Here is a 51,405-nt window from a genome sequence, read left to right on the forward strand (position 1 = left end):
GTGCATTGTGATTTCTACATAAATCACATATTGTTGACTTGATATTTTTTTGCAAACTCCTTCCTTGTGGGGTTGCTTTGTTCTCTTCTTCTACCATCATTATTGACGCAGACAAACAAATTTGGACAAGGACCAGCCATTACTGCAAGGTCCTGGTGCCGCCAAAGCTGTAGGCACTATACCCAGACCGACCCACGTGTTCATGCACCACATCTTTTAGTTTCCTACCTTTATATTAGCAAAAACACTTTTTCAACTTTAAGAACCCTTTTTTTAACCTTCAATTTTAGTGATAATAATTGCTATCAAATATGACATTCATAAACTTTATTTAGAAGATTAACCAACCCGTGAATGTGTAGTAAGAAAGGAATTATACGAAAAGAGTGCCAAGTTATCCATGAATCAAACCTCTTAACACCACAAATTCAGTACTCCAATTCTTTTTTCATAATGTTTTTGATCTAATTGTATTAATATATGAAAAGTCATTGCTAGGTGTGTCGAATAATTGTTGGGTGGTTAAAATTGTCATTCGAAAGGTCATAAATTGTCTGTGACAAATGCCAATTTAGTGACAAATTTTTAAAATTTATATTTACCAATCATATATTTTTCAAATCCAAATATAGACATGTTTTTTTTTATGACTTGTTCCGTTAAATTCCGTTTCAATTTAACTTTAGCAACGTGAGTGAGACCAAGAACATCGTGAGGTCACCACATCTTTGCGGACCCTAAATTGTGACGATACGTTTCGGGAAGAGTGAAACGTTGCCATAACGTACCGCCTGGGGAATCGGACATTGTGTCTCCGTGTCTTTCTCAGCCGTTATCGTCCTTTCGTTCTAGGGTTCTTCTCCAACTCCGTGCAAGGAACGAAGCGACCCGGTTTTCTTGTGCTGTTCAACCTCGGGACTGGGGGACAGACAGCTCGAAGGCGGAAAGAGAAAGAAAATGGCAGTGAGCGTATCGGTCTAGCAGTAAAAGAAAATGGCAGAGACCAGAAGGTGACGGCAGCCTTGGATTCAACTTACTTCCGATGGCGAATTTTTTGACAGAAATATTTGCAGAGCAGATTGCTCGTTTCAAAAAACTTAAAAAGAAGAACTGTTTTTTATACGATTCGTTCAGATCAGTCATGTCCGATTGATCGTTCCAACCCTCAGTGAGGTTAACATAACGTTGAAGGCGAATTTCCCGGTGTTCATCATCACGCTTAAAAGTTGGAACATCGAAGATGCTCTTTCGATCTAAATGAAGCTTTTTCATGCTTTTGGAATGATCTCTTTCCCAAAGTTCCACCTCATAAAGCTAGAAAAGCCAAACAATCGCGATTCCAGCATGGGATCCCAATTCAACACCCCAGATTATCCCATTTTTCCGATGCAATATCCAGTTTATCCGATTACATTAAGTGTCGCAAGGAACGTTAGCAGAAAACCAACTTATGGCGGCATCAATGGCGGATGCTTGAAAATTTTTGGTTAAAGAGCTATGTTGTAAAAATTCTCACAACATATATAAATAAGTAATTATAAGACATATATACAAAAATAAAGATTTTTTCTTTTTGGCTGGTGTGGGCACTTGCCCACACCAACTTATATGTAGCTCCGCGACTGGGTGGTATCAACTTAAAGTGTAAAGGCGGAGCAAGCGGGTTGTGTTTACGTACAAGAAAAGAAAGGAGTGGATACAGCAGGATGGGAAGTTGTAAAACATAGCAAGCTGTTTTCGAGGGTCTTGGTGCCACAGTTTGACATGGATTGGCCTGTGCTGGTAAATGGTGAGTCTCTATTTCGAGTATCAAAAACATCATTTAAAAATATGTAAGTTGAAGCGCAATAGAAACAACATTAGGACCGAAAGCATATCTTACACCACCCTATGAGTGCATGGGATCTGTGAAACCGTGGGTCTTGTTCGTTCAATCGTAAAGCGTAAAGTGGAGACAGCTAAAGTCTGCCTGAGTCCATTGCAGGAAAAGCAAAGTTTGGTATCAGAAAAGAAAAGAGGGCAGGATGGCGCCGAGCGTGGGCTTGCCGGGTCTGAACCCGATAAAGCTTTTGGCTTTGACCATCTTTTGCCGCTGATCAGCAGCAGAATCTCACAAAGCCCGCAGCCTGGCAATGTCAGGTTTCCTCTCGTAGTCATATCGGACGTCTCAAGCAGCAGGGCTTAGCACACGCACGGACACACACACACACACTCTCTCTCTCCCTCGTCTTAACCCTAAAAAATTGGCAACCTGCATCTCCATGTTGGAATTTTCGGTAAAGCAAGTATAGTAGTCTTTTGCCACTGTGGGTTTCTACAGGCTTCTTCATATTTGATTGGTTTCAAGATTTTTTTTTTCTTCAGAGGGTGGTTCTGGTTCTAGGTCATCATTTTGGTTACTGGTTTTCAAGGTAGTAGAGTGTCTAGTAGCACAAGGTCTCTCAAATATGTCTAAGAGTGGAAGAGATGAATCAAACATAGTATCAAAAGAATTGGAGATAGAACCTTGAGTCTTCCCCTAACTTGATGTGTCATAGATAGATTGGTTCTCAAAAAATTTGACATTTTGAGTCACAAACAACCTTTCTGATTTAAGATCAAAACATTTGTATTATTTTTTTCTGCTGGAATATCCAAGAAAAGTGCATTTCATGGCATGCTCTAGAGGGATACAATTTCAATGCTGGAATTAGGCACTCTATTGGCAAGGTAGCACTATACAGTGTCAGCCCAAAATCACTGTAGAACAGTCATATAAATCATGAGAGAGCGAGCAATGGTGAGAAGCTGTCTATTTTTCCTTTCGACGACTCCGTTTTGCTGTGGGGTGCCGGCACATGTTAATCAGGGTTGAATTCCTTATCTTTTCAAGAACTCCTTGGAAGCCACTGATGGCGGAGTTCATGCAAACAATGGACACAAGTGCTCGATGTGCGGAGTTCATGCAAACAATGGACACAAGTGCTCGATGTGCATTTGGAGGCATGGCCGGTGAGTGAACAGAACCGAGCGTGTTCAAGCCAGCTTCGCAAACAGGTAGTAGAGTGTCTAGTAGCAGAAGGTCTCAGTCTGTCCACACATTTGACAACTTCAATCAATGTCCAAAGGTAGAAAAAATAGGACCAGGAAGATTGAAGTTGGCTAGCTTATTCACTTGTGATAGAACCCACGTAAGGGTTTTTCACCATTGGGTGAGAAGAAGAAAGTTCCACGGCTCGCTTGAGTGAAGGCTCGAAGTCTCACCCCCTCATAGGATAGAAGACTGCTTTTAATGCCTTGGGGGTGACACCTCCGCTACGGACATTTGAGATGGAACTGATTGTCTATCAGCTCTTGCCCTGTCCTCTTCGAAAATGTTCTACCAACCATTGGCCTAAAAGGGTTTTTCTTGGAATTTGGGAGAAACAGTCGTAAATGGTAACATAATTAGATGATATTTTATTTGAGTAAGTTTTCATAAAAAGGTTCATATTTTCCTACATGTGTCGAGAACACTTTAGACTTTGTTAGATGATATAGATCACAATATATTCTCAATGCATGAGATTGAAGCCTCCGGCCGGGTAGGGACTAACGTTTAAGATAAAATTTTAAGCCCACCTTCATACATCATAACTGGAGAAAATATTAAAAAAGAAATATAAAATAATAAAAGCAATGCAGTTGTTGAATTTAATGCATAGATGTTTAGTTCGTGCGGTCTAGAGTTCCTAGCTGGAAAACTGTCTCAAATGAAACGCTAAATTGCTCTCCCCTTCCTACCATCTGATGTTGAAGGAGTGATCTTTTGCTTGGTTCAAGGCAAAACATTCCTCACAGGCAAAGCCTTTGTATAATGACTGCTATCTCATATTGAAGAAGCAAAAACATGATTATATTTGCCCCAAGGGGCGTACTGCTGCGGGTTGGCGGCGTATAAGCAATGCTATCTCCAGTTTGAACCCTTAGGTTCGGACACTGGGTATCATAAGATTATTCAGGTTCCGAAGCAATCCTAAACCCTCCGAGAAAAAGAGTGAGGTTTCAGCTCTCTCTCTCTCTCTCTTCGTTTTTAGTAAAAAATAAGTCAAGTTTTATAATTTAAACTTCATAAGTCTGTATCACAGTCATGCCCAACAAAACCTGTGGACTATGTTAAATCGTGCTTCAATTTCTTAGAATATATATATATATATATATATATATATATATATATATATATATATATATATATATATATATATATTTCAAAAGAAAATAAAAATATTATGGGCTGGTTTTATGATGATTTTCAGGAGTAACATAGTTAGGGATGGATGCTAGGCGATCTGGATCTAGAAATTAGTCCGATTAAGTGCGATTCAATTAGCATAAGATCCAACACTTTTATGTAGCTGGATGGGAACTTTATCATATCGACATTGAAGTCAGACTTAGATTTGATTACAAAACTGCATATTGAATCTGAATCCAGTAACCAGAATTGGAATTTAGTAATCAGATATTCGATCCATTAAATCCAAGTTTTGCATGTCTTTAATTTATTGTGATATGCTGGGTTAGGGAAGAGATGCACTGACATTATTGGCCTCCTCCAGTTTGAAACCCTTAAGTTGATTTTGCGTTAAGCAGTGGACCTGTCATCTGAAACTATGATCCAATATGACATCAGGTTTGCGGAGCTGGATCCCGTTTAAAATAAGTTCATTGATACAGGATCTGCTTCATAAAAGGACTGAAGAAACAATCTTGACGTAGAAGATGCTGAATCCAAACGATCTTTATCCAAATCCAAACTTGATTTATTAGATTAATGATCTGAAGTCTTGAAGAATCCGTCCAAACAAATCTAAATCTGATCAATTTATAATTTTGAATCTTACTTTCCGGATTCGAATCCAGAAATATGTGAAGCTGGTGAGTGACTGCAATTCCATTTGCCAAACGCTGAGTGGGTTTCCACTTTCCAGTTTCCAACCCAAACGAGTTTGTCAAAATTTCCGACAGCACCTTACGCCTAGCGTCCATCTCCACGATGTACGGTGAATAAAAAAGCTGAATTTTCGGTCAATTCAAAAAAAGGTTGAAATTTATAAGTTTCTACTTCTCCCGCATACTTTCTCTCTCATTCAGGTGAAGTCTTAGAGAGAGATATTAGGGAGAGGGAGAGAGGAGGAGGAGGAAGAAGAAGAAGATGTTAGAGAAGATTGGGTTGCCTCCGAAACCGTCGCTTCGAGGAAACAATTGGGTGGTTGATGCCTCTCATTGTCAAGGATGTTGTTCCCAATTCACCATGTTCAATCGGAAGGTACTCTTTTTCTCTGGTTGCTTTCCTTTCTGTTTTCTTATCGAGGTTCCATCGGTTTGCCACTACTGGTTTTAGATCTTCATCGGTGCAGTTTTCCTCCAAAAAAACCAATCCGTCGTCTGATTTGGTCAAATAACTGGTGTAGGGCAGCATGGATGATTTAATTTGGTCAATCTCGCTCGGCATAGTAGATAGGATGAAACATATCTGAAGATTTAGAGTCTTCAAGAAGTTTGTCCGTTTTACGTTTTTTTCTGTTGCATTCAAGTTTTTAGGTTCTAGGGTTTTGGTGATCATATGAAAGGTTGAGTTGGTTTGCTTTTGTTTTCTGAGTTCTGAGTCATGTTGGAGTTGTATGTTTCTTTATCGTAATATACGACTTGGTGTTTTCTGAATGTTGGTGGTCGCTTATCTATCTGATTGTTGATGATTGGTCAATCGATTTTATCATGTTCGGAGGCTTTTTTGGGTCATAGGGATCTTTTCAGATTCTGCCTGCTCGTTGATAACCAATTTCTGTGTGCGATCGCCTTAATTCATTGTAATGGCGCTGCGGACCTGCCACCCTTTGATAGAATGAACGGTAGATAGAATCCACTCTTATGCTTGCGTCTATAGAATGATATATGGGCAAATGGAAGCGTTCATTATCAACATTTAGCTTTCAGTAGCAATTTCAGCTTTGCAAGGGATAAAGAAAACATAATTTCTTTAGGAACACCATGACCTTTCCTTGAAATTGATTTAGAAGGACGTGCGTGTGGGGAGAGAAATGATTGGCAATTATACTTTATATGGTGACAATTTTCTTATACTTTGTGATGAACGGATTGGCAATTATTTGTAATTGTGTGTACTATTTTAAGAAGGCAATTGCTTTCTCTGTTAATGTTTGGTTAACACTGAAGATAAGGTGTCGATTTAAGTTTGGTTAGCCTTACAAATTTGGTGGCTTTTTCCATGTTCATCAAAATTTATAATTGGTAGTATGCTCCTTCCAGTTGACTGTCCAAAAAGATAGGTACTGTTTAATGATATATCTTCGTTCATTACCAATGAGATAAGTTGCTTTTAAGTTTTCTAGGCTTGCAAATTTTGGTTGCTTTTGCCTTTCGCCATGTTCATCAAAATCTGTCATTGGTGGTATGCACCTTCCAACAGGCTATTTTCTTTTGTTACCTGGTAAATGAATGAGAACATGATATGGATATCTGTCTTTTGGCTTGTGGATGTGCACACATGCGGTGACTTTTTTCTGAAACTAGAGGAGAACTAAGTGGGATCTCTCTCTTTGTAAGAGTACTAAATTTTCCTGATGTTTTCATTCCTTAGAGCACCTAAATACTCCTGGCCACTATAATCAGGAAAGTTAATTCTTATCAGGCAACTAAATACAAATGCATCAACATGGTTTTTGCAGCTATAATCACTAAGTCCCTTTTTCTGTTGCATGTAACTTAGGCTTTTCATTTTAGTGAACTGGCTGACTATGTCGTTCTGCCTGCTTGACTGTTTCGTCTCTGGTTACAGCATCATTGCCGCAGATGTGGAGGGCTGTTTTGCAATAATTGCACTCAGGAGAGGATGTATTTGCGTGGCCAAGGAGATTCACCAGTGAGAATATGTGATCCTTGCAAAAAGCTAGAAGAAGCAGCAAGACTGGAGGCCCGACATGGATACAAGATTAGAGCTGCAAAAGGTACTTTGGGTTGGTCTGTAGCACAGTCACAAATATTGCAAGATTTTTGGAAAGCTTGCAATATTTACGAGAAAAACTGGTAAAAAAGAAACACGGAAAAATCTTGCCAAAAAAGAAAACCTTGCAATCTTTTTTGTGATTTTCCCAAAAATTTGGGTTTTTGTTAAATTTAAGGATTTTTATACTTCTTTAATTTTTTAAAAATGACTGAGGTTTTGCGGAGACATTCCTAAGAAAAATAAATTTGCTGAATAATACCCCTCACTGATATTTTCTTTGGAGCAATATGACAATGGTTTACAGAAACAAGTCAACAACCAACACAGAATCAATTCTGATTGTTACTGACTAATGAAGCCTTTTGTCAACAATACATCAGTTATATAGAAAGTTGATTACAGGCATTGAGAATTCCCAAGGACTAGGAATTCAGGAAGATGTACAATTGTGGTGATAAAAGTGGCACAATTGACAATACTAATAACTAGTAAGATGAATGGATCCACTTCAATAGAGATGCATTCGGGATAAGACAAACAGTGAAGAGACTTTTGAGGTGTAAACTTATATCACAGTTATAAAAGTTATTTAAAGGGTTCAAAGCCTTGTGATCATTTGACTTGAATTTTTCTAGTTGATGGTTATTGGTAATGATGGCTTAACTGCTGAATCACATCCAAGTGACAGCTCATGGAGCATGTTGAGAGGGAGGAGTCTGGAAATTTTGGGAAAATACAAGTAATTCTGGTTAAAATAATCGTTATTGAGGAAAAAAAATCTTTAGAATTTCTAAGTTGCACAAAATCTGTAATATATCAGCATATTTTGAGCTTACATTTACATTAAAATTAATATCTCCCTTAACGAGTAGACATTTAACAGAAGTTTGATACTATTACATATTTTATTCTCCATTTTTCTTAATAAATCTTCAAGATTATGATAGGGGTGGATATGCTAAAGTTGAAGTCCACTGCCTCGACCATGTATTTGTGCATGAATATTGCTACACCATGCACCTGTTCTTGTATGGTTTACTTAATTCTTCATACAAGATCATGTATTGTTTACTTGATTCTTCATACAAGGTCATGCAGAATATCTATACGAGATTTGCGGTCTCGTTTGGTGTGAACACAGCCGTTTACATATGTACTTCCATATAGCACAGATATATTCAAAATTGTGTATCTAGTTATCATATCATGCATCTGTGCAGGTTCCTCCAAACCAGCAACAAAACCAGAGGATGAGTTAGATCTCATCCTTGGTACTGATGGAAAGCACAGCTTACGGTCTGTGGAGGATATGGTTTCTGATGTTCTTGCAGCTGGTACTTCTTCACAGAAATTTGAAGCCACCCAGCGAAGGGAATTTGACATCTCTGGAAGCAGGTCTTCTAGTGCAGATGATATAGGATCTGGCGATCCAGAGGACTTGCGGAAGAGAGCTCAGGAAGAGAAAAGAAAGTATAATATTCTAAAACGTGAAGGAAAATCTGATGAAGCGCTTCGTGCCTATAAGCGAGGAAAGGAGCTTGAGAGACAAGCTGCATCATTAGAACTTGCTCTACGGAAGAAACAAAAAAATCCTTCTTCTGTGCTCACTTCCCTAAGCTCTGATAGAGCAAATAATCAAGCTTCAAGTTCTGGCAGGAAGACAAAGTCAGACAAGCAAGGTAAAGAAAAAGATGACCTCACTTCTGAACTAAAAGAGCTTGGATGGTCAGAAGCAGACTTGCATGATGCCGATAAGAAGCCTGAAAAAATGACACTGGAAGGCGAGCTGATTAATCTTCTCAAGGAAGTCCCTCAAAAATCTAGTCTCAGAAAAGAAACGAATGATGCTGACAAGGCCCGGATAGTTGCTCTGAAAAGAAATGCTTTAAAGCTCAAACGCGAAGGAAGACTTGCAGAGGCAAAGGAGGAGTTAAGGCAAGCTAAAATCTTAGAGAAGGAACTAGAGGAGAAGGAATTTTTGGGTGATGACAATGATGAATCTGATGATGAAATAGCTGCTCTTATTTGTTGTATGGATAATGACAACCATGACAATACAGAAACAAACTTTGCTAGTGATGTCAATTTGAACTTAAGCTACATTATAGATGCTGGCGATGGGATTGCTGTTGATGGTGATTTTGATGTAACGGATGATGATATGAATGATCCAGAGATAGTGGCAGCCTTGAGATCATTTGGCTGGGAAGAAGAACCAGCTATGCCATCTTCTGTGAACCTTGAGGCTCTAAGAAATGAAGTGCTTTCTTTGAAGAGAGAAGCAGTAAGATTAAAACGTGAAGGTAATAATGCAGCAGCCATGGAGCAGCTAAAGAAAGCCAAGCTTCTAGACGAAGACCTTCAACATTTCCAGTCTGAAGGTACCAACTGCCAAGCAACTACTACTACATTCCGATCTTCAGCAGATACCCATGCATTCAGTGAAGATACTAAGACTACAAGAAGTCTTGTTTCCACACGTTCATCCAAAAGCAAATCAGAAATCCAGAAGGAGTTATTGGGACTTAAAAGGAAAGCTCTTGCACTTAGGAGGGAGGGAAGGGTGGATGAAGCTGAGGAAGAACTGAAAAAATGCAAAGCCTTAGAGATTCAACTAGATGAGGTTGAAAATGCTAAAAAAATGGCACCTACTATTGGAAAGGGTTCGGGTTTTGATGATGAGCTTCATGGTATTTCTGGGAATTCTGTGCTTCCTGAGGAAGGAATGGAGGAGGTTTCGGAAGAAGATATGCATGATCCCTCGTTATTATCAATCCTTAACACTCTTGGTTGGACGGATGGAGATGAACCTCATGTGACTGGTCCACTTGAATCTTCCAACAGAGTGAACCATGCCGTGGTTCCTGATAATGGCACTTCTGAACTGGAAGTTAAGGTGAGGCGAAACAGAGCAGAAATCCAGAAGGAGTTGTTATCGGTCAAAAGGAGGTCTCTTGCTTTAAGACGCCAAGGGAAGTTGGAAGAGGCAGAGGTAGAGCTCAAGAAAGCTAAGGTGTTGGAAGATGAAATGAAAGAAATGGATTCCTCACAGATGGATTTGACAGTCGGTGTGGAAGACACAGTAGTCAAGAACCCGAAGGAAACTAATTTTGGACACTTGAATGTAACCAAGCAACAACAACAACAAGAAGCTGGAAAAATTGGAGAGGAAAGAAGCAGTTTTTCTGCCTTGTCATCATTATCATTGAAAAATGGAGGATCAGGAGATGGTGCAGCCTCAGCAATGGATGCTAAGGTACAGAGGACTAGAGCCGAAATCCAGAAAGAACTATTGGGGATCAAAAGGAGGTCCCTTGCCTTGCGGCGTCAAGGAAAGCTTGAGGAGGCAGAAGAGGAGTTAAAGAAAGCGAAAATATTGGAGGCTCAAATTGAGGAGATTGATTCCTTAAAAGAGAGTCCTGTTTTGGATTTGAATTCTGTTTTTGATAATGAACTGACACACCTGGCGTTTGGATCTTCTGCTCTAAGCAAGCAGAAGGATGGTGCTGGACTATCGGCTGAGGAAACCTCAATGGGTGTAGATACGCGAGATGCTCCAGTAATTGTTGATGCCATGAAAGGTACTGATTTGAAGAAAAACAACTTTGCTGAACATCCTGGAAGAAAATTAGAAACTTCAGTGCTGGTAACCTCTCAGAATGAGCCAAATATGTCCAAGTCACTTGCTGGATTGCATGGGTCCTTTGACCTATTGCAGGAGGAAAGTCTATCTGCTCTTGTTTTGCCTCAAGCGACGAAGCCTTCTTACATATCAGATTTACTAACGGGAGAGGACTTGGTTGGAAGTCATTTAACTCACAGGAGAGCGAATGATAGCGAAGCTCTTTCCACTTCTAATGCTGAAGGTGGAACCTCATCTGTACAATTGCTGCAAACCTTTGAACCCGATGCAACCAAGGAAAAAACAAACATCAAGGATGGGTTTTCGTCTGGTGCTATCCTTGTAGATGGGGTTAGAGAGCACGCAAAGACCTCTGGGTCCTTCAGAACAGTAGCAGAAGTAGATTCTCATGCTAAAAATACATCTGTCAAGAGCATTGCAGATCAAGTTTCTCCCCAACAAGAGATTTTGGCTCACAAAAGAAGGGCTGTTGCTTTGAAGAAAGAAGGGAAACTTGCAGAAGCCAAAGAAGAACTAAGACATGCCAAGATCTTGGAGCAGGGCCTGGAAGCTGGTGGAGACAACAAGAAAGGCAACAGTCCTGCTGCATCTGATCCTGGAAGGAAGCAACATACTCGGTCATTCTCTAGCACGCAAAGTGTTACTTTGCCACATGATTCTGCTTCTAGTGACACTTCCATATCTCCAGAGAGTAAACACCAAGGACAAGCTCACAAGCCAGTTTCTGGTCGAGATCGCTTCAAGTTGCAGCAGGAGTGTCTTTCTCACAAGCGCCAAGCTTTGCGGCTAAGAAGAGAGGGTCAAATGGAGGAATCTGAAAGGGAGTTTGAACTGGCAAAAGCCCTCGAAAGTCAGCTGGAAGAAGCACCTAACAACCGAACTCCTGATGTTAGTGCAGAGGCAACAGACGATGTGTCTGTTGAGGATCTCCTTGATCCTCAACTCCTCTCTGCTCTTCAAGCAATAGGTATTCCGGGCCTTGGACTTCCAACACCAACCCCACAGGTCCGTGAAGCTAAAGGTAACATCCCAAGGCAGCAAGTTAGTTCAAACGTTGGCTCTAGTAAAAATCCAAGTCAAGAGAGATCCCAGCTGGAAGAGCAGATTAAAGCAGAAAAGGTGCAAGCTCTTCACTTGAAACGGGCTGGAAAACCGGCTGAAGCAATGGATGCTCTTCGCCGTGCTAAGCTGCTGGAGAAGAAGCTTAATTCTCTATCTTCCTAGTAGTTGAGATTGCCAAGTTTTTTACCATGGATGTCATGTGTACAGTTCAGATTCAGAATGTGTTTTGTAACTTGAGTTGTACATGCATTCACTTACGAGGTGGCATCCCGGCATGGTTGTTGCTGCGTCTGTTACATGTTCAATAATCGCTTTTATCTTGTGTGCAAGAAATGTTAAAGGTTCCTTTGCATGAAAGGTTTCTATCTTACAACCTTTAATGGGGCCTCCAAAATTCACATCTGAAACTGGCAAGGAACCAGCTGTTTCTCCGCTTTATGTAATGACTCGTCATTCATACATGTGTATAACACGTCATACACTATTCGGTTCCAAGACATGCTTTTTCCCCTCTACTTCTTAAACCAATGTACTTGTTAAACCCATACCATAATACTTTTTGCTATTTCATAACTTCCATCCAAATCCCTGAATCGACAACTTGCCAATTCCATTCAATTTTGGATTTTCTAAAAGCTGTTACAAACTAACGCCCTTTGGCACGACTTTTTCGACAGGAATTGTTGTTAAAGTAGTATAAAATGTTTAAGTTTACTATACAAGTGTTTCCAAGAAAAACCCCCATATATTCGGCTTGTTCGAAACATTGTCACGAAATTAACTTTGTCAATACGACTTTAATCAAATCTTATAAACCACTTTTTCTTGAACTTATTTTTTACGCAGATCGTTTCATCGTTATTTTTGGAATTAAAGGTCTCCCATTTAGTGTCAGTGAATTTTGACTATTATTTGATGAGACAACATTCAAAAGATAAGAATCTTTTAAGTTGCAACCAACACTCCATAGCCAAAATTGTAAAATTCAGAACTAATCCAGCATAAAAAGAAAACTCCACAATGTTCTAACAGAAGGCAGAACATATGACCCACTCCACAAAGAGTGGTAATCAAGAACAAAACTACAGAATCCCCAATAGAAGAACGAGTAAATTTTAAAGTCTGTAAGAACAACAAAATAAAGAAAAAGGAAAATCAGAAATAGATCCTAAGCACTCTTCTCTGCCTTTGCAGCAGTAGCAGCAGCTTGTCCCCTGAGACGACCAGTCCTTCTTGCAGCAATGAGACCAACTTTTTGGCCAGGAGGGGCATCACGACGAACCGTGCTGGCATGCCCAATGTGTTGATGGTTACCACCACCATGGGGATGCTCAACAGGATTCATAGCAACACCACGCACCTTAGGCCAGCAGTTCCTCTTAACCCGGTATTTGTGATAGGCGTTACCTGCCTTGAGCATTGGTTTTTCTGTCCTACCGCCACCAGCAACCTGGCCGATCATGGCTCTGCAACCACTTGGGACAATCTTCTTGGCACCAGACGGAAGCTTAACCCTATGGAAAGATCAAAGAGGAAAAAGGAGATGAAACATGCTTCATGAAAAAGAAACCTAATCCGCATGTCAAAACTCTTCAATACAGAAACATGCATTATTCAGCTTAACATAAACAATATGAGACAGCATGAAGGAAACTTCTGCAACTGGCAATGTTTTGCTCCTAAAGCTCATAGAAGACCTAGCAAAAAAGAGTACAACTGAAGCAACTTCCTGATGAATTAGATGTCAACTTATTATCGAGGCAGTTCACCACATTTTGGAGCTCCTTCACCGTGCAGTCATATTCTTTTAAGGTGACACCACAGGCCACAAAGAAAATGAGACCATTATTTGGCATTCTCAAAATCATCACAACGATTACATGCATAAAGTTGGGTCACTCACATAGAAGAAGATTGTTTCATATGCATAATCATGCAAACGGCAGAGTAGATTTTGTATATGCTTCATTTATGCCTAACCATCCCACAGAAGAGTGGAAGTAACAGATGTGTTTTTTCAGGAAGAACGTAGTGAGGCTAAAAAGGGATATAAGAGACTCAAACTGACATGAGGGTCCTTTCAACATGCTAAGGAAGAAAGAATCCAAAATGAGACTAGGAAATATGGTTTCCATTTTCAAATTTCAACGGGTACAAGTTCACTCTGGATTACCATGTTTCAGATTCTTATATGTAGATTGTAGGGTATAAGACACCCCATGTTTCAGATTGTTGTATGTAGGAGATAAGAGATCCCATGTTTCAGATTCTTTTATGTAGGATATAAGAGACCCAATATGAAGAAAGTATTTGGTCTTTAACTCTGTATGCGTAATTGTGTCTCCAATGAGAAACTCAAGTGACAAATTTGAGGATCTCCTTGGACACGATATATACAATAAAAGTTATTCAACTGTAACCTTAGAATCTGTAAGAAAAATATTGCTACCAAAATATTTCCAAGACCACTAATACCTATAAATTTCAGACAAACCGGACAATTATACTTAGACTACCATGGAGATCCCTTTAAAGATAACTCAAAACCCGTAGCTCAATCACATACAGAATAAACATCGACATCTCTATGAAACTAACCATCAAAAGTCTACCTTGAAGTAAATCGGCACAAATCCTGAAGTAAATTTGAACAATCACAACAAACAAGAAACAATCTCCAAGTTAACTTTACCATCTTGAAAGCCATACATTTACCAGAAAAAGAAAGACACATATGAATAGACACGGCACAAAAAAATAGGGTATATATCTTACCATGACAATAAAATCCTTACAAAAACTCATAAAAAAATGCTAACAGCGTCCCACTTGAGGCACTTATTTCTCTTTCCAACGAAAATGTCTTTGTAACACTAATTCCCTCAAAAAATTCATATGTTCATAAAGTTAGTATCGAAAAAGATATCGCAGTGACAATCAAACAATACCTAAGCTCATGAAAGCCTCAATACAACTAACCACCGTGCAGAATAATAGATCGGATCCATAACAAGACCTAACACCAACCAGAACCAAATGGAAAGTACAACTGGAACATTGCATCGTCATACTAAGCAATCAAGAAGAATCTGCTATCACAGAAGAGGAAATCAGGACAATACATTAAATAAAAATTACAAAAAGTATTTCCAAAAATGAAATGAAAGGGATAGACTTTCCACAACGAACCTGGTTGTGCCGTTGTCGGGGTTGTGGGAGATGACGACGGCATAGTCGCCGGAGGCGCGAGCGAAGACGCCGCGGTCACCGACGTGGTGCTCGACGTTGCAGACGACAGCTCCCTCGGGAATGGATCTGAGAGGGAGGACGTTGCCGACGGAAAGGGTAGCCTTTTTGCCGCAGTAGACGAACTGGCCGGTGTACATACCCTCAGCGGCAACGAAGAGCTCCTTTTGATGCTTGTAGCGGAAAGGGTGGCGGAAGGTCACCCGAGCGAGCGGCGCACCTCTCCCAGGGTCATGCACGATCTCCGTCACCGTCCCCTTGAGGTACCCATTTCTCTCCCCAAAGTCGAGCGACCGGAGCCTCGCCGCACCCTTCCGGTGGTGGGTGTGGGAACGGAACACCGAACCCGCACCCTTCCTCTGGGCTCTGATCACGCGTCCCATCGCAAGCGGCGGCGACGACGACGGCGAATGAAGAAAGACGGAAGAGGGAGGAAGGAGGAAGAAGAAGAAGAGGATGGAGGCTAAATGGATGCCGCTGCTAGGGTTTTTACTCCCGCTGGTGTCGGATCGGATACGGTTTGGAACACAATTGATCCAACTCGAGACCCGATTCAACTTCTTCTCTTCCCCCTTCGGTAGTTTCCCTTTGTAGCCTTAGTTGCCCATATAAACTTTTGCTGCCAAGTAGTTTAACATGGCCCTTGTTAAACTATATGGTTTAAAAAAATTCAGAATTCTAAAAAAACATTTATATGATCATCTTAAACTCTGAAGTGTTCTATTCTATTAACTCTTTAAAAAAATCGGGTATTGATCTCATTTCATTACAACTTTAAGATTACTAGCCTTGGAGTTTTATGTCGCCAAGCAAATGACAGCATTTCTCAAGATGGGTATGTTTAGGAACAAAATGAAGAGTCTTATGATTAATCGTAGATGTCAGGAATGGATTTAAATATGAACAGCAAGTATTCAGCTAGTGTAAACTTGCTTTCAGTAAGCGTTCTAGGTATATATTTTGAATCAACACAAAATAACTGGGTTTGCAAATAAGTAGGCTGTGCTTAAAAGATCTTTCGATTCTAACTCTGGAATAAATGCAACTTATGTTATAAACATTAGCTACTTGACTCGGTAAAGTTTTTAAGGGTTATGGAGCTTGTGAACGAACCATCAAGGTTTAAGCATCAAAACTAAATCTGAACTTAACTATGGTTGAACTTACTGCGTGCAATAACTCCATACCTGTATTGCAAAAACTACGATGCTAAGTACAACTTTAAACTTTGGATTGCATAAGAGAAGGCCTGCGTGAAAGCATCCATGCTTTTGCATGCCCCTTTGTTTGTTTTTTTTTTTTTGCTTTGAATATCCATTTTTTAAAATTTCTTCGGTTAGATCATGTTAATTCTGATCAATATGTTATAGAATGCTAGCAAATTTTCTCGCTTTTCTGATAAACTGAGACCTCGATTCAATCGACTTACACCTGATATTGTAAGTAATGTTCCCCATTATATGAGGCATTACGATACCTAAGTTAAATATGAAGGCAATCCTGAATTTAGTTTCAGAGATGTCATTCTGCTGTATTAGCTATTTTATGATATAAATTCGGAACAGAGCAACTGACAAGACGATATGCTTTCAGATCTTAGTAAATGTACACTTTTGTCTAGTTGGAAGTTGCACGTTTACCTTTGGAACAAAATATTATACATTTGCAGTTGTTTCTTTTCTCATTTTTCAGGTCTTTTAGAAATTTGCTATCCAAACACCTAAGTTTTACAAACCAGTTTTTGAATTACAAAATCCAGTTCTTATCTAGAGATTTAGTCTAACAAAACACGGTAAACACCCCTTAAGGTGAAAAACTGGAACTCAAGATTGATTTCATTGTCATAATTAGTGTTTTTCGTGTTTCTGTGGGAGCCTATTCTTACCCGTTAACACAAAGAATTTAAAGTTTTATGGCAACTTCGAAATTGTGGACGGAAATTTATTTTTTTTGATACCCCTTCAAGTATCGGCAGATATTCAAGTTAATAAATTTCTATTATTTGCAACGCGCATGTATAGGCTGTTTGCAGTATATACGTATTTTTGTTAACGTAAATTTGATACTGTTATGCAATTAATGGTCATTTTTATGTGAAATTATAGTTTCATTTTTTAGTTAATATAATTCTTTTTTTCACGCATACGTTCTTTAAGATTTTTTACGTCATATGTATCTTATTTGATAGTCGATAGACACACTTTCACAACGTTGCGTAGAACACAGCCGAATCTGCTTGGATCATGCCTGAACAAGTTATAGGTACGACAATTTGTCTTCTTGGTCTCCGCGACGTTAAGGGAGATTACATAGAACTGGCAGTAGGTAGGCTCGTGTAGTCCAATTTGCAACATCTGTACTCATCCCAGTCTGAATGCTGTGGAGATTACAGAGCATGCTTAATGTGGAGAATCATCTTGGTGCTTGAAACACAGACATCATGATGCAATCCACCATGCCATATCCCTGCTTATTCAAACTTTCCAAGAAAAATGTCCATCTGAACTCCAGACAGCCGTCCTGATATATCTACATTTGTATGAACTTGCTCATGTTCCACGTAAGTGGAAAGTGGAAACTGTAAGCATGATTTTCGCCGCAGTACTGCTGCCTCGCTTCCTTACTAGAGATTTGAAAGGAAAAAATATCTATTTTTTTATCACGAGAAGCAAATGCTTTGGTCATTGCATGTGAAACAATTCGGTGGGAACCGGACACGAAACAAATATCAGATACTTGCGCTGCTAACATTTCGTGGCATCAGCGAAGTCCAACCTCAGATCCTCCTGCAAACTGTATTCCAGTTCAACTCGTTACCTCCATAAGTACAGTTCTAGAAAAATAATCTTTCCCCGTCTCCAATAAATGCAGACTTGCGACATTCCACTGCAAGTATGAGCTACAGTCAATTGTGCCGAAATATGCATGCTGAAGCTCATCGTTACAAACTTCAGCCACACATACCTCATGCATGTTGTCAGCAGCAGGCAACGCAACTGTAAGACCCACGATTTTTGTTAAGTTTTTCTTAAACATTTGGATTGTGAATTAGGGAAGAATCAAATGAAAGATACACTTAAAACTGTCAAGTTAATTTTAAATGAGACATTTGAGGAAAAGATGGAGTTAAGAGCATACTTAACCACATTTTACATCAATTAAAATCCTCATTGTGCTACAGCCCTAAACGAGCACGTCCAGCAATAGAAAGAGAGAGAAAAAAAGGAGTTGCTGCCAAGATTTTCAAAGGTATTGAATCTAGCATGAAGCTTGTATATTTTGAGTTCTTATAGATACATATGCACGAGGGTTTATGAATTTATACGCCTAAACATGAATCTATGCATGAGTTATTGTATGATGGTAATGCTACACAATGTTCTTAGTTCGATTCATCTATGGTTTTCTAGAAGCAAAGCATGCTAGGTGTAAGGCATGTTAATTCAATCGACCCTAAAACAGAGCATGTCTCTCTAAGTTAAGGGCTCTGGTAGAGGATTCAAACCAACGACAGATACAGAACAAGGAAAAGAATCTTTATTATATACCAGAACCCTCACGGAGGGTCTGGCCATGTTAAAATTGTAAATATAGCTAGGTTGTCTTGAACGTTAGAAAAATCAAACGACTCATTTTCCAACGTTCAAGACTCCAACGATGCTCTTTGGCTCCTTCCTTATTTAGCACTCTATCATTAGGAAATTTTCCATATGCCGTTGAAATGAAACGTTGTACCATTCTTGTATATATTATACCATATAATGAAAAGGTAAGACAATTTACTGGCCATTTCTGCCCGTCTCTCTCTTTTCTCACGTTTTCATGAGGGAATTCCACATGGTATTAGAGCCATGAATTCAATGGCAGAACGTGCACCTATGGAGATCAACAATGGTCGTCCGTCTGGTGATGATGCAGATCTCAACATCAATGGTGCCAATATCCAGGTGTTGTCTGATCCCTTTTATATTCATCATTCTGATAATCCTGAAAATGTTTTGGTGTCTCAAAGTTTTAATGGGGAAAATTATGGGACATGGAGTAGAGCCATGGTAATGGCTCTCTCGGCAAAAAATAAGATCGGCTTTATAGATGGTTCAATTATAGAACCAAACAAGAGTGATCCTAACCATCGTATGTGAGTTAGATGCAATAATCTTGTTTTGTCTTGGATCTTAAATTCTGTCACTAAGGATATTTTAGCAAGCATCATATACTCGACTAATGCTAGAGAAGTTTGGCAAAATTTGAAAGAGCGCTTCACACAAAGTCTTGCTTCCCGAATTTTTCAAATCCAAAGTTCCATATGCCGTCTACAACAAGATACTATGTCCATTGCGTCATATTATACTAAACTGAAAGCTCTTTGGGATGAACTTGGTTCTAACTCTCTCGTCCCTATTTGTTCTTGTGGTGCCATGAAGGCATATTCGGATCAAATCCAAAGACAGTGTGTTATGCAATTTCTTATGGGTCTAAATGACTCGTATAATTCCATTAGAGGGCAGATTCTACTTATTGACCCTCTCCCAAACATCAATAAAGTCTACGCTATAGTACTACAAGAAGAAAAGCAACGGGAAGCACATTTTTCAAGTTCTACAAATGAAGGAACCGCTGCCCTAGCTGTCATGAAAATCAATCAAGAAAAGAGGTTCCAACGGGAGAATGGTGCTGGTTTCCAACAAAACAAAGGAGGAAGACAAACTAGACAAATCTGCAGTTTTTGCCAAGGCGTTAGACACATCAAAGAGAAATGTTTTAAGCTGATTGGATACCCACCAGGCCATCATCTTTATGATCCCAACTTTAAACAAAATATTGCAACCAATGTTGGTCAAAATCAGACCAAACCAGATCTGAAATCCAACTTTTCCAATGACGTCTTTGGTCAAGACAGTGGAGGACATGATACTAGGAGCATTGCGCCAGCCTTTACCATTGAACAATATCACAGACTTTTATATTTGGTGAAGGATCAGCCGGCCAACATAAATTTTGCAGGTAATATAGCTCACACAGGTAATGACTCAACTAATTCTCTTACTTGGATTATCGATTCGGGAGCTAGTCGACATATATGTTCTAACCCACATGCACTTCATGATTTAAAAACGTGTAATGTACTTGTGACGTTACCAAATGGGAGAACTCTCCTAGTTCATCAAATGGGTAAGATATCTATGTCGTCTTTTGAAATGGACAATGTATTATGCATACCATCATTTAAAATCAATTTGCTCTTTGTTAGTGAACTTACTAGAAACTTAAAGTGTTATGTGATCTTTTTTTCTGATCATTGTGTTATCCAGGACCTGGCATCGAAGATGACGATTGGTCGGGGTGAGGTGAAAGGTGATCTTTATGTTCTTCAACAAGGACCAACGAGTGCCCATACCTATTTTGCTCTTTCTTCGCATGAACTTTGGCATAAGAGATTAGGTCATATTTATTCTTCTCGTCTGAAATTAGTGAACAAAAATTTAGATTTGAGTCTTGTTTTGAAAAATGATCATATGTGTGATGTGTGCCATCGTGCAAAACAGACACGGCTTAAGTTCGATTTGAGTGATATTTCTACAAGTCATCCTTTTGATTTGATCCATTGTGATATTTGGGGCCCTTACTCCCAATCCACTATTTCTGGTGCCTATTATTTTCTTAGTATTGTAGATGATTTTTTCCGTGTCACATGGATTTTCTTAATGAGGCATAAGTTTGAAGCACTCCACGTCATCAAAATTTTTTTCACCTTAATCAAAACCCAATTTAATTGCCAAATTAAATCTTTACGATCCGACAATGAGACTGAGTTTTTCTCACTTGAAATGAAAGATTTTTTACAAAATCAAGGGACTTACCTATCAACATAGTTGTGTTGCTACACCACAACAAAACAATGTAGTAGAGCGTAAACATAGACACCTCCTCGAGGTTGCTAGAGCTCTTCGTTTTGAATCGAACCTTCCTATACGGTTTTGGGGGGAATGCATTTTAACGGCTGCCTATTTGATAAATCGTATCCCCTCTTCAAAACTTGATGAAAAAACCTCTTTTGAAAGATTGTTTAAGAAAAAACCCAATATTAAACATTTGAAAATTTTTGGGTCGCTATGCTACGCCACTAACACCAGCCACAAAAAGGATAAATTCGACCCACGAGCGTCCAAATGCATATTTATTGGATATCCTGATGGGCAAAAAACATACAAGTTGTATGACATAGAAACTCACAAAGTGTTTTCTAGTGAAGACGTCGTGTTTTACGAACATATTTTTCCTTTCCAAAACAAAAAGAATGACAAAAATAATATTGTTTTACCCATACCTTACAACCAAGATGAAGTTAACTATCAACAAGAAGCCAATAGAACGTTCCCTAGCACACCACTAGACCTAGATACAACCCACTTAGAGATTGAAAAACCTTTGAATCTTGATGGAGAACATCTAGAAGACCCTATTGTACCCACCACTTCCAACCCGTCTTTTGATCTAGACCCCAATCTGACACCTGGATCCATTAGACAACAAGAAGACTCCATTGTATCCTTAGATTCCAACGAGTCTTTCTCTTCTCTTGATCCAAATCAGATTTTCGGACCCATGAGGAGATCCGCTCGGGTCAGAAAGCCCACAGCTTGGTTGAAAGACTACTTTTGTACCCTCCTTGCCTCACCTTCAACCAATAGCCCTCTCATGTCAGGTCGCAAATAAGGAACAAGGTATGAGTTGAACAAGTTTGTCTCTTTTCAACGTTTTTCTAATAAACATTTTGCGTTCCTCACCTCTCTTATGTCTAAATCTGAGCTTCAAAAGTACGAAGAATTTGTCCAATACAAAGAATGGCAAGATGTCATGGATTGCAAAATTCGTGCACTTCAAGAGAATAAAACTTGGACCATTACGACACTTCCAAAAGGAGTGAAATCAATTGGGAGCAAATGAGTCTACAAAATCAAATTGAGATCGGATGGATCTATTGAACGATATAAAGCTCGTTTGGTAGCCAAATGTTACTCTCAACAAGAAGGGTTGGACTACAATGAAACTTTTACACCAGTTGCAAAGATGGTAACAGTACGTACCTTTCTCACTATTGCAGCTAATCAAGATTGGATCATGTGCCAAATGGATGTTAATAATGCATTCTTGCATGGAGACTTACTTGAACAAGTATACATGCAAATGCCACAAGGATATGCAAAACATGGGGAGTATCAGGTATGTAAATTGCACAAATCTCTTTATGGATTAAAAAAATCTCCAAGAAATTGATTTTACAAGCTTTCAACTTCTCTTGAAGAATACGGGTTCACACAATCCAATGCTGATCATACATTATTCACATTTAGAAGCGGTAAAATTTTTATTGCTATCCTAATATATGTTGATGATTTGTTAATTGCAGGTAACATTGAAAAAGAAGTTGACAATTTCAAAACTTTCTTATGCAAAAAGTTTCACATGAAAGATTTGGGCAAACCCAAATATTTTCTAGGAATTAAAATTGCTCGCTCAGCCAAAGGTATATATGTTTCCCAACAAAAATATGCAACTGACATAATTCATGACGCAGGTCTTTTGGGAGCAAAACCGGCTGATACTCCAATAGATCAAAAGCATAATTTAGAGATCGAATATGGAGAATTCATTAAAGATCCGACTCAATACCGTCAACTTGTTGGGAGGCTAATATATTTGAGCATTACTCGGCCAGACATACAATATGCTGTCCATGTGTTAAGCCGATTCATGCAGCAACCCAGACTACCACATCTACAAGCAGCATACTGCGTCATTCGCTACCTCAAAAAGCATCCTGGTCAAGGCATTCTTATGAACAAAGAAAACAATATGAAATTAAGTGCTTTTTGCGATTCAGATTGGGCCGCATGTCACCAAATACAATACTTTATCACCGGTTATTGTGTTTTTCTTGGAAGACAAAGAAACAAAACACAGTATGCAGATCATCTGTAGAAGCGAAATACAGATCCATGGCAAATGTAGTATGTGAGATTACATGGTTAAGATATATTTTACATGACATGGGTTTTAGTCAAATATCCCTTGTCACAGTATACTGCGACAATCAAGCTGCATTACACATTGCTGCGAATCCAATGTTTCATGAACGGAAAAAACACATCGAACTTGATTGTCATGTTGTACGAGAGAAATTGCTTCAAGGGGTAATACAAACATGTTATATTCGAAGCAAGAATCAAATAGCTGATTTATTTACTAAGGCGCTCGGGAAAGAAGGTTTTAATCATCTTTTATGCAAACTGTCACAAATCTTTACACCCCAATTTGTTTGAGGGGGAGTGTTAAAATTATAAATATAACGAATCATTTTCCAATGTTCAAGACTCCAACGATGCTCTTTGGCTCCTTCCTTATTTAGCACTATCACTAGGAAATTTTTGCTGTTGAAATGAAACGTTGTACCATTCTTGTATATATTATACCATATAATGAAAAGGCAAGACAATTTACTCGCCATTTCTACCCATCTCTCTCTTTTCTCACGTTTCCATGACAATTTACTCGCCATTTCTGCCCGTCTCTCTTTTCTCACGTTTTTATGAGGGAATTCCACAGGCCACCAAACGGAATACGCATATCTCAAGGGGGAAGGCTCTGATGCCATCCCGAGCCTAACACAACATCAAAAAGAAAAAATTAATAATAATAAGAGAGAACAGTTTGAGGCTTCACCCGCAGAGGGCAGGTTTGCTCTGCTCGACTAGGGGTGAACCAAAATCAGTAAACAGAGAAGAGGGATGGAAGAAAGTACCCTCAGCGCCATCGACGAACAGAACCAATAAAAAAAAAAGGGGGGACGGCATTGGAGTTGCAGAATCCCTCCTGTCGTTCCCTTCTTCCTGTTGATTCTTCACTGTCGCAGCGAGAGGGAGACCTCGCTGCGACAGTGAGGACGCCGTTGAAGCTGGGAGTTCGTCGTTCTCACGGTGATAGTGCTGGAAAACGAGAGCAGAGGCGGTGGCGGCAGTGGAAGAACCCAACCGCCGGATCTCGCAGGCGAAGGAGAGATTTCCCCTCTTTGGTTTTGGGTTTAGACGGTTGAAGATCGGTGGGAACTCCACCGTCGATCGAACGGGAGGAAGAGGGAGGAAGGCGATCTCTCCCTCTGGCCTCGTTTTCCTCTTGTGTGGGTTGCTGGAGTTCAGTGGAAGTTCCACCGCGAGGAGGGAGGCGTTACCGCGCGAAGATTGAGAAAACGATGGTGAGAAATGCAGAAAAAGCGTGTGTCCGTTTTTATATCAAAACTCAAAAATTACCAAATGGGTCCACCTCATTTGATCATTTTCGGAAAGGCATTGTAATTTTGCAATTTTTATGCCGCCATACTTTTGTGAAAATATTTTGCAAAAAGAGGCTCGTGAAAGTTCTTTTCAGCATAAGCCTAATATCTCATACGAAATAGCGAAATAGCACTTTCCGAGTTCTTAGAAATCACCAAAAGAGGATTTTCATATATTTGTTTGAAATTTTAGTAGAAAAAATGAATTGTTATGTATTATTGCTTTGTGGTACCCTTAGTTTTATTTAAAATTTCAGAATAAGGATTCGAAAATCTTTTGTTCTATACATTATTACAACATACTTTGTGAGATTTTTGAACGTGATATACTTGTATAGATGCTAGACTTTACTTTGTTGTCATTAAATTAAATTAAAAAATAGCTTATTGCTTTTGTTTGAGAAACCGAGCCTGAGGGCGGTTTCTAAGAGGGGTATTAGACAACGTCTAGTAAGAAGAAACCCTCACTTTTGAAATTCGAAGGCGAAACGTAGACTGTGCACAATTGTTTATGTAAGTACGAGCTTTTGTTGTTGCCCAGTGTTTGGTTTTGTCCTGGGGGGTGGTGCACGAGAGTTCTCTTTTGTCGCTCACTCTTCTGTCTGTACTGGAGGGCCTACAGGGCCCGAGGTACTGCTGCTGTGTTGGGAGAGAGACATCTCCTGGTTCCTCAAACCGGGTTCTTAGAGAGGCCATGCTGCTGTAGCGGCAATCTGAGATATCTCAGAAGCCTTCACTACAGGTGCCCTCGATCCGTTAGATCGCTTGGTGAGGATGTTCTATTATGCCCACGAGGTTTTCTGTTGCTCGGCACGATAACTATGACATTGTCATAGAATCACAGTTGGAAGCCTACGAAATTTTGGAGGTTGTGCACACCTAGTTTTGTTTCTGATAATGTGATGTAACTCTAATATGTGTTAAGGTTTGAAGATATTTGTTTTACAAAGGTAAAATATTATTTTGTTGGGTCATGTTTCATTCATAGCTGAATTTTTCCATACTCAGAGGAATTTTGAACTTTTTTTCTATTCTACAGGTAGTCCTTGATTAGATTTTGGCTCTTGGAGTGACGTCATCGGTCTTGTGATGGACATGCATTGACATTCTCAACACTGCATCGGTTTTGGGGGCTTGTATTTATTTTAGTTGTTTGTGTTTTGGTCATAACTCAACACGTTGCTTCAGTTGTTATAGGAATGAAAAAAAAAAGAAAAAATTGGTGTCAAATTGGGTCCTCACAGCAACAGTTTGTCCTAGATTCTAGATTCTGCTTAGCTGTGTTCCACTTAGCCGTGTTCCAGTTAAACTCATTACTTTCATAAGCATAGTTCTATAAACATAAGCTTTCCTGGTTTCAATAAATGAAGATTTTGAGACATTCTACTGCAAATATGAACTATATAGTCAATTATGCCCAAATATGCATGCTGAAGTTCATCGTCACAACCTTCAGCCACACATCTCTCATGCATGTCGTCAGCAAAAGGCAACGCACCAGTTTGTCCCAGATTCTGCCTAAACGCATCTGACAATTTTTCTACAGTTAGATCCTCTAGTTACACAGTCGCAGCCGTTCAAGCCAGAAACAGTTGTACTGCTAAGGTTCTTGAACAATGGATCATGTATAGCCAGAAGATGGATTAAGAAATTTCATTCTCCTAATCCCAGTGAAGATAGAAATTTTATTAGCAACGAGAAACCGAAATGAATCACCAAAATCAAGTTGGGAACAAATAACAACATGCACTCAGTCGGCTTATCGGGAAAAGGAAAAAATAATCAGTTGCAGTGAAAGAAAGTCGGTGGAAAAGCCACTTTAAGAATGTAAAACACCAAGAAACTCCATTTAGCATTATAACTCCCCGTGATGGAAAACAGAAGACACTGCGAGAATTCAAAATCGTTCATTGAAACTACAGTGCATGGGAACACACAGAACACAAAACATGACGAACTGCAAACAGACTGAGAAAAAAACACATCTCCATTATAAATCAATAACACAAGTAACTCCCCGTCGAGTATCTATGGACACCCTCATAAAAATCTGTTTTGCCTTCAGAAGCCGAACTTAAAGAAATCCCAGACAGCTTTCTACCTTCAACCGAGAATTTCACCTCCCCAGTAAGTTCAATTTCTTTCTTAGCAGTCTCTTCATCGGGGTAGTCAATAGGCATTTGCGCTCTTAGACAGCCAGGAGGACCTTTCAAGGGGATCTCTTGGACACTCCATCTCAATTCCTTTTCTGATCTACTCAAAATTGCTTTAGGTGAAACCTTCAATAATGTCGGGTCAGCAGGCAACTTCACAACAAATGTGACGTTCTTGAGTGGTTCAGATAACTCTGGATCTGCAGCATACTGAATCATTAGAGAAAGCAAAGTTCCACTTAGACGTTTAACCAGACGAACCCTCAGTGGCAGCGGAGTAAGATGTGGCTGTAAACTATACTTCAGAATCGGTACTGGTTTGTCAACAGGAGGAGTCCTGACATGAAACATGCCATTTCCAAGATTGCTAAGAATAGAACTTTGCATAGCTGCCTTCTTAATCCCAGCTGAATTTTCAACTCGGAAAGAAAACTCTGTATCCTTAGCATTTGAATCTTTTGGAAGCAAAGTTCTAAAAAATACTGTGCCTCGTAGGCCTACTCTGACAAGCAGTGACTCACAAAATTCTGCATTGATCTCTTCAGAAATGAACAACTCGGGACCTTTCATTTCTTCTGTTTGCTTAACCAGAAGATTTTCAAGTGGTGTACCTGCACCAGCAGCAGTTGCAGCTGAGGCTGTTTTTGCAGCACTTTGACCTGACTGAAGTGCTTCAAGCCCACCAAGGCCTTGCAGCTTCGGCCCTACCTTCGTAGTCGTGACAAATTCAGATGCATCCAGACCTCCACCAAAGGCATTATCAAACCCTTCAAAAGCTTCAGCAAGGGTTGCTTCCTCATTGCCAAATTCAATCCCACCATACTCTCCTTCAAAACCTTCCACTCCAATAAATGTGGACTGAGAAGCGGCAGCTGGAGGAAGGGCCGTGACTTCCAGCCCAGCAAGAGCAACACTAAGATCAGAAGGAGCATCTTTAGCTTTATTAAATCCACCCACAAGCGCCTCGGGTTTATTGATGGCATCACTAGCTGCGAAAGGATCCTTCTCCACAGCCTCCTCCGCTGGCTGCTCAGGCTGTTGCTGCTGTTGTGACGTTTGTGCGGCAGAACTTTGTGGGGCAGGAGCAATCGTTGCAGCATATTCATCACCGGCAGCCAAAGTTTCAGGAGGCAATTCAAAGATGGCATTCGAGAAAACCTCGACATTACCACGATGTTCCGAAGAAGCAAACTCTACCTGGTTCCAACCTTCAGCTCCTCTAATCCGACCCTCAGAATCAAATGCTGAATGGACCATTTTAGGGATACCATCCCCGTGAATCGATGCCAATATCGTTGCAAGCCTAATGCTGCTGATGCCACGAAGAATTATGTCAAGCGCCATGTAAATCTCAGCGTACTTCTTCCCTAATTTGTCTGGAGAAACATCGACACCTCTACAGGCAGTAACAATGACCCTGACAGCCTGGTTCACAATCTCAATACATTCAAAAACATTGTTCACACTGTCATCGTGGTCTACTGTCGTGATGCCCAATACGTAGATCCCATTAACCAGCCGATAAATCACACGATATTTGCTTTCTTTCCCAACAATCACTTGGCCTCCAGCAGCTGAAAGTGGGTCATCCCCCAAAGTTGGATCTGCATCCTCGGAAGAAGTATTCTTGCCACCGGCAAATGCAAGGCGGGTATGTCGGAACGCCGACAGAACAACCAGAGCCCTTGCCGGAGGAAACCACTCGCGGGTTTGTAGAAGGATATCAGATCCATTGACAGGTTGCAGTGAGAGTGCTAAACACGCCATAGATTCCTATCCTAGGCCAAAATTTCCAAGATTTTGGCGTCGATTGTCCTCCTTCAAACTCAGTAGTTTAGAGTTTCCTCCGTATGAACTTTGATTTCCGCGATCCTTTTGATTTGGGCATCAAAGATTCATTTGTCTTCCCCTAATATGCTGAACCGTGAAAAATTATACTGCTGCTTAAATGATCCAGATCCGACATATTTCCAAATGTTTCGCAGATAGGTCATCACTGCATGCCCTCAAAATCCAGAGCTCAACCGTTCGAATGCAGCAATTTTAACAGTTGGGTCGCGAAATACACTAGGGTTTCCCAACTCTAGGGAATATATCTCACGATTCCCCAATTCTTCAAATAAGAAAGTTCGTCATCTGTTAAAAGAATAAGAGGAAAAGAAACAACGATCAGGGTTCAATTCATATGCAACCATGGGATTCTCATTATGCAAAATGAAGGTCTAAAGCAAAAGCTCCAGAAAAACTAGACAATAATTCTTCATTTCGGAATTTCCCAAGTTCTAAACAAGAACCCACTGACGCAACCAAATGACAAAATAAGATCATCAAAGAGAAACCGAACAAGAAAAATGGAGAGAGATAGTGAACACAAGGTAGATGACTCAGTGAAAGCGAATTTAAGAGACCGAACCTTCCCACGGATACCAGAACAGAGTGGCGTATCGTCGATTGCAGAGAGGGCAGGCGGAAGCAAAAGGACGCGACGAACTTTTCTCCCTCGTTCTCACGCTGAACTCAAAATAACGGGAGGATTAATTTAGAACGGATCCCAAACTTATCGAATATATCCATTTAACCGCCTTTGTTTCCGAAGAACGAAGTAGAATATTGAGTTTTCTTTACCTTATGCAACTCGAATGTCCGATTGCTGCGAGTTGATGACTACTACTTCGATCGAATATGTAAGGACCAAACATATCCACGATTTTTTAATCATTTAGTACAAATATAGTTTGGGTTTCAAAGTTAACACCTTATAATATGTTCATATTGGGCTGTCAGCATAGCTTGGAAATTTGGTTTGAAGCTTGAACTTGCACCACCTATAGTTTCAGGCTGTTAAGAAGTTGATATAAAAGCAACGAAGCGGGAATAAGAGCCCATTTATTATGAGGATATGTTGCTTTTCACAGAAGTTCAATTTTTCTTTTTCATGCGAATAAAATCTTGATGTGAACATGTTTTTCTAATTTCTCAACAACTGGTGCCCTGCTTACACTAAGGAAAAAGTACCCGAGTTTTTTAAGCTCCTGATTTCCTCCAAATTGGAGGTGTCAAGTCCAAACCGCTCACGTAGGTAGATGAAGTATCAAACAAGTACTCAGTGCCAAATCTTCTAACCATGCATCTTCTTGCCCCATTTTGGTATGAAAAGATCACTCAGCATGGGTCTATCTGAACCTATAAAGATCCAAATATGGCGAAGCTGGACTCTGAAAAGAAAAAGAAAAAAGGTTATTGGAACCTCGACAGCCACTTAAGGTAACCCATTGAATCGAAGGGTGATGGCTATAAAGAAATCAAGCTGCAATGAGGAGCACTGTCAGGCTAGGTAATGGGAGAACAGGTTCACGGGCCCCAATGGAGTAACAAAAATTAAGAGGATTCAGGCATGTAGATTCTCATTGAAAGGAACTAGCAAAGCTCCGTTATCTTTGCAAGTGAACATTCTAACCGCATGACTTGGAATTTTGAAATATCTAATATCAGTTTATTCATATTATGCCATTTGTAGTTCCAGCAACCATGTCAGAGGAATGGATTACTGGGACTAATATAGGTTGCAAGTGATATGAAACCAAGAACTAACATGAAAGTAGAGAGGAATGGCTTGCACAAAGCGCCACAAATTAGGACTAGGCTAACCAACCATTCACATGGCAGGTTTTTTTTCTCCATCTCATTACCAAAGGTCAATTTGTTGAGCTTTTCTGTACATGAAGAATTAGGGAAGCAGGCCAGCGAAGACCAGATTCTGATATAAACATTTCTGAATTTGGCATAATCAGATTCAAGTTGGGTAGAACAAGCTAAAACAGATTTTGATACTATCAACTAATTGGATGTGTTTCACATGTAATAGAGTAGGATTATCATTTTGAGGATTTTAGTGGCACTTTGTGCTGAACTCGAATCAATTAAGGATCACTGAGAATGAGTTGCTGGATCCAGCTAACCAGATACGGACTTGGACTCAATCTTTTGACATCCATCTTTGGAACGCACTTTATAGCACCTGTAAGCAGCAACTGGGTTGCAGCAGATCTTTGAGGGGCACTCAATTGAAGAACCGTCTGGACTTTGAACCCAACCACTTGAGCTATCATTAATCATTCACTAGCCTTTAGAACAGCATTTATGTGTGATTCTGTAGTTGCAAGGAGGGAAATCACCGAGTTTTGCAGTTGTGCTAGGATTTTGCGAACCCAGAGGCACAAGTTTAGTCGTTTTACAGTGGTCCGTTTTGCTTGTCCAGTACAATAAACTTCCATCATCAATTGAAACCTTATGATGATCACCAAAGTGTGCAAAGAAGTCAATATTTTAACTGCACAAAAACATTATGCAGCACCACCTTGCCAGCTGCGACAGAATGGCGGAACTGCAAAACCGGTTTGGTGATTTGTGTAATTTCTGCAAAAGTTGCTGCAGAAGATGATTCCCCAGGTATAAGGGAAGTCATGTAGAAAAATTTTGTTATCAGGATAACAAAGAGAAGCTAGATGATTGCTGCTGCAAAAGGTTAATTTGCGTCCCCGGGTTGGATGAGTAGAAAACGGAACCCTAAGCTTAGTTTAAAGTTTGGTCTTCACCTTGTGGACAGAGGAAAGGACTTGCGCAAGAAAAATGTTCGTCGCGAAAACGTTTCTGGTTTCTGAATAGCAACAACAAATCGCAAGATACACGCGTGGTGACATCGAGACATACTCCAATAGCATTAGCAGATGAATAATGCAGAAAATGTCTGATTTAGTTGCATTTTTTCAAGCTGAAAGTTACGGATCACACACTCAGCAGAGAGGTTATGGCAAGGTTGCAAATCTTTTCTTATTTCCTAAAGATTAGTTTGAAGCATATCAATTTATCGCTTTCAGAAAGGAGAAACTCCAAAAGAAATAAGAGAAGAAAAAGATTAAAGGGAGACTCTACGTCAAGGCAAAGTTTTATTTATACTGATATTAACTACTAGATTAACTTTATAGTGACAAAACAGAGCACTGGAAAGTGGAAAAAGAACCATTTCCTGATACATAAGCAGCAAAAATAGCTGACAAGCGTATGAAGTATGTCTAAAACACTGATATTTAGAAGTAACCGTTGAACACATAAGCCTAAGGCGTAACAAGCATTGGCATGAGAAACGAAAAGCTGAAGAATCAAAATTAACCCGATAGATGTCGTCCATGGGCTGTGACAGAAGGAACACACCTTTACAACAAGGAAAGGAAATGCAGCCTAAAAAATCTTTAAAATCAAAATGAGACATCGTTTTGAAGATAAGACAAGAGGATTAACTGATCAGCTTGTTTCTCAAGGTTGAATTAATGAACGAGAAAACTATGCAAATGAATCAACTTGGCATCTTCAAGCTTGAATAGTAGTAGCTCTTTGCAGACCCGAGCTCAACGAGTCTCTTCGCCTTCATATCTTTCGAGATGTTGACCAGTCTGTCAATTACATCCTGCAAAACCTCTACGCTGATGAAGCGGTTCCCATTTAAAACCTCCAGGCACAATTCAGAAGCCCTATTTATATCCTCTGCCGCACAGAGAGCAGGAATGATTGCTTCGTATGCTAGCCGGTTTGGCTGCATATCTTTCTTCTTCAGTTCCTCAAGCACCTTCTTAGCTTCTTCCAAATTACCCTCCTCGCAGTGGGCCTTAACCAACAGACTGAAACTAAGAGAATCCGGTTTCAGGCCCTTAGATTCCAATTCCTCTAATACCTTAACAGCCTCCGCAGTCTTCCCTTCTGCGACCAACCCTCGTATCTTCGCATTGAAACTCGACGTGTCCGGCTTTACCCCGTAGTTTCCCATCTCCGTCCAGACCTTCTCCGCCTCAGATCTCCTATCCCCACCATAGAATCCATTCAGCAGAGTGTTGAACGTGATCACATCGGGGTTAATTTCCTTACTTTTCATCTCCCCCAGCAATGAGAATGCGAGATCAACGCTGCCCACCTCACAGAAGGCCCTTGCGAGTATGTTGTACGAGTAAGTGTCAGGTTTAACCCCCAATTTCTTCGGCAACTCTCGAAACAGCACGCCCACCTTATCGAAATCCTTTCCCTCTGCACAGGCGGTGAGAACAGCGTTCATGGACTTAACAGTTCGGTCGCTCCCAAGACCGGGCATTTCATCGAACACTTTGATGGCATGGTCAAGCATTCCAGCGCGGCCGTAGAGGGTGATCAGGCGGATGTAGAACCCCTCTTTGGCAAGGTGGGTGTGCTTCTTCTGCTCCTCCAGGATTTCCTCGATATCGGAGAAGCGATGAGCCGCGGCAAGCTGGCGAACGGCGTGGTCATAGACGTTATGCTTGCATCTGAAGCGGTAGTGCTTGGAGCAATCCTTGAATTTCTCAACGAGACGGTTGCAGTCGCGCTCCTTGAAGATGTCATCCACCGCATCCTTCACGCGAAATAGAGTGGCGGCGGTAGTGGTGGTCGATGTGGTGGCGATGGTGGAGAAGCAGCGTTGATGGAGTGGCGCAGTTGTTCGCAGAAGAAGGCGAGATAACCCGGACGACGACATCGTTGCCTTCGTTTTCTTCCTCTTCTCACTTGGGGTTCTGCTGAGCGAGAGCGAGCGAGAGTGTGCGTGTAGGGTTTTAGGGTTTTAGGCGTACACTATTCTGCATTTGAGAAAATCACGTGCATTTTTATCGAGATACTTTCCCGAAAACCTATAAACGCCCATTTAAACGTGATATTTTCTATTTGGCTATACGTTCCTATATTTTGTTAGGTATAAAAGAATTGGAACTAAAATGGGGCTTTCTTTTAAAATTGAAGCTAAGCTTTGAAAATAATTCAATTAAGTTTATAACTTCGATGTCTACCATTAGCACATGACATGGACCATAAGATTAAAACCTTGACTTCTTGATTGTGAGTCGCCTGGGTTTTGTGCTTTGCCAGCTTGAGACAAGATGTTAGAATAATTTTCTTCTTATAAAAAATACAGCCTTTTCTTAATAAGAGAGAACATGTTTTTATAAGTCTCGAACTAAATAGCAACAGGTCAGACCACGGTATCATGCCTTATCAAGACAACATGTTGGCAAGATTTGGTCAAACATATTATATTAGATTTAACGATCTGTACATACCCTTCACCAAAACATGCATGCCTCTCATGATGCCGCACTTTTATTCTATAAATAGAAATGAGAACCAACAAACGGAAGCATCCTTCTTCTATTCTCCAACTCTTTGCCGCTCAACGTTCTCCTAAAAGTGCCCCTGTTGCAGGTGATGCTTTCCTTCCATAATTTCTTTCGCTTAAATTGCAACTTATCATATTAGATGAGCGCAACTTATCATATTAGATGAGCCTGAACGATCTCTCTCGCTCTCTCTGTGTATTGGAAAGTTTCACTATATATATATATATATATAAGTACTTGGTAGATCCCCAGACAACCAAATCAAGGACGAAAACCAGATCATCTAAAATTGATTGTTAATGTATTTTTTTACATAATCCAACCATATATCTTAATGATGTACTGATGACAATCATAACTAAGCTAGTTACTTGAATTCAACATGTTTTTATAGTAATCAGAAAATGAACAGTTCCTATGACATCAAACTTTTAATGGTAAGAAAATAAGTGTTTTTCTTAGAAACAACTCAATTAAGACATGTTTTATGTTGGATTAGTTATAAACATAGTAGAATAGTCATATTTTGTCCAAAATAATTTTTGTTAAAGCATTTAGGAGGTCTGGTTTTTGTCCTCGACCAAAGTGGTCTGCGATATACCAATTTTTCTCTCTCTCTCATATATATATACACACACACACACACGCACACATTCTTTTGTTTCAGCATCAAATGTTTTTATTATGTTCGGTGCTTCTTGTTTCCTGTTTCATAACCGAAGACCGGCCATTCATTATCACTTTGCACTTTTTTCCTTTCAAAAACAGTTTTCCTCGTTATAGAGCCGTCATGAGTGCTTTCACCCATGCAGTACGCCAACTTGGGCATCTACTTAGCCTCAAGAAGCACTCAGACAAGATTCAGTGCAAAACAGATGAATCGGGAAGCAATAAGAAAGGCGTCTCAGAATCACTTATTGAACTCCTACTGAATCCAGAGATACAAAAGGTCGGCATTTGGGGAATGGGGGGTGTGGGTAAAACTTACAATGTGAAGTATGCCATTGACATGGTGAGAGAAACAAACAGCGGCCGGTCGTTCGATCACATCGTTTTTGTGAGTGTTACACATGAATGGAGCATAAGAGATGTGAGGAATGACATAATTAAGGAACTATCCATGGAAGAAGAGTTAGGTGAAAATGGAGGGGCAAGTTTGTTGCATCAGAGGCTGAAGGGAACAAGATTCTTGTTGGTTTTGGATGACCTGTGGGAAACTATTAGCCTTGAGGAGTTGGGCATTCCTGAGCCCACCAAAGAAAATGGCTGCAAACTTTTCTTGATTACCCGAATTCATAATGTTTGTGAACTCATGGGTGCCCAAGCAAAAGTTAAAGTTCCAACTTTTTCCAGGGAAGATGCATGGGAATTATTCTGTGAAGAAGTTGGCAGCATGGTGCTCTTGCCAAACATTCAGCCCTTAGCCAAAAGCATCGTGGATGAATGCGGGTATCTACCGCTTGCTGTGAAAGAAATGGGAAAGGCCATGAATAGTTCAAGTGATGAGGTTATATGGTTAAACTCATTGAGTATCATGATGCAGTCGAGGCCACTGAACAGTAGCATGGAGCTAGTGTTCAGACAATTGAAATTAAGTTATGATCAGCTAAAAGATGTATTAAAGCATTGCTTCCTAGCTTGCACATTCTTTGGTGATAACCATGAGATCAGCATACCATATTTGGTTGAGAACTGGATGATGTGTGGTTATGTTGATATTGCAGATGAAATGTTGCTATCTGAGGCCTATGAGAAGGGGCTGCATCTGTTGAAAGAGCTGCTAGATGCTAGCATGTTGGAGCTTTCCAAGGACAGAGATCATATTACTATCAATAATATGATGAGGCACATGGGCTTGATGATAAAGTCGTCCAAGTTCATAATGAGAGATGGCCTGGAGCAACTTGAGGGACCAGAAGAAGAAGAATGGAAAGAAGCAGAGATGATATCATTGAAGGCCAGTGGAATATCAAGCCTCCATCAAAGCCCGGACTGTCCAAATCTCACTGTCTTGATTCTTTACAACAACTTGCAACTAAGAAGCATCTCTCCAAGCTTTTTCGAGCAAATGGCAGAGCTTCATGTTCTTGATTTATCATGGGCAGGACTGGACTCTTTGCCAGAGTCTATCTCCAAACTTACCAACCTTCACTATCTCGATTTAGCCTATTGTAGGTGCTTAAAAAATTTGGCATGTTTGGGGTCACTAAAGCAGCTTTTAGTTCTTGACCTCTCTGTTACTCCAATCGAGGAGATGCCAGAAGAGTTGGGCAACTTAACTAGACTTAGGCATCTGTTTCTTTCTGCTACAGTTAATCTCAGCAGAATTGCAGGTGGAATTTTCAACAAACTTTCCAAATTGGAAATCTTACAGATGCGTGCTAGCTCATACGCTTGGCAGCACAAAAGCAAAGAAAAAGAAGCCAGTTTGCAGGAGTTATTAGGCCTGAAATGCTTGTCTACTCTAGTTATTACTGTAAAGGGTGTAGGTGATTTTGAGTTCCTTCGCAACAACGCTGTTCAGGAAATTTGGAAGAACACCATGGGCGTTGAGTGCTATATACGAGGACTTTCAGTATGCATGAAATTTGAAGGAAAATTTAATAGTTGGTCTAGTGAAAGACAGGAAGAAGATTTGGCTGGTTCCATGTTATCAAGAGCTGCGTCTACCATTGAAAAGCAAGGGAAAAGATTCTTCGATATGTAATTGTTCTCGAAGTTTAAATAAATCTGTAATAAGATTTGATCTGGTAGATGTTGGTAGGCTTCTTAATCATGTAAGCTGCATTTTAGCAACAGAATGTGGAATATTCATTATTTTTATTGAATGCCTCTTGGATGCTTTCTTGGCACTAACTTCCTTCCAAATTTCTTAGAGATGCCCCCAAGGTGGTGGTGTACCTAATGGAGGCATGCTAACAGGATCAACCATGGGCAAGAGATAAATGTCCGTCAGAGTCATGACTGGCAGTTTAATAGCCACGCCCTTCCTCTCGTTTACCTGCTCTTGCTTATTCAGTTGTCCACATTCTTCTGCCTTGATATAAGGGATACGCTATTAAACTTTGTAATCTTTTAGTAGCTGATCAGAAATGACATGTGTGGCATGTTAAAAACTAATGTTAAAATTGTAAAGATCGCTGTATAAATCAATTTTATGAACAAAGAAGTTAAAACTATCAATGTTAAAACTCTTTCAAAACCCAATTTATATGTAAGATTTTCATTTTTTTCCTGAGCATGCATTCTTGGATATTTCATATTCATTTTACGGTTAGATTTGTGAAAGACAACGCGAGAATTGGTCAAATTGCTAGACAGCCAGGAGCCGTCACTGAAAGAAGGATATATATATATATATATATATATATATATATATATATAGAGAGAGAGAGAGAGAGAGAGAGAGAGAGAGAGAGAGCGAGAGAGAGAGGGAGAGAGAGAGAATAAAAGTAGCTATAGACTCTCATATACTAATTTGATCGGAATTATCTAGCAATCGATTCCAAAAAGATTCAGCTGTTAAGATTAAATTGCAAATATACAAGGCAATTGTATTTTTAAGAGTTCAAAATTCTTATCCCAAACAGGAGTTTCATTTAAGGAATCTCATTTGTTTCCTTCTTTCTCTTTTTCTTTCCCTCTCTCATCCTTTGAAGCATATTTCAAACTCTTGAAAAAACAATTTGGTTTCTACATTTACAACTTAATTTTTACCATCTGATCTCCTTGGGTTTTGGAATTGGTAGCTCTATGATTCCCATCAAAATCTATTATATGAGTTTGACAGCTACTTGTTTTCATCCAAACACACACGCGACATCATAAACTTACATTTTTTTCTTTTATATTTTAGAATTTAAACAATTGGACGTCATTCTGCAATTGGATTTATAGAACGGCTTTAATATAACGAAAACGGCCTTTGAACCTACAAACTTTTACCTACGTAGGCCTAGTAAGATTGTATCTTGCGTAAGATTTGAACCCCTCACCAGCCGTCTATCAACACACTCAGCACACATAAACTTTGACATTGATTTTCACACTTGAACGACTGCTACTGAAGAGGAGAATGGGAGAGTCCCTTACTCTCTAGAGCATCTACCATGGAAAAACGTGGAAGGTTCTTGAATACCTTATAACTTGTTTCTATATATGTGCTTAGCAAATATTCTTCAATAATGTTTTTTATTTGGCTAATTACACGGTTTCCTGGAGGAATCTATATCAATTAGAATTTTAATGAATCATGATGATCTCAAAGAGAACTGTTCTAGTACATAATATGTTTCTTTGCACGGTAAATAGCCAAAACACAACGTTGAAACTAGAGAAGCATTCTTTTAAGAGTCAAAGAAAGATTGAAACTTTACTAGTGCTTGTACCATTAACTAGACCCGATTCAACATGTACCCAGTTGCCTTTCTGCATACCCCTGTACCCATGTTACTGAAGGGGCGTTTGGTAACAAGAACACTGCATTTTTTGGAACAAGTAAAATGTGAAATATCATCTTCTAAATCTCTTTCCAGATCCAATCCATTTGAGACGATACTTTAGCCTTCGACGCCAAGATTTATCACACGAGAAAAGAGATAACTGCTGATATTTCATTACTCATTGACAATGAAAGATAAATGTTTATTTCTTGTTTTCCTTTTTATATTCATAATACTGACATTCTGGGTCACTAGCCAATTACCCCAACTCGTCTCCATAGTATGGGTATTGATAAATTCATCTCTGCTTTTTAATTAAGAATTGCAATGAGTTCTTGATGATAATAGTCAGTGAATGACAATTTTGATTCTCTAGAGTCAACCAGCCATCTAACCAAGGCCATTCACCTGAAGTACATAGATGGTCGAGAAAAAAAAAACAAGGACAAAAAAGATATAAACTAATACTAAATGATGATAGTCATCACCTTTTTCTCCTTGTTGTTTTCTGAGATTGGATGACCATGGTTAGATGGCTCAGTGACTATGAAAAGTTAGAGTCACCCAGCCATGTAATATGCACCGTCTAATATGATGGATGGTTAAGAAAAAAGAAGAAAAAAGTGATAGGCATTTTTGTCATTTAAAATTAGTCTATATGTTATTTTCTGCTATCTAACGAAGGTCATCCATCTAAAGCAGACATATGGTTGAGCGAAAAACAAAGAAAATAATGTGTAAACTAATATTAAATGACGAAAATGTCCATCACCTTCTTCTTCTTCTTTTTTCTTAACCATTCATCATGTTAGACGGTACAAATTATGTGGCTGGGTGACTCTATCTAAAAAGCTAGTCATTATATATATATATATATATATATATATATATATATATATATATATATATATATATATATATATATATATATATATATAGAGAGAGAGAGAGAGAGAGAGAGAGAGAGCCGATAAATAAAAATATATAAGAAAATTTAGGGACAAGAAGTCCCCTAAATACAAAAACAAATCACATAAACAAAATATAAAAAGGGAATATATAAGTTAGTAGCACAATAAAACATAATAAGAGAGGTGGAGAGAGAGTGGACAGATGAAACAACAGAGTCACCCAGCAATAGATGAAGAAGGACGGTGCCGTAGCCGAATAGCAAAGTGAACATCTCCCTGCACAAAGCATGCCACAGATTCCGACGATGAGAAGGTGTCCCTGAAGACCCTGTTTTTTGGGTTCCTTCTAAAGAGAGAGAGAGAGAGAAACAAAGACTATGTTAGTCTTAAATGTGAGTCAGCTATGACACTGCAGGGTCACCGTTTAAGTGTCTCATTCATTTTTCTTACCACGGAAGGGGCCATATGAATTGGAAGTTAAGCTGCCATTGTCATGGTTCTGGTATTATCGGTTTCGTCTTTGGGAACGCACGATGTCGCTTTCGTTTAACAGGTCAAAGAGCGCAACTTCTCGACCAAGAAAAGCACAGACGACAATGCTTGTATTCAACGTGTTAGTGCACGAAAGCCAACTGTTTACCAAACGAATCTCACAAGGGATGCCTGGGTTTGGCAAATGAAACCCATTTTTTTTAGTTTACCTTCATTTGTTTAATCTCAAAATGTCACCTCTTCCCTCTCTGCTTTGAATAAGCAAACAATAAATAATCTACATAAACGACATTCTGCATGACTACCATGTGCTATATATAGTCAATCGATCAATTGTAGGATTCATCTCTCTTAATTCCTCTAACTTAAATCTTGGTTCTCCTTACATCGTTCTGCGTCATCTCTCTCCTAAAGGTAAGTAATTCAATTACCTTTTGTGATATATAATGATACTTTACATGTAATTCGTTTTATTGAGTTAAACTTAGAACACGTTGATTACTTTGGGTGGTCAAAGGAGTTTCCTTAGTTACTAATTAAACTGAACCTTAGTCTTTTGATCTTGGAGAATCCGGCAAAAGATTTGTGGTGAATTATCACGAGTCAGGACCTTATAACAGTATCGACGTCGCCGGATTGTATACTCCGACGCTGAAATGATAGGCCGGGTAACTTGCAAAAATAGGAATAAGTTCAAGAGATTTCATGAACCTGAATCGCATGTTCAAGGACAAGGTTTTAAATCCTGTAAGGAAAACGAGATTTAATAGTTAGTTGGATTCTCCGTGGCATACGATTGGTATCTGATTCTGATGGATATCTGAATCTAGCAACCAGTAAAGATTTGGGTCTTGTAGTTCATTTTGCTGTGAATCTGTACATCTAATAATTAATTGGATTCTATGCCCACTCGTGTCTGCTTCCGATGGATATCTGAATCCAATAATCAGTAAAGATTTGGATCTGGTATTTCACTTTGCTGTGAGTCCAAATTGAGTTTAATTACAAGTGTCTTATCAATTTGAGTTTGATCCCTTTGGGTTTTTTGGCAATTGGAACAGTAACATACCATACTATGTATATGCTCCATAGTACACCAAACATTGACTTGGATCTCCTGGCTCCGGAACTGATTCCCATCTCCTAAACGTCTTCCCCTTGGAGAACTCTTTGTCTTAGATTATTTCATTGGATTTCGTCAGATTTATGAATTCATATGGCTGATTTACTACTAAATCATACTTTTGTCAAAAAAGTCCAAGATAATTTACTGCAATCCATTTTTAGGATACTTGACAGAAATCCTGTAAGCAGCTCAAAGTTTGAGTAATTTAAACGAAATTTTCCTAAATGAAACAAATCCATTCATTTGACTAATTGTGGTTGAAATTAGCTTTGGTTTTCCAAAATTAGCGAAAGATATATCAAACAAAAAAAGAAAAATAAGAGAAGTTCAAATATTTGACAACAAATTGGGGAAATGGAGTAACAATGAGGTTTCATCAGTCTTAAGAGAAAAAAAAAAAACATAAGGCGTTCAGCAATAACAAAATACAAGATAATTTAAAACTCTAAAAGTATAATTAAGTAATGGCATGACACGAATCGATGCTAAAACCATATTATTTTCCATAAATTTAATCAAATAGGTCGACTCTGGCTTGATTCCAATTGATTTTAGCAACATTGGTGCGAAGCAATATAACTTGCCAAAGGGGTACCCATTTCTCACTATTATTATTACTATTGTTATTATCTTATTATTATTACCATGACCTGTTAATTTCAAATAAAATAATTTTTACTATTGTGAACAAGTCTATTTTAATCTCTTAAATTGTAACGCACGTCAGTTTGTCAATCGAATGCCTTGACCAAAAATGTAGAAACACCAAACATGCTTGCCACTCCCCATACCTTTTCTCCAACTCATTCTTAGCCATCTTAATTTACAGATTATGCAAAATTCATCGTTAACCATCTTAGTTTACAAAAAAAAAAAATTCCTTCCTTTCTTCATGTGAGGGGAAACCTCTTGAACAAGGGTTGTAACCCTTTCCTTTCTCCTGCCCCTCATTCAAGGCTGTTTGATATACTCGTCAACTAACGTGTAGTATTATCATTGTTGTCAAGATGTTCGATTGAGATAGAAACATAATAAGAGTGGAATAACGTGGTTCAGCTATTAGATGCCTACATCCATGAACTGAGTGATCTATTTCACTTAATTCTCATCAGCCGAATTACAATATATTCTCTTTTATATATAGCAAAGGCTAGAACCGTTAAGCCAAATAAGAGTATAAGAGCACAGCAGCTGCCTAGAATATTAGCGGCCCATCAATCTGACCAACTACGTCAAGTTCTTCGGGCAAAAAATATCACTAGGACAAAAAAAACATCATTGCTCTCAAACCAACTATCTATCTGATGAAACGCTTAGCGAGAAAAGCAAGGACTTCCATTCCTCACCTGTACATCGTTTTTTCTCTGCCAATGTGCACGTCTTTTTACTTGAAATCGGGTGAAGAATGTGGATGGAGGAAAGACCTGACTTTCTTCATTGATGGTGTTTTTTCAAGGTTGAGATAAGTTATTAACTCATGCACATATCTCTCCTTTGCAGATCTATTGACACATCCCATTCTGTCTCAGACATGAGCACATTTACCGGCATGTTACGCCATTTTAGCCTAAAGAACAGGAAAAAGGATTCAAAAAATCGTGACACCAATAACGAAGAATCACAGGACAGTGAGCTTGGCCTCAACGCAAAATTGATTCTATGCTTCTTAAACCCGGCAATTCAAAAGATTGGAGTCTGGGGCATGGCTGGAACAGGCAAAACCTTGAATGTCACGACGGCACTGGGAACTTTAAATGAATTGAAAAATAAAATATTTGATTTTATCCTCTTCTTCACCGTCAAAGACGGCTTGAGAACTCTGAGAAATGATTTGATGAGGGAACTAGGCGTTATTAAGGTTGATAGTGAAGATGATGACATGAAAGCTGCGGCCTTGTTGTACAGGAGGCTGAGAGGGAAGAAGTTCCTTCTCGTCTTAGATGACTTGTGGGAAACAATCAGTTTAGAAGAGCTGGGAGTTCCTGAAACCACCGAAGAAAATGGCTGCAAGCTCTTGGTGATCACTCGAAACCGCAAACTGTGTGACCGTATGGGCACTCAGGTTGATATCAGGGTGCCTGGTTTTACTGAGGAAGATGCATGGACCTACATCTGTGAAGCAGCCGGCGACGTCGTGAAGCAGCCATCAATCGAGCCCATAGCTAAACGAGTTGCAAAAGAATGTGATTGCATGCCTCTTGCACTTAAAGCGACAATGGAGGCTATGGCGGGCAGAAGCGATGAGGTTTCTTGGCTGAGAATGTTGGGTGATTGGATGCACTTCAGGCCTTCAAGGCGAATCTTCGAAAAGTTGTTCCTGCGTTTGAAGTTGAGTTACGATCACTTGGAAAGTGAACTCCTAAGAAAATGCTTCTTAGCTTGTTCTTTCTATGCAGAAAAACAGGAGGTCAATGTGATAGAACTGATACACTGGTGGATTTATGAAGGCTACATTGACCTTACAGAGGAAATGGCATTGTTGGAGGCTTATGAGAAGGGGGCTCATCTGATAGCAGATCTAAGAGATGCAAGTATGATCCAAGTTCGTGATGGAGGCCTTATTAAATTCAATGATGTGATGAGGGACCTAGCTCTAATTATCAAATCCAAAGAGTTCATAAAGAAGATCGATCAAAAGCTACTCGAAGCACCAGACAGAGAAGCATGGGAAGAAGCAGAGATGATATCACTAAAAGAAAACCAAATAACAAGCCTTGAGCAGAACCCAAACTGTCCCAATCTCACTTGCCTGCACCTCTGTAGCAACCATCAGCTGAGAAAGATCTCCCCAGAGTTTTTTGAGCAAATGCCGGAACTTCGCTTTCTAGATTTGTCATGGACAGGAATTGATTCTCTGCCAAGATCAATCTCTCATCTTGTGAAGCTTCGGTTGCTTGATTTGGACTTCTGCAGGTCCTTGAGAAACATAACAGGTGTAGGGGCTCTCAAGCAACTGATCACTCTTGATCTCTCAGCCACCCCAATAGAAGAGCTACCAGTGGAAATTGGTGAACTGACTCAGCTGAGGCGCCTGCACATGTTTGCCACTGTGCATCTCAAGAGAGTTGCTAGTGGGATCTTGCCCAGACTCTGTTTTCTGGAAATCCTCAAGATGGGAGGCAGTTCCTATGCTTGGCAAAGCGAGGGCCTGGTCGGTGAAGCCAGCTTGCAGGAGCTGTTGGGCTTGAGACGCTTAGATGATTTAGCACTTGTAGTGAGAAGTGTTACTGATTTTGAATTCTTTGACCAAAGTACATCTCTACAGTCATGGAAAGATGACGTTACCATAGAGTGCAGAATCTTAGAGACGTCGACGACTATGAAGTTTGAAGGCAAATTCAACAAGTGGGAGAGCGAATTTGAGGAAGAAGACATGGTTGCCAAGATCCTAGCCGCTGCATCATCGATGGTGGATAAGTATGAAGGGTTCTTTGACAAAGCTTAATTTGGTCGAATTGACTTGGTGTTTAAAATGGGTAGTGGATTCAGAGCTTTTTCAAGGGGCTGGGAGTGAAGCTCCGGATTGCTACTGCTGAGTGGCTTTTGAGATTGAAGAACTTCTTGTTTGTGGATTGATATGTTGTTTGGCTTTCTTTTGTATGAAACTGCAGGAATGGTCTGTTTGATTTCGAATTGCAAAACGTTTGCAATGTCGTGCATAAATTAATTTGTTGAAGATTTGTATAAAGACCTTGTGTAAAAGAAAAGTTGATTTGACTAGAGCTTGCTAAGAGAAAAGAATCCATGTTGGGATCTGGTATTCAGTTCCACGTTTGACTATGAATCCAATCTCAATCCTACGCAGAACCAAAATCGAAGTACAAGAAAATGATAGATTTTAAACTAGCTTGACAAGTTTGGATTTAGTTTCAGAAAATCAATTTGGAGTCGAACACTCGATCCACATCAAAATAGGTTTGATTCGGTTAACTTGAACTAGGTAATAGCCATATCCAAATAAAAAGTAATTTATTCTACCCCATTCATTTTAATTGTTGCTAGTCGTTGATACTCGAAAAATGATCGACGATGTACCATATCATGTAATCTTGCACGTTGTCACAGAATCACATATAATTTGAATTCAAATCCAGAGCTTTCTTGAGACAGTCCTGCATCTCCACTCAACATCTGAATCTCCCATCTGGACTTCGGATGCACTTCTTTTAGGAAGCACAGTTATTTTCATTATCTTCGATCTGTCTAAAGCTGCACCTTTGGCGCCGGTGAGAAACCAAGTATCTGCAGGGAACAGAGTGCCAAGCAAACGTTTAACATCTAAATGTGTAAGAAAGAAACAAGAGACAAGTTTTTATGTGGTTCAGTGAAGCACACCTACGTCCACGAGAGAGACTCTTCCACCGTGTGTGGTGGAGAGGTTCATTCTACTATTTATAATGTTACACTTGAGACTTCTCCTTGATTTCAGGAGAGATTATAGTCCTACCATGATTGCTCTTGCGAGCTGTACATATACGTTTCATGTTGCTAATGTCTTGGGATTGACTTTCCCTGTTGAGTCGTTGCATTCTTGGATCCTTATTTGTAACTGTGGCCTGATTCCTTCATCGTCATCTTCTTTAGTAACTGCCGTAATCTGCAATCTGGCTGATTTATCATTTTGTGTAATGGTGGCCTGATTTCCTTCATCGTTGCTCTGTTCTTTAGTAACTGACGTAATCGGCAGCCTGGTTGATTTGTGATTTTGTGTAACTGGCACAACAATCTTCATTCTAGTCGTTTGATGATATTGATTATATTCCTTTACCGTTTCATCCCCCCTCAAATTGGGCGGGCCGTTAGCCAGACCCAGTTTGTCTCAAAGTGAATTAAAGTGGTTGCTAGACAATGCCTTGGTGAATATATCAGCAAGTTGTTGAGAGGATGGCACAAATTGCGTGGTAAGTTGTCCAAGCGTGATCTTTTCACGAAGGAAATGATAATCCAACTCAACATGTTTCATTCGAGAGTGAAAAACTGGTTTGATAGAAACCTGTAGGGCAGACATATTGTCACAATATAAGATTGGAGTGCAGGCTAGATATATTCCAAGATCTTTCAATATATATTGAATCCATGTAAGTTTGGTGGCGGCAGAGCCATAGATCTATATTCTGCTTCTGTCATAGATCGAGCGACAGTAGGTTGTTTCTTAGCTGCCCAAGATATACAATTTGTGCCAATGAAAGTGCAATATCTAGCAGTTGAGCATCGAGTGTCCTTGCATCCTGCCCAGTCTCAATCAGAGAAGCATGAAGTTGAAAATCAGTCAGAGGGAGAGAGTACAACCATCAGAAATAGTTTCGTGAATGTAGCAGAGTATAAGTTTAACAAGCTGAAAATGACTATTCTTTGGTGTCTGCATATACCGACTGACATAATTAACACTGACTGATATATCGGGCCTGGTAAACATCAAATATTGTAGCCCCCCAACCAAACTGTGAAACAGTGTTGGATCTGAAAAAGGTCCATCATGAAGAGGTGATTGATAATGTTGAACTAAAGGGGTGATGACTGGTTTACAGCCAAGAAATTTTGCACGTTCGAGAAGACTAAAGGCGTAACGCCGTTGATTTAAGAAACAGTCCAGATTTAGTCTTAATAACTTCCACACCTAAGAAGTGATGAAGATATCCAAGATCTTTCATGGCGAACTCGATACTCAACTCTTTAATAATTTGTTGAAGAAGGATACTATTGCTTCCTGTTAATATGGTGTCGTCAACATAAGAAGGAGAAAGATAGTACCTTGAGCTTCTTGATAAACAAACAATGAAGAGTCTGAGATGCTGGCGTAAAAGCCTTTGGTTAACAAGGAGCCAAACCGATTGTACCAAACTCGAGGTGCCTGGGGAACTCCATATAAAGCTCGGTGAAGTCGGCAGACATGTGTGGTTTGGAAGGATCAATGAATCCTGGTGGCTGTTCAATGAATACAGTTTGATCCAAGTTGCTATGGAGAAACACATTTTGACATCGAGCTGCTTAATGTCCCAATTGTTGGTCAAGGCAATAGTAAGAACAATGCAATTGTAGTCGGTTTGATAACAGGAGAGAAAGTTTCCATAAAGTCAACACCAGGAATTTGGTTGAACTCGCGAGCTACCAGCCGTGCCTTCAAGCGTTCCAAAGTGCCATCACTTTTTAATTTGGTTTTAAAAACCCAATACCACATTCATGTTTGGTTGTCGAGGAACTAGAGTCCAAGTTTGACAATAGTGAAGTGCGTGTAATTCCCCTTTCATCGCCGCGACCCAGCCATCATGCATGAGAGCATCTTTCACCGTTTTGGGCTCTAGATGAATACTCATAGTGAGCAAGTAGCAAGGATTAGGCTTAACGACACCAACCTTTGCTCGAGTAATCATGACATGAGAGTTGAGGATGGAGCGGAACTTGAGTGGCTGCGGCATGGAGATCGAGAGATGGTTCAGCTTGAGGTGGAAGCTTGTCACTAGAAGATGGTGAGGCTGCTGCAATAGGGGATAGCACAACTTGTTGAATCAATGAGTTTTCGTGAGGAGAAGATACAGCAGTGTAGCTAGTAACATTCTGGAGTTGGAGCTCTTCATGATGCATACAAGTGGAGGAGCCAACAACAAGCTGTCTATCCACATTCTGAGTATTATTAGGGGGCTCGGTCTAATCCCTGAATGTTGTAGGTTGCAGTTGATATTCAACTTTGGAAAATAATATGCCAGGCTTGTGATACGGAAAGTTAGCTTCATCAAAAACCACATGCCGTGAAGTATATATACAACCAGTAGGAGGATATAATCTGCGATAGCCTTTGTGAATGGAACTATATCCCAAGAATACACAAAGTAACGATCTTGGTTCAAATTTATGCTTGGCATAATCTTTCAAGTAAGGAAAGCAACGACTTCCAAAAATACCAAGGCATGTATAATATGATTTCTTTCCAAAAACACATTCAAATGGTGATTTCATTTGCAAGGTGGGTATAGGCAACCGATTGATTAACCATGCATCAGTCAAGAAAGCATCGACCCAATATTTCATGGTATATGAGCATGGAAGAGCATGGTGAGACCCAACTCAACTATGATCGATGACGCCGTTCAGCCAGTCCGTTTTGCCGGTGGCGTTTTGGGGCATGACTTAATATGTCAGATGCCATGATTTCTCAAATAATTTTCTAGGATCCGACTATTAAATTCACCTCCTTCATTGGTTTGAAAATTTTTTAATTTTGTTTCGAATTGACGTTCAACTAGTTTGTGGAAATCCATAAACACTTGACAAAGTTCAGATTTGTGTCGAAGAGGATATAACCAAACAAATCTTGTAGCTTCATCAACAAATATAGCATAAACTGAAATTTTTTTGTAGACGTGATAGGGGCTGGTTCCCATAAGTCACAATGAACACATTCAAGAAAGATTTGAGAATGCTCTTCTATAGGAGAAATGGAAGCCGACACATTTTGGCAAGCTGACAACTAGAACAAACTGACATTCTTGATTGAGGTCCACTCACCTCAATATTATTTTTGCTAACAAGAAAATCAACTATCCGATGATGAGGATGGCCCAAACGTTGATGCCACTTTCTTTATTGATTGACTGAAACCTGTTGGAAAAGAAGACTGCATGTTGTCGATCCTTGGAGTTTTCTTGAAATGCATAAAGATCTCTGGTTCTACTGCCCAACGCTATTAGACGATTGTCCCTCTTGTCCTTAACAGAAAAACCATCAGTAGATAATTGAAAAACATATGGATATTCAGACGTTAACTGCTGATAGAGACTAAATTTTCTTAATTTGAGCACAACTTAGAACTTATTGAGCGGTCATGCATTTTTTTCCCGTTTTGAATATCAGCATTTCCAATTGAGTGATACTTAATTTTTCACCATTTCCCACATAATTGATCGTTACCATGATATTCAGTATAGTTTGTAAGTTTATCTGGATTAGACTTATATGTGTGGACGCCCCCGTATCAGGAAACCATTTGCCATCATGGTCCGTCAGCTGTCTTCATTGCTGCCAAAGCGTGGGTACTTCCTACACTTGGAAGCGTGATTGAATCAATGCCAACAATTAGCAGCATTGTGATTCATTTTGTGGCAGATTTGACATTGAACACCTTTGTTCTTGTTTTGGTTCTCTCCGCGTCCACCATTCTTGTCTGATTGAATTGAAATTGTCTTCCTCCTTGGGCCGACTGAAAATGTCCTCCTCCTTGGGTCGACTGAAAAGCTCCTCCGGCCTCCTTGGGCCGCTTGTGTGAATTCTCCCCTTTGAGTTAAAGAACTAATTTCTATTTATTTAAACTTGGAATTTGAATATTTTCTCTGTAAAGTGCAACCTGCTGACTAGTATCCTCATGATACATACTCCGCATAGTTTCATGATCTGGAGTAAAGCTACCACATCTATGTAGGATGGTGTGGGGGTTTCATCATGTGGTGGTAAGGAATCATATTCGTGTTCCAATCCACGAGCCAAAAAATTTGGAATGGTCTTCTATAGGCTTGCCTATAGCCGCAAGCTCGTCACATATCTTCTTGAACTCACAAATAAAATCAGCAATAGACAGATTTCTTTTCTTATAAGTCTCAAGCTTTTGCATAACCAAGTGTTCCTTCTTGACATTTATGAGAGAAATGTGTCATAAGTGTATGTCATACCTCTTTAGATGTTTGAAGTCCAATGACGGTACCCCATGACTTCTTCTGCAAGAGTGCCGGTGATCCATCCACGCAATAGTCGATCTGATTTTTCGCCATGCTTGATAGATTGGATTCACTCGTTCCTCCCACCGTACCGTCTTCTTTGGTGTGATGGACTGTAGGTTCGGGCGCAGCTGTCTCTCCTTCAATGAACTCAATCATATCTTGGTCTCAATGACTCGAAGGAGTTGGGTTTTCCATATCAAAAAATTGGTCTGGTTTCAACTTAATGGTAAGAAAGTTTGTGACTTTAAGTTGTAAGGGTATGGGTAAGGAGAAGAGACGGTGGAAAGCCATTGAAGGTATACTAAAAAAAAACTCACGGTGCAAGACCCTAATGCTCTGATACCATGTGAAAGAAAGAAACAAGAGACAAGTTTTTACGTGGTTCGGTGAAGCACACCTACGTCCATGAGAGAGACTCTTCCACCGTGTGTGGTGGAGAGGTTCATTCCACTATTTATGATGTTACACTTGAGACTTCTTCCTTGATTTCAGGAGAGATTATAGTCCTTTCATGATTGCTCTTGCGAGCTGTACATATACGTTTCATGTTGCTAACGTTTTGGGATTGACTTTCCCTATTGAGTCGTTGCATTCTTGGATCCTCATTTGTAACCGTGGCCGGATTCCCTTCATCGTCATCTTCTTAGTAACTGTCGTAATCTGCAATCTGGGCTGATTTATCATTTTGTGTAATGGTGGCTGATTTCCTTCGTCGTTGCCTTCTTCTTTAGTAACTGACGTAATCGACAGCCTCGTTGATTTGTGATTTTCTATAACTGGCGCAACAATCTTCATTCTAGCCGTTTGATGATATTGATTATATTCCTTTACCGTTTCCACTAAACGGGCATGCCCATCGAGTTTCCTGTGTGATTCCTCGTTTTCAGCAAGTCTATCAGGTTGAGGAAAAAGGCACAAGTTGGAAAACAAGCATAAATCCTCAGAAAAGCAACCCCAAGAAGTACAATGGTTCTGCTCCTGACGAATGAAAGTAAATTGCGAAACCAATTTCTTGGGTTGTACAACTTTAACTTGTTATCAAGATTAGCTCGGTGATCGATTAGGAAGATCTATAATCGACCACTTAAACCTTTAATGATCTCTCGTTTCAAACGAATTATTCAGAGGTCACAAATGTGCTCATCCCCTGTTTGCCTTGAACAAGAAAAATCTTCCTCACAATTCAAGGATCCAAAACAGCAGTGTGTGTTGCACCAAGTAATTAAGCGGTAGCTTAACCATGATGCGCAGCAGTGGGGGTTTACTCCTCAAAACGATACTACATTTTCTCAATTTGTAAGCTCCGACGACTGTAAGATCCATCGTCCCGGTAGCCGTTTCCTTTGCTAGCATCTGGGTAACTTCTTCTGCCTCCTTCTGTTCTCGAAGAACCAACACCCGATGCGGGCATTTGATTCCAACTCTCCACATTCCATTTCCCTTAACAACATTTCTCTCCATTGCATTCCCCTCCGATCACAGATCAAAAAATCATCCTTTGAGACTATAAACCGAGTACTTGTCACGGACTGCCCCCTCCAGAAACGCTCGAAGGACGCTGAAAGAACCCACACTCGGCACATTTGGAACAAGGAAAGATATTACTGCCGTCCCGTTGGGGCTCGAACAATTCAGAAATCCAGGAAGGCAGAGCTTTACATAGCCTTCAAAATTCGCCTCCTGAAAACAAACATTTATAGTATAATAAATTGCGATTAGCAAACCAAATTTAATAAGCCACCATTCAGAAGGCACAATTCTCTCTTTGTTTACCTTCAGCCTGTTCCACAAGGCATCGGAAAGGCTGGTGCATTCTCTAAGATCCAAGTCCTCCAAGCATTTCAATTTCTCAAGGCCAGGAATGTCGACGAGATTCCCGCACTTGTTTAGATTTAATTCTCGCAGCATATTCAAATTCGAGACATCTGAAATTGTCTCCAGGGCCTCGCAGCATGTGGCATTCAGATGGATCAACGATGGTGGTGTTGGGTCGGGTCCAGCCTCAAGAGAACCTGACCCGGCCCGTCACTTAAGTGACGGGCGGGAGAAATAAAGGGGAGGGCACTCGATGGTGCCTCCCATTCTTTTCTTACGTCTCTCTCTCTTTTAGGGTTTTCTTTTGGGAAAAGGAAAA

The 51,405-nt window shown here is 39.8% G+C and overlaps 6 protein-coding genes across 6 annotated transcripts in view; 3 read left to right on the forward strand and 3 right to left on the reverse strand.

Moving 5' to 3' along the window:
* The first annotated feature begins 5,098 nt into the window (after positions 1 to 5,098).
* LOC116264162 (uncharacterized) lies at positions 5,099 to 12,055 on the forward strand. The gene is made up of 3 exons (XM_031644217.2): positions 5,099 to 5,287; positions 6,818 to 6,986; positions 8,206 to 12,055. The coding sequence occupies exons 1-3, from the start codon at positions 5,174 to 5,176 to the stop codon at positions 11,850 to 11,852; spliced, it is 3,930 nt and encodes a 1,309-aa protein (XP_031500077.1). The 5' UTR covers positions 5,099 to 5,173; the 3' UTR covers positions 11,853 to 12,055.
* Positions 12,056 to 12,666: 611 nt separating this feature from the next.
* LOC116264936 (60S ribosomal protein L8) lies at positions 12,667 to 15,397 on the reverse strand. The gene is made up of 2 exons (XM_031645399.2): positions 14,880 to 15,397; positions 12,667 to 13,204 (listed from the first exon to the last, which is right to left on the reverse strand). The coding sequence occupies exons 1-2, from the start codon at positions 15,317 to 15,319 to the stop codon at positions 12,859 to 12,861; spliced, it is 786 nt and encodes a 261-aa protein (XP_031501259.1). The 5' UTR covers positions 15,320 to 15,397; the 3' UTR covers positions 12,667 to 12,858.
* Positions 15,398 to 26,095: 10,698 nt separating this feature from the next.
* Positions 26,096 to 28,975, reverse strand: LOC116264845 (uncharacterized). Its single transcript, XM_031645267.2, has 2 exons — positions 28,834 to 28,975; positions 26,096 to 28,556 (listed from the first exon to the last, which is right to left on the reverse strand). The coding sequence occupies exon 2, from the start codon at positions 28,185 to 28,187 to the stop codon at positions 26,265 to 26,267; it is 1,923 nt and encodes a 640-aa protein (XP_031501127.1). The 5' UTR covers positions 28,188 to 28,556; positions 28,834 to 28,975; the 3' UTR covers positions 26,096 to 26,264.
* A 2,360-nt stretch (positions 28,976 to 31,335) lies between these two features.
* LOC116263825 (pentatricopeptide repeat-containing protein At1g55890, mitochondrial-like) lies at positions 31,336 to 33,064 on the reverse strand. Its single transcript, XM_031643614.2, has one exon. The coding sequence runs from the start codon at positions 32,956 to 32,958 to the stop codon at positions 31,774 to 31,776; it is 1,185 nt and encodes a 394-aa protein (XP_031499474.1). The 5' UTR covers positions 32,959 to 33,064; the 3' UTR covers positions 31,336 to 31,773.
* Positions 33,065 to 34,382: 1,318 nt separating this feature from the next.
* LOC116263669 (probable disease resistance protein At4g27220) lies at positions 34,383 to 36,299 on the forward strand. The gene has a single exon (XM_031643399.1). The coding sequence runs from the start codon at positions 34,383 to 34,385 to the stop codon at positions 36,297 to 36,299; it is 1,917 nt and encodes a 638-aa protein (XP_031499259.1).
* A 5,966-nt stretch (positions 36,300 to 42,265) lies between these two features.
* The window catches only part of LOC116263671 (disease resistance protein RPS2-like), a 38,764-nt gene continuing 29,624 nt past the window's right edge, over positions 42,266 to 51,405 (forward strand). The window contains exon 1 of the mRNA XM_031643402.2: positions 42,266 to 42,421. Coding sequence (XP_031499262.2) covers positions 42,266 to 42,421 — 156 coding nt within the window. The remainder of the gene's footprint in view (positions 42,422 to 51,405) is intronic.

Source organism: Nymphaea colorata, chromosome 11 (genome assembly GCF_008831285.2).
Source record: "Nymphaea colorata isolate Beijing-Zhang1983 chromosome 11, ASM883128v2, whole genome shotgun sequence".
Lineage (NCBI taxonomy): Eukaryota > Viridiplantae > Streptophyta > Magnoliopsida > Nymphaeales > Nymphaeaceae > Nymphaea > Nymphaea colorata.

Coding starts and splice junctions, on each gene's coding strand:
- LOC116263825 (XM_031643614.2), bottom strand. CDS start 32,958: ATGTCGTCGTCCGGGTTATCTCGCCTTCTTCTGCGAACAACTGCGCCA.
- LOC116263669 (XM_031643399.1), top strand. CDS start 34,383: ATGAGTGCTTTCACCCATGCAGTACGCCAACTTGGGCATCTACTTAGC.
- LOC116264936 (XM_031645399.2), bottom strand. CDS start 15,319: ATGGGACGCGTGATCAGAGCCCAGAGGAAGGGTGCGGGTTCGGTGTTC. Junction 13,205..14,879: donor CCCGACAACGGCACAACCAG/GTTCGTTGTGGA, acceptor ATCTTTCCATAG/GGTTAAGCTTCCGTCTGGTG.
- LOC116264162 (XM_031644217.2), top strand. CDS start 5,174: ATGTTAGAGAAGATTGGGTTGCCTCCGAAACCGTCGCTTCGAGGAAAC. Junction 5,288..6,817: donor TCACCATGTTCAATCGGAAG/GTACTCTTTTTC, acceptor CTCTGGTTACAG/CATCATTGCCGCAGATGTGG. Junction 6,987..8,205: donor CAAGATTAGAGCTGCAAAAG/GTACTTTGGGTT, acceptor GCATCTGTGCAG/GTTCCTCCAAACCAGCAACA.
- LOC116264845 (XM_031645267.2), bottom strand. CDS start 28,187: ATGGCGTGTTTAGCACTCTCACTGCAACCTGTCAATGGATCTGATATC.